Source organism: Rissa tridactyla, chromosome 10 (assembly GCF_028500815.1).
Source record: "Rissa tridactyla isolate bRisTri1 chromosome 10, bRisTri1.patW.cur.20221130, whole genome shotgun sequence".
NCBI lineage: Eukaryota > Metazoa > Chordata > Aves > Charadriiformes > Laridae > Rissa > Rissa tridactyla.
This window is the reverse complement of record NC_071475.1, coordinates 23,501,820-23,573,079: the sequence shown is the minus strand read 5'-3', so window position 1 is coordinate 23,573,079 and position 71,260 is coordinate 23,501,820. Positions and strand designations below refer to the sequence as shown.

Below are 71,260 nucleotides of genomic sequence, written 5' to 3'. Positions count from 1 at the left end.
AAGCGTGCAGCTGTTTTATGTTGTTGGGAGTAATATTCAAGTTTTAGGCTTGATGTGCCTATTTCTGCCCTTGTGTTGCCGTAACACTTGATCCTGGCCTCAGTGCCGCTGGGTTTCTTTAACAGTTTACTTCAGAAAACAAGAAGTAGATGGATGACGCTTTTATTTCTTAGTCTCTGGCTGAAGTTCTGTACAGCTCAGTGTTATTGTCAAAGCCACCTTATCTATATTTTTTAAAGTGTTAAAAACAGAGCCCCACTTAACAGAATCCTGAGTGTTTCTTAGGAAAAGGACCCAAGTTTGGGGATTAGTGTCTGCAGCTGCTGTCAGCGTGCTGTGATGGCAGGCTCTGCAGAGCTGCTGCGCCATCGGTGCTGCCATCGGGCCTGGCCCGGCTCCTGCAGCGCCGTCAGGGGCCTGGTCATGGCTCCTTAGAGCAGGGCAGCACTCAGTTAATTGTTTCAGTGGTTAATTAGTTCTTCCCTTTACCTAAGGATGCTAACCCTTGACCTCCAGCTTTCTCTGACTGTCTCTGCCTTACCTGTAACAGGTACAGGCATTTATTTCCTTGTAATTGGAAGCAGCTTGATTAAGTGATAAGGCTCAACCTAGAAAGGAATTACGCTGTGGTTTAGCAGTCCCGTCTCATCAAATTATTTCTTACCTTGACTTATCTGTGGGCTCCACCTAGCAAACGGCATCTGCTCAGCCAAGCACAGGATTTGTTTGCTTTTTTCCACGCGTATATTCGGAGAGGGGTCCAAGGATGAGGTGACAACACGGCAAGAATCCTTCCAATAAAGAAAGGGTGGTTAAAGAATGCACAGCAAACAGCGCAGAGGAGCTTGCAGTAACAGCAGAGACATGTTTACCACCCATCTTGAAGCGATTGTGTCATGGTGGTCTTGGAAACGTTCCAGTAGAGCTCCAAAAATAGACTCCGGCTTCAGCGCAGAGCCACATCCCAGGAGAATGATTTCTATTCTGTGCCTTTCCACGCAGGAAAGGTGTGCTCCGACATCTGCCTGGTGGCGTGAAGCCGGAGACCCGCTCGGCTTTCTCCAGAAGAGAAAGTGCTACTGGTAAACGTTCTTACAACTTCCCGAGGGGACTCCGGCCGCTTGCGCCACGTTCACACTGTGAATTTTAGGCGTTGAAAGTTCTCCCCCCCCTGCCCCGCGCTGCCTTGTTTTGAGAGGATCGCGGCAGGCGAGAATTGCTGCTGTTATTTTCTGTACTTTGTGCTACGTGGAAGGTGATGGAGACCAGCTGCCACCAGAGGTGCACACAGCAGAGGTTGACCCTCCCTCAAAAGAGTGTTCCCTGCTGGGGTTTCCCAGCTGGGGAAGGGGATTTCGTTCTTAACCATTGGCTTTACTTTGGGCTTCTGTACCCAGCCTCCCTCCAACCCCAACCCCCAACAAGGAGATTAACCTTTAGCTGTCAAACGTATATGCCAAGATGTCAGCAATACACACCCAGAATTTTCATGTTACGTTTCCAGTCCTTCCTCGCCAGCTCCAATACTGTGGTCATTCGGAATGCCGCCTCACCCTTGCGCCGAAAAAGCTCTTCTTGCTCTCCCTGGTGGTACCCAGCAGGCTGGACTTGGGTGATAGATGCAGAAGGGTGGTTCGTCTTTCAGATTTACCAAACAAACCATAAAATACCTGATATATGCAAGGGGAGGAAAAAAAAAAAAAAAAAAAAAACAACAAAACAACACAACCACAAACCACCAAAAAGAGAGGAGGGAAAGGCTCAGATAACACTGGGCAAAACAGGCAAGCGTGACAAGTTCAGCTGAGTATCCGTGGGTTTGACCCAGGCTCCCAGAAGACAACCCAAGTCCCTCAGTTCCAGAGGCGTCGGTGCATGGTGTGGCCCCCAGAGCTGCGCTAAGCTTGAAGGAGTCCCGCAGAAGAGAGACTCAGATTTAGTCAAGAAAAAGCGGATTTCACCTAACGAGCTCAGTTGTACAGTTAATGACATGGTTCTGTAAAGATGAGCCACGAGAGGAGCTACTGGAAGCATCAGGTGTCGATGTGTGTTTTGTTGCAACACAAGGAATCAGATTTGTTCTTCTTGCATAGATGGTCTTATTGGAATTTGGTTTTTCTACTGGTTTGTTTCAGACACTTAAAACCACTACAGTGAAGAGAGCTTATATGCATCGGAAAAATAAGACACCGCTCTATTTCAGCCTGTTGTACTGAAGCGATCTTCAAAATAAAACTATTACAAGTCATTTAATGCTACTAAGGACTGTATTTTTGGTGGCTGAAAAGGTCTTTTCTGAAATCGGAGAATGTTACTGAAAAAAAAAAAAAAAAAAAAGACTTCCTTTGACATTAAAACTCTCCTATATAAATATTGTTGAGACGATTAGTTAAACCCAGCGCAGCGTAAAACCAGAGCGGAGGCTCAAATAATGGAATTGCAAGGCCCGGTTCCACGAGGGAGTTTAATACTCCCTTTATACATTACCCTATATATTACACACCCTTTAACACGTTACCTTTGGAGATATCCACGGTCTCACTACTCCCGAAAGCCACCCACAAACTGCTGGGTGTAAGTAGTAGTACATCAGTCCCCGTATCCCGAAATGCTGTGGCAAGTGAAACCTCATTCGCATCTGGAACACTTGGTGCGTAAGCGGCTCCTCCTGCAGTAGCTCCCTAAAACCAACCGGGATGAGGAAGAAAAAAAGAAAAAGAAAAAGAAAAAAAGAGAGAGAGAGAGAGAGAGAGAGAGAGAGAGAGAGAGACAGGCGTAGTTTGAACTTCCCAACTCCTACAAAGAGAAATGTGTACAATGCCAGAGCTAATATTCATGACCAACGTTCTGCCCGGTTAAGCCGGGACCGACGCGGTTAGGACCTGCTGCATAAACTGAAGGGTATCTTCGTGCCAAAACAAGCGCAGTCAGAGACTTTCCTCGATACGTATTTTACAAAAAAATGTAAGACTGAAGCTGTTTTTAGAGGCTGATGTAATGCCATCCCCGATTCTTCATCGGCTGGCACATACTGCCCCAATTCCTTATAGTACATGCTGTAACGAAGCAGGTGATGCAGAAGCATCAGACAAACAGAACAAAGCAGATCTTCCTCAGTTATTCGTGTTTTGAACAAACGCACCGTGTTTCCTTTTCCCTGTCACTGTTTCGAGTTAAATGCGGCTGCTGGGGGTGGGGGGGTGACACACAGGAGAGCAGACAGCGAGCGCAAACACGCCAAGTCACCTCATCTGACTCATCTCCGCCGGTTCCCGCGCTGGCGGCGGCAGGAGAACGGTATCGCTGCTGTGGCCCGCGCCATCCCGCTCCCGCCGGGCAGGAACGCCGGGATGCCCTCCCCGTACCGCCCTCCAGCACCGGCTCACGCAAGGCATTGCTGGTGCTTCGACAGGTGCAAGAGGCAGAGCAAACCTCATCAGACCAACAGCAAAAAAAACGAGAGGTAATTAAAGCAGTTGGAGCATTACGCATGAGAATAACTAGCGAAGAAATAAATACAGTCTAAAATAACTAGAGCACATGAGAGGATGCAAAGGGAAGGGACGTGATTCTTGTTAGGATGCTATTAAAACGTTGCAGCCGTCTGTCACGACAATTTGCAATGAAGTATGTAAAACTCTATTGTGGAGATACTTTCAGTGGATAAATTGCCAACGAGCAGCTCTGGAAAGCTGTCCTTTGACAGGAACAGGCACGTTTGGACCCTGCTCCAGCTGAAGTCGATGGAAATCCTTCCCTTAATCTCAGGGCAGGATTTCAGTTTGAGCCCAAGTACATTTTTTTTTTCCCCCCACACAAGCAATTGAGATACAGCGAACAGCTAACTCAACATTATGTGAATCAACATATTTAGATAATTCTTATTAATCTTTTATCTGACAATTAGGGTTTTGGTTTTGTTTTTGTTTTTTTAAATCTACTCACAGCTGGCAAAGGCTTGTTGATTACCGAGCGGGTAGCCAACCTGCCCGTAGGTGGGGATGTGGCAAATTCGGGGAGCTGCTCCCCAGCGTCACCCCGCCAGGCCTGGGGGGCTGCAGGGGCCGTCGCTGCCCCCCGGGGCCGCGGGACCACCCCGAGTTCTCCTCCGAGGAGCTTGCCCACGTTCTGCTTACCCTAGCCAAGGCCAGGAAGGTGCCAGTTAGTTACCATCGAATGCGGAGATAATGATTACAATATCGGTTTATTCGCACTGAAGCGAATTAGTCCACGGGAAATTCTCAGAGAGAGTTAAAAATGATTTCTCGGGTGCCGGATGAAGTTTTCACTCTTCATAAAATACCTGTTTTCTGTTTGGCATTTCAACCCTGGTTGGACCCGTGTCCCCACTGGATTCCCATGACTCAGCGGGCTCCGTTGTGCTGCCGTGATCTGAAACGTGGCCAAGAAGTTCCTTCCAAAGAGTACCTTGTTAAAGAAAAAACATCAACATCTGCTGTGTTGCTTGCCCTTCAAATCTCATCCAGCGACCGCAGACTGTTGTATTTCAAGGAGGGACAATGCAGGAGTTTTCGCACCAGCTTCTCTTAAAATATAGGAACTTCCCTCCCCAGCCCCCCTCCACTCCCCTTCCTCTGGTTTCTGGAGCAGCACCGCGGTCCCGTGGAATCCAGCGCCCATTTCTGGATCCGTGCGTAGCACAGCTGTACGCACCGCTTCCTGCCTTCTCCGCCAAGTCCTTTCACTCCTGAGTCCCAGATGGATATCCCAGGTATTTTATGACCGCATTTATACGCGGCTGTGACAGCAGCCAAATCTAAGCCGCTCTTGAATACCAATTTATTAGTTTTAGGGTGACTTGTGTGAACGCCGCTGTTCAGGAACTAATTTCCAAAAATAAGAAGTCTGAAGCGCCCATCGGCAAATTTGGTCCCGCGCAGCACTTCGCTCCGTGGAGGGGGGCATCGGGTTGATCGCTGCGGAGTCCCTCTCCAACCCAAACAGAGCTTCCTCCATCAAAATCGGCAGCAGAAAATAACCAAGTGCTGCTCTTGGATTCAGTGCGAGTTCCGTGGCTGCTGACCAGGGGACCTCTCCTGGGCAAAGAGCCTTCAACAGCAAAAAGAAAAAAATGCCAATGGTCGTACAACCTGCCACCTCGCTTTGTTCCTTTCTGTCTTTATTTTGAGACAGATCAAGAAGCAACGAAACGCTCGCACGTCCTCGATGCGCAGGTTTCTCTCTACAGTGTTTTAAATTCGGCCCTGAAAAAAAAAAAAAAAAAAAAGATAAAAAACGGTGTTCAGCAACCCAAATATCCAGAGATTTCTGTGCGAGAGAGAATATTTCATTACGCAAAGACATTAGAAAACCTGAGTGACCGATCCCTTTACATGCTTTTATACAACAATCCCCTGCCATCCCTGTTCCTAGCGGAGTTCACTAGGTCTGAATCGGAAAGAATTTAGTCGGGGAAATACTGTCTGCTGAAAGCTGATGTCTCAGGTCACGACAGTCATTTAACTAAGCAGAGCATAGGGGGCATAGGGGGGTATAGTATATGTAGGGGGCATAAATATTGCAGGACAGATTTGGGCCTGAACTTCATTTTAAAGAGAAGTGAAAAATACACGAACTCATGTATTTCCCCCACTTCTTGCCCATCCCAGGCTGTAGCTGTGCCATCAGTAGGTGCAGTACAAGCAAGAGACCTTAACTTTTCCAGCTCCAAACGCGTTCACGGTTGGACAGATAAGCCATGACGGCTGTTTTTCCTACAGTAAAATAAAAGTTAGAAACCAAAACGTCAGTAAAGAGAACTGAGAGGTTTGGTTCTCCACAAGCTCTGTTCAACGAAGTGTTTAAAGACGTGGAGCTCACTACGCCCGGAAAAATACCATGCCCTTTAGACGGCACGTCACTAAGGATCATTAAACGAGTGCACGTGTGAAATAGTTTCCCTCTTGGAGTGTTACGTTAGGGATGATCAACAATTGACGTTTTACTGTAGGTTCAAGAAGCGGATTTGCGATATTAATAGGTAGGTAAGGGGCTAGGGTGCAGATGCGCGCCTAAATATTTTCTCCAATTGCTTCATGGTGAGGGAAGATGGGGAAAAAAACTTTTAAAATTATGCCATTTCCTCACCACCACAGATGACCTAACGAGAAACGCTGAGGAGATACTGTTTTGCGTCTCCATCTTTGGTGTCAATTCTTTTTGAGGGTTGGTAAGGGAGCGTTGCAGTTAGCCGCTTCAGAAAGACAGACAAACGGCCAGAGCTCTATTTTTAGTCTTCTGAAAATATAACGCGCAAATGCCATTTTTCCAGAGGCGACTCGTTGAGTTTCCACATTTCTCATTATGCTCAGCAAAGCTTTTAAGAGAAACCCGATATGGATTCGCATCCTGAATTCCGAATTCATGCAACAGCCGCATGCAAAAAAAACCCAAAAAAACCCAATCTTTCAGAGTGTTGCACCTGATACCTAACATAAGATTAATAGGTGGCTTCTTTTAATAGGCATCTTCGAGAGCTTCATCAAAACCCAATTAATTCCAACTAAACGTTTTGAAAACTTGGTACCTACCGTGAGACAAGTAACCAAACAAAATTCTGTTTTCTCTGCTGCTGAGCCCGAGCCGGGGCGAGCACATCCCTCCGGTTCCCTTCCCTCGGGTTTTTAGATTCTTTACTTGACATAACATTTACTGGATCTCTTATTCCTTGGGTAGTTCCTGGGCCTGTCCGTCAGCAGCCCACCCTCAGGGACGGGCCTCAGTTATTTTCCCCGTGGAGCACTAAAACCCTAAGCAAATCTATACAAGTTGTCCCCGTACAACGCGAGGGGTTTCATTTTAGCACTGTACAACCGAACCAAACCCGGTTTTGATAATTTGGGCATTGAAAGCAGCCTTACCTGCCCCAGGGAGCTGCGCTCGGAAGCGTTGCTCCAGAACTCCTGTGCCAAAGGGGGAAAGAAAAAAAAAAAAAATAAAAAAAAAAAATAGTATTTTAGACACGCTGAAGCCAATTGAAAGCATTTCACGTCTTTTGCTGTCAAGGAAGCAGTAACAGATTGAATCGCCGTTCTGCCACTAAAGCCCCAGTTCTTTGAACCGTTGGTGTTACACGTTGGAAGAAACTGTAAGTGTAAACGTAGCGTTTTGGGAGAATTTTTAAAACAAATCATTGCGGTCATTGTTTAGGTTAACTTTTTCAAGGAAGTGTGAGAATAAAAATCACTACAATCTACTTTTTTTAAAAAAAAAAAAAAAGAAAAAAGAAAGAGGTCATAACCATATACCCTGCAATGAAGGGTAGTAAGACTACTGTCACGCAGAAAATTAATTTGGTATTGAAGACAGTAACATCATAGAATCAATCTTCACGGCTGGAAAGGACCTTTGAGATCATCGAGTCCAACCAAACCCCTACAATCTCTGCCACTAGAGCATGCCCTGAAGTGCCACATCTAGACGTTTCTTAAACACCTCTAGGGATGGTGACCCAACCCCCTCCCTGGGGAGGCTGTTCCAGTGCCTGACCACTCTGTCAGTAAAGTCATTCTTCCTAATATCTAATCTAAACCTCCCCTGCCGCAGCTTCAGACCATTTCCTCTGGTCCTGTCATTATTCACCTGGGAGAAGAGGCCAACCCCCACCTCTCTACACGCTCCTTTCAGGGAGTTGTAGAGGGCAATGAGGTCTCCCCTCAGCCTCCTCTTCTCCAAGCTGAACATGCCCAGCTCCCTCAGCCTCTCCTCATATGCCCTGGTCTCCAGACCCCTCACCAGCCTGGTCGCTCTCCTCTGGACACGCTCCAGCACCTCAGTGTCCCTCTTGTACAGAGGGGCCCAGAACTGAACACAGCCCTCGAGGTGAGGCCTCACCAGTGCCCAGTACAGAGGCACCATCACTTCCCTGCTCCTGCTGGCCACGCTGTTCCTGATACAAGCCAGAATGCTGTTGGCCTTCTTGGCCACCTGGGCACACCGGTCACAAGGAACCACTCCTGGCCCACAAAGATCCCACAACCCTCCCGCTGGTCACGAGGTGCAGCCTCACATGGCGGCGCGGGGTTTTCCGTACCTCCCACCAGCCACCGGCCGCAGGACAGGCACTCGGCCCCCCCGAGGAACGTGTCACCAGTTTGCTTTGGCTGGCACCCCTGCAGGTTTTCACTTTGCGCGTGTGTGTCAACGCCGGGTGTGCTGGTTGCCATTTCTTGATACCGGGAGTTACACACCCCTCTTTGGAGGCGGGTGTCGCGCTCCACCTGCGTGCGAAAGGTTCACAGGAAAAGCGTTCTGCTGCGTCACTCTACTGATACGGTGACGTTCAAATACAATCCAAATTACCGGAGGAACGTGGCTAAAGGAGACGGCACAGGCACACGCTGAAGGCAACCAGCGCTCCATGCTGCCGGAGCCACCCAGCAGCGAGCACCCCGGTCCCAGGCGTGTGATGACTTTGCAGGTCCTCAGAGGCCGTAAGGAGCTCCCTGGTGCGGGCAGAGGCCAGCTCAGCTGGCCAGGTCACAAGAGCAGAAGAGGTGGCTTTGGTAAGACCACAGTTCCTCACTCTATTAGCAGGCACATCTCGCGCCCCTCGAAAGGGCAGCGGGACCAGTTGCAACTGGTAGCTGGCAACTGCGAGTTGCCTCCATCTTACATGCTCAGCGTACAAAGAAAAGAAGGGGTTTTTTTTTCCCCTCCCTTATTTCCTCTGTCCCCAGTGGGGCTTTACTCAAGACTCTGATTTCCTCCAAAACACCTAAAGTTTAAAAAAAAAATAAAAATATCGAGTGAACTTGGTTGTAGCAGTTTGCCACCAAACTACCATCAGGTTCTGCTGGTCTTTGCTAGAAGGAACGCTGCATAAAATTAGCCTGCTAATAAGGATTTCCCGTCCCACCTGGAAGTTAGGGACCCAGAGCTGCCTTACCGACCTCACCCCAATCAGCGTGCTGGACCTCCCAGGTGCACTTGCGGGCAGAGTATTGCAGAGCCTTGGGGCGGCTGTTTCCACGTGGGGAGGGGAGGCAGCAAAGCTGGGGGCACCCTGAGCTGGGTCCAGCACTGGGGGTGTTGTGGTGTTTCCCAGCTCAGCAGTGAGGGCCAGCACTGGCCCTGGTCTGCTGGGAAAGGGCGGGTGCTGGTGGCCATGCAAGGGGCAGCATGGTGGAACCACCTGGTAGGGGTTTGCATCGAATGGTCCAGGTTGGAAGGGACCTTTCAGATCATCAAGTCCAACCATCAACCCAACACTGAAAAACCCACCACTAACCCACATCCCTCAGCACCACGTCTGCCCGGCTTTTAAATCCCTCCAGGGATGGCCATTCCACCACTGCCCTGGGCAGCCTCTTCCAACGTTTGATAACCCTTTCCGTGAAGAAATGTTTCCTAATATCCATCCTAAACCTCCCCTGGCACAACTTGAGGCCGTTTCCTCTTGTCCCGTTGCCTGTTCCTTGGGAGAAGAGACCGACCCCCCCTGGCTACCCCCTCCTTTCAGGGGGTTGCAGAGAGCGAGAAGGTCTCCCCTCGGCCTCCTTTTCTCCAGGCTGAACACCCCCAGCTCCCTCAGCCGCTCCTCACAGGACTTGTGCTCCAGACCCCTCACCGGCTCCGTTGCCCTTCTCTGGACACGCTCCAGCACCTCAGCGTCTTCCCTGTGGTGAGGGGCCCAAAACTGGACACAGCCCTCGAGGTGGGGCCTCACCAGTGCCCAGCACAGGGGGACCATCACTTCCCTAATCCTACTGGCCACGCTGTTCCTGACACAGGCCAGGATGCTGCTGGCCTTCTTGGCCACCTGGGCACACTGCTGGCTCATATTCAGCCGCTGTCGACCAACGCCCCCAAGGCCTTTTCGGTCAGCACGCTCTGCCCCAAGCCTGTAACGCTGCATGGGGTTCTGGTGACCCAAGTGCAGGACCCGGCACTTGGCCTTGCTGAACCTCACACCATTGGCCTCGGCCCATCCATCCAGCCTGTGCAGATCCCTCTGTAGAGCCTTCCGACCCTCCAGCAGATCAACACTCCTGCCCAACTTGGTATCCTCTGCAAACTTACTGAGGGTGCACGCGATCCCCTCGTCCAGGTCATTGATAAAGATATTAAACAGAACCGGCCCCAACACTGAGCCCTGGGGAACACCACTTGTGACCGTCTGCCAACTGGATTTAGCTCCATTCACCACAACTTGTCTTGCCTCCTCCCTTCGATGGTGGTTCCCGCCTTGTTCTGCAGCACACCACTGCAGGGGGTCACCGAGCAAGCTGATGAGCTGTGAGCCCATTGCTCCAGCTCAAACGCCACAGTTAAGGCGGGGCGAGGCCAAACTCACACCAAGCTTCTGACCTGCCTTTCTGGTGGCATTGCTGGGTTCCATCCAGCTTCTGTATCCTGAGAAGGAACCTGAGATTAGACAATTTACAAGTGTTGGGTAACATGTGCCTGCTACAAACCGCGGTGGTTTGCGCCCAAAGAGGGAAGCACAGGATGTACGAACAGACCCCGACAAGCAGGTTGGCAGGAAAAGCAGAGCCCAGGTCTCCCGAGTGGTAATCCTGCCTGTTGGGCATATTCCCTTCCCCATAGCCTCCGGGCCACGCAGGACTCATGTCAAAGCCTGCACGGGTTCTATTTTTCATGTTCAGTAAAATTTGACTCAATTTGTGCCAAAAACTTTCAGGATCCTCCCTCCCCTGTTCCCCCATGAGTTATGTTTCCTTGAAAAACCACAACCCTCTCTAAGTACCTTAGAAATGCACCATAAGCATTAAGCCAACGCTAGACAATAATAAATGAGGCAAAAAATTACATGCCAGGATGTGCTGGTGATAATGTTTTCCACTGAAGACAGGAGCAGTGAAATTTTTCCACCATAACAACAGTGGCACTGCTTCCCCCCCGCCACGAACGCCACCTCGCCGCCCCGCTCCCGCGCGGCCCCACACACCGTCACCCTCCGGTAACATCCCACGAGCCACACGCGACGCCGCCCGCGCAGCGCGCCGAGGTCGGCCAGCCCAGCCACGGCCGACCTTTCAATCCATCTTGTCTTGTCTGCGTGCCCAAGAGGAAGTCACATGTGTGGCACGAGCCTGACCCAGAAATATTGCAGGGAGTAGGATATTTTGTGCGAATAAGGAAGGGCAGGGTCTGCAAGATGAATCACCGAAACAATAATTATCCTGAGGAAAAACCTTGGAGGGTGGATTAACCGTGATAACTGCCCTTTCAAGGTAACAACAATGCGAGCCGTCAGCTCTTCTCAACGGCTAGGAACAGAAAATGCTTTAGCACAAAACATAAAAATAAAAAATTATGGAAGTGCATACGAAGAGATTGGCCAAGGAGGCATCCTTCACTTCCCAACTGCTCCGACTTCAGCCTGCGATTGTTATACAATCTGCCACAAGAATTGCTCCAAATGTTATTTTTAGCACACCAGTAGCTTTCAGTGAAAATAAATAAAGGGACAGACAGTTGCTATAAAGGCAGGAAATAGACTTTAGAAACTATTCAGCTTTTGGCCAAGCAGGGCAACTGAATTACACAGTTCCTGAGCGTGCATGATAGTCTCAGATAAGATGAACTCCACATGATAGTTTTCTTTTCTTTCCTCCAATGGGCCCAGTCGTAACAGAACGGTCAGTGCTTTGGGATGGCTCCGCACCTGGAGCAAACGCCAACGCCAGCTGTGGCAGGGCGCCGCGGCCTCTGCCTGCGTCTCTGCTGTGCGCTCCCCCTGGCTCCAGCAAACACGACTGACGTGCAGACACAGGGTTCGCCGGCAGAACTCCCGCTCACAGCGGCTGTAGTGCTATGCCTATTCCCTGTCCCTGGAGACAGCCCCTCCTGGCCATGGCATGTCCCTGGAGCAGCGTCCCCCTCCGTCCCCAGCCCCCGCTGCTCGGCTCAGGCATAGGAGCATCGGGGCCTCCGGAAGGAGCCGGGATATCTCTGCTTGTGTGGCACTTCAGCTGCTTGGAGGAGCTTCCAGCATCCCAAGGGCAGGCAGAGCCCCGGTGGCAGCGAGGGAAGCAGGACACCACACGTCACCCCGCCAGAGGTGGGAAGAGGCGGCAGCACCTCCGGCCGCTGCAGAGCCACGGCGCGGGGAGCAGGGGCAGGGAGACGCGCCTGCCCAGGGAGACCATCAGTAATAACGATCAGCTGCTAATCAAACATTCCCTGCGCTGAAGGAGGGAAAAATAAAAGCCTGATTCTGCCTCTCAACTGAAAGGACACTCAAATTTTTGTTAGTGGGCTGACCTTGTGTTCAGCCTTGGCTACCTTCGCTAAATGCTCCCGGCTACCACGCCATCAGGGCCGATCCCCGAGAGGAGACAATATTTTGCCGCTTTTCGGTTTTTCCGCCAGTTGTCTCCCCCAAATCTGCTTTGACTACCAGAGCTGCCACAGCCTCGTCTGTGCTTCGCCCCCAGCCGCCTCCCGGGCTGGCGAAAGGGGTGGCTTCACTCCTGCAAACGCTGCCCGGCACCGACAGCTGGCAGGGGCTCCTCGGGGGAAAAAAAAAAAAAAAAAAAAAAAAAAAAAAAAAATATGCATCTGGGGTCACTCAAGCTCTGTCTGGGCTGTACCTGAACAGCAAAGCTTGCTGCGGTGACACCACTTGGGGTGAATAAACCAGAATTTGGAAGACAAAAGAGCAGGCGATTCAGAGGGAGCTGCGTGAGGCCGCACCTGCCCGTTCCTCGCCAGACACGAAGAGGTTCTACCTCGCGCCCAGCCCGTGTTTACCAGGAATGTGCCGTCAGGTCGCACCGGCACACGCCGAGGAAAGGCTGTTCCCGCTCTCCTGCGAGCCCCGCCGAGCGGCTGCCAGCGGCCAAGGCCGGCACAGCCATGGGAAGCGAAACCGCGGCCAAGGGGGAGAGAAAACCGGGAGACGGTGCTCCCTCAGGCGCCGCTCTTCCGCCCCGGTGTCGAGAACTCGGGCTTACAGCCACCGCGGAATTCTTGAGCCCTTTGCAACAGAAAGCTAATTTGTGGAGCGGTTTTAATAATAAAATAAATAAAAGCATTTCCCTGTTCCAGTGTCATGTGGATGCCTTTCCATCTCACTGCTCCTGGATTATGAGAAAGAGTAAATACGATGGTTGCAACTTACCGTTACTAAAACTGTTAACAGATTTATATACCTCTGCCACAACTTCCTTCGGAACTGGGCAGCAGCATCCTCCCGTTGCTCCCCACAAGCCTTCCCTGAACGTCTTGGATGTCTTTGGAGATGGGTCCATCAGCACTCGAAGGGTGGTCTGGGGGTAAGGTGAGGTCAAATTACTTAAACATCCTACCATTTTATTTGCTTGTTTAGCTGTACATGGAGCTCCCTTCTGGCCACAGTAATATCCCTCCCCTCTGTTTTTAATTTAAGGTCTGACAAAATGGTTTTCATATTTTTATGTCCCCAAAAACGTATAAAAAACCCCCACCTTCAGCCACAGCCCTTCAGCTTGGACTCAGTCATGCCTCTCAGCGACAGGACGAGAGCAAACCACGTTATCAATTTGAACAGATCGGTTTCCTTTATGGTGGAGCTGTTTTCAGTGTGCTGTGATGCGTATTACAAAAGCCAAAGATATAAATGATCAACTGGAAGCCTGAATTAATTTTTCCTCATGTCTAAATTAGGAGAGTGAGTAATTGCCGCAGTAATCGCAAGCAGAGCCTGTTTATCAATGCCAGTGAATAATTGGCTATTAAACAATAGTGCACTTTGCCTTTGAAAATTCACAACACTCCAACAGGAAGCACACTGCCAGTTTTATATTAGCTCGATGATTGATGAGAGGAGTGGCAGGATTACAAACGCGGTTTGGGGAAAAGCTGTCCGACATCTCTCCCTCCAGAACCATCCCTGTGCCTAAAGAGTTATCCTCGCCGCGAGGATAAGCGGCGCGGTGGGCTGAGATTACGGCATCTGAAGTCACAGGGCCAAAATAGCACAAGTCTAATTCCGTAATCAATCACTTCTGATTGCAGGCAGCCAAACACCGTACCTCGAAACCACAGGCAGGAGCTGCCTCTTGTTTTCTGTTTTTGTACACGCGTCCGTCTGCCACCCGGCCATGGCTCTGACCTCACCCTTTGTTCACAGCGGCGTCTGGCCCTGTTATCTTCCTTATGCCCGCCCATTTTCCATGCCAAGCCTATCCTCTTCCCACCATGCTCCTCATCCCTTCCTTTGACAGCTCTGGATCGAGTCCTGTCCTCCTGGCGTACCACGCTCTCCACCCAGCGCCACCGATCCCCCACCTCCACCTGCTTTTCAGTGCCACCACTGCATTTCTTCGCCCTCCCGGCTGTTTCGGAGCTCTGCGCGCTCACCCCAGGCACCCACAGCCCCCCAGCACCTCACCTGTGCTCTCTTGCAGGCATCCTCCTTTCTCTGAGCTTCTGAAGCAGGAGCAGACACGGTGCAAATGGTTGGGGGCCCCTCCTGTTCCTGCTGCTTCCGAGCCCTTTCTATTGCCCAGCCTCTCCCCATCCTCCTCCTCCATATCCAAAGCTCTTCCTCCTCCTCCTCCGAGATTCCCACCTCCACTCTCGGTGGTGTCAGGTTCTGACGTGACAACCCAACCAGTTTCTTACACTGGCACCTCCGTATTCTTGAGCCTTCAATTGATTGGCAGCTCGTTTTGACTCTCAGTCACTCCAAAATGGTTAAATTTGCTACGGTTTTCACCTCGGGCTGCTCTTCCTCACCTCTCCCCTTTGCCAATTCCCCCTCTGGTCACTGCTCATCCAGATAATTCAATTAGTTTTTCTTTCCTCCTCTGCTTGCAGACCTCTCCTCCCTGTCCTTTTCTCAATTTGAAAATTGCTCATTTGCTTTCAAGCTTCATTTCAGTCCAGTCTAGACTACAGTCCCAGAGTCTGGCCTACTGACTTCATTCCACTTTTCTTTTTTTTTTTTTCCCTCTGAAGCTATTAACACAGCAGCAAATTCATTCTCTCTACCTCTCCATACTGTCACCTTCCCAATTAAGCAGCTGTAAGATCCAGCTGAATCTGAAGAAGTATATCTGCAGCTCCGGCTGATGCAACTTCTCAACCACTTTCTTCTCCTTTTCTCACGGGAAACAGGAGCTGGCTGGTTTTCCTCATCCTTCTGGTAGGACACTGGTCTATTCTCCTTTCCAATGGCATCTTCATGGCATCTCAGTTTCCTTCACCCTTTTTAATTCTAATTATCCTTAACTCTTGTCATTTAATCCCAAATTCTTTGATTTCCCTTTTCGCTAACTTTCTTTAGCATCTCCTTTCTTTAAAACGTATCAAGAAGACCTCAATTCCCCTCTTGCCCTTCCAGACGCCTCTCCATCCCATAGCCCATTGCTGTTTGTAGTATCCTGATGCTCCTCCAGCAGTTTCTGCCCCTCACATCTTACTGAAACGTCTCTGGTCAAGGTCTCTCATATCTTCTTCCTACCACGATTTCAGTCAGACGCTCTTCCCCACTATCCTTTTTCATTTACCTTTAGCATTTTGACCACACTCTTCCCGAGATCTTGTTCTCTGGATTCCGCACCCCTCATCCTCTGCCTCCCACCACTCATTCATCGCATTTGCTAAAGAGTCTTTTTCACCAGCCTCAAACGGATCTTGGTCACTTTTCCCCTACCATCTTGTTTCCAGGAATAAAAACCCACTCATCAAACAACAAAAACCCCAAATTCCTCTCCGTGTACCAACTCAATGACCAGCTCTGAGAGATACCTCCTGTTTTACTGCTGAACTCCAGACTTGTCCCTTCTCTCCAAACAAAATGTATTAGTACCTTTCTCTAAGGTCACCTCTTTAGATCTGCTTTTAACTCAGGCTCTTCCTGGCTAAAGCAAAGCTCCTGCCCATGCCTCCAAATAACCCCGCTTTCCTTCACTCCTGACAGCACGACTACGCGTGTCACTCACCCCGAACCCATCACGGTCTCCGATCTCTCTCCTAATGCCCAGTTTATGAATCCTCTCCTCCAAAGGAGGTTTCATTCTCTTGAAGCTTTTCCCTGCCTAGCATCCTAAGGACTGGCAGCCTTTCCCAGTGATCCCCTTGGTTGAACTCTCCCCGTCTGACGTCTTGACCGGACTCCCAGCCTGCTCTTGCTTTGCTCGCAGCAATCCAACGCTCCACAGCGGAGTGAGTTTCCTCACTGGCATTTTGACATACCCTCCTCCTTTTGCATCCCTCTTCCGGCACCTGCTCTGCAGCATCAAGCATAAATCACTTAGTTTGCTTCCAAGGCCCTTCATTACATACTTTCGTTCACTAATAAGAAGCTGCTCTATGGTTTGTTCACTAAAATGGTCTTTATCCCTCACTATCATACTTCAAGGAAGCGTCCATCTTCCTTCTGGGTGCTGAGCTCCTTATGAATACGTGTAAAAGCACTTCACTCTCCTCCTACAAGCCACAGCTGCCGCTCACCATACTGACAACCATGGTTTCCTTTTTACTCTCTCGTCTTCCACTTTCGTCTTCTACTGAAATAGGCTGGGTTTGGGTTGGGTTTTTTTTGAGGATGAGACCTTTTTCTTATGCATTTGGAGATAGTACTGCAAAAAGGCAACCTGCTGAATAAATAGGTCTATGCAGAATCACAGAATGGGTTGGGTTGGAAGGGACCTTAAAGCCCACCCAGTGCCACCCCCTGCCCTGGGCAGGGACACCTCCCACCAGACCAGGTCGCTCCAAGCCCCATCCAACCTGGCCTTGAACCCCTCCAGGTATGGGGCAGCCACAGCTTCTCTGGGCAACCTGGGCCAGGGGCTCACCACCCTCAGAGTGGAAAATTTCTTCCTCAGATCTCATCTAAATCCCCCCTCTTTCAGTTTAAAACTGTTACCCCTTGTCCTGTCGCTCCAGCCTCTGATCAAGAGTCCCTCCCCAGCTTTCCTGCAGGAAAAGATACTGGAAGGTCTCCCTGGAGCCTTCTCTTCTCCAGCCTGAACAACCCCTCCGGGATATCGCCACCAAGAAGCCCTGGCTTGCAAAGCGCAGCGATCTGTGGCAGACAGAAATCTTAGTCTTCTCCTACCCCACATCCTTTATCAAATGTATAAATCCTCCCAGGGATCCTGTCTGTGACCTCTCCTCGATTCGAGCACCAAGCTGATGCTTTTCAAGCGGCTCTTACTCTCTGCTCCTCAAGAAAGTAATTTCACAAGACCGTGTATTCTGAGACGTCGAAAGGGTTTGTGTGTGCACTTACACACCCCCTGGCCACGGCTCCCAGGCGCTTCCCAGGAATACTCCAGTAAAAGCCGTATTCCTTGGTGTCTTTTCAGGCTTTCCCTTCTGACCAGCAAACACCCTCACTGATGAGGGCGCTCACTCTGACCAGACCAGCGAGAACACGGCTGGAAAGCTATTTTAGCCTGAACGACTAGTTAAAGGTTTCACCTGGAAGTCACTCCTACTTCAGAGAGCAAACGCTAAATACTTTGCTTGTCCTCTGTGACTACATGAGTGGCTTGGACCAACACCTGAATCTTATTAGAAAAATCAGCAGTTCTGGCAGATGGCCACTAGAACCAGTAATTAAGCCGCTGAGTGTCCCCACCTGGCCACCAGAGAGGTGACCCTACCTCTGGCTCTGGTCTCAGTGGCATCACAGGGGCTGTGACAGGAGGGCAGGGAAACTTTGCCAATGCAGCATAAAAGAGCTTGAGTTTCCTGATGCCCGGTCTGCTCACCTGGCTGAAGCCAGCAAGCTCTGCTGAAGCCCACAGCCAGAAAAGCCCACGGCCACCAAAACCCTGGCCCAGATCCCCCCCAGCCAACCCCTGGCCCTTGTGGCCTGGTGTTGATTTGCCTCCATTAACATCTTCTCAGCTGTACAAAGTACGTGCTCAGACTCGATCACATCGTCTTCCGTATCATTAGACCCCCCAACAGTTCGTAATTACATGTTTCGATACCTTTAATTTATTTACTCCACAATTACCGTTTGGCAATGTATAACTGGAGGGCTGTGCGATGGCTGCGAAGATGTTACCAGGCCCGTGGTAAACAGATGTGCCTTAAGTGTCTGTACAAGAAACCTTTCCAAAAACATGAATTAGCTTAGTCAAGCATTTTCCACGAACACATTTTTGACAGATCAGTTAATATTGTTTACATAATTTTAAACTAAATATTGAACGGAGGCCTATTTTGCCTTACATCTTGACATGAAATATATCTCTACGTAGGTAGATAGGGAAGAGTTCCCGGCTGTGCAAGGAGATAGGAAATCATCGATAAGAGCCCTGATGTCTGCAATACAATACCCTCTCCCAGGGTTCACAGAATTCCCCCAAAGCTCTCCTACTAGCAAAGGCTGTTTGAACAAACTTGGCTGGAAAACAAAACCCAGTTCAGTACTTTTCCTCTTTTTTTATTTTTTTTACCTGCAGTGCTATTTTAAGACCAGTTTTATGGTTACAGTTTAGGCAACGGCCATAACGGAAGGGGAAAAAAAAAGTTACGATATTTCATAAAGTTTATGTGCCTTGCTCATAACTCTGCCTCACACCATGATATCACCACGGCCTTGTGCATTTCTAGTGACACCTTGACATCAGCCTTGCAAAAGCGCATCTCAAATCTTTGAATAGAGGAAAAAAGGGAAGCTTCATTTTGGAAAGAGAGAGGTTTCGAGTTCTATTGTCTTGAACCGCGGCTATAATTATAGCGATATTAATTTCATCACTAGCAGTAGTAATAGCGGTGGCAAAATGCTTTCTGCCGATTGTCAGCTTTGTAAATAAATGTCAGCCCAAGGTCAATCTTCACCAGAACGAAACGTCGACCTGCGTCTTTCTGTGCCTTCCTCCCCATCATTCCACTTTCCCCACCCTTTCTCTCCTTCCTGCCATGAACACGCGCTTGCTTCCCCTCATCTCCACATGATTTCCTCATGCTATTTGTTACCCCTTCCCACACACGATTTTGTGACTCCGCCCTGCGCGCATTCAGGGAATAGACACCACCCTTGTTGTCCACGCTGCTGTCCTCCACCCAGCCACGGCCGCTATCTGCTCGGCACATCACCCTGCTCCCAGCCCGTCTGGCCGACAAAGAGCCCGCGGTACTTTGGCAGCGACCGGTGTCAGGCTCAGCTCTGCTGCTGCTCCTCCTCCTCGCCCGCTGCCGCGGCGCTGCGAGCGGCTGTCAGGGTTCAGCACGTTCCGGGGCGAATCAAGGGGATCCAGCAGGTTTTGTCACCCAAAGGAACGCCAGCAGGACTCCGACGCTCAACGCCAGCTGGCCGTGGCTAACAAAAACACGCGTTTTGGCATCCAGTTTTGCAACCCACCTCTCTCCCCTCCACGTGTGCTATTGCCGCTCCATCTCTCCATAGAGCTGGGGAGAATCTGATAGCTTTGGAAATACCTTCTTCTAACAGCATCTGCAGCTCTCTGGTTCTTCCACTGCCTGGAAGACTGTGTCATATTTGCTGGATCAGATCCACGGTGTTTAAGACCTTCCTTTGGCAACAAATAATCGGCGTTGACAGTTCATCTTTTCACCTCTGTGTCCATTAATATGCTTAAAGGAAATGTCAGGTTTGTTTTTTTATTTTAAAAAAGGCAAAAATAGTATTTGCCAAAGTGCATTTGTGATAACCGGAATATTATTTTTTGCAAATGCAACATATTCCCCTGTGTGTCCGTAATGACCAAGTTGTAACGGGGTGGAATCAGAAAAGACTCCCAAAGAAACTGTGCAGGGGAAAAAAAAAAAAAAAAAAAAAAAAAGCCTGGAGGAGCAGCATCCCTGCGAACAAATAGCTGCGTTTATACCTGTCAGGGGACTACAGGGAAAGAGAGAAAAAAAAAAATGAGCCATTGTAGAACTGGAGGTCTCTATGTGATGCGCCACAGACACCTGGTGACACTTGCCCATCGCTTGAGGGAATAAGAAAAGCAGGCCAGCGGGCTTCGTGCACTTGGCTCAAAAATGACAAAAAGAGGCCTGTTTCTGCGATTCCGCTATTGATGTTAAGGCTTACTGCTTGAGAGAGCAATTTACTTCACGTATATTAACCATTAGCTCCTTCTCTGGCACGTGCAGCCGCTGCAGGGTCCAAACTCCAGGCAGGCGAGCGGTACCCGGGGGCACATGCTGCAACCACAGCCAGGGTTAAGCCCGATCTCATTTTGGAACCCCTCCCCAGCACTAGAGCTGGCATGGGCACACACATGCCAACAGGAGCGCGGGACACCACTCGGAGCACAGCGACAGCGAGCTACCGACTCCAGAGAGCACAGAAAAAAAAGATGGAGGCATTTTCAAAACCGTACGTGAACAACCTCCAAGTTCTCCCGCCTGCGGGGTTTTTTTTTAAACGCTCAATAGAACCGATGGTCATCTCATACAGGGAGACTCCCTCAACTCTGAGACCCAAAACCTACAGGTTTGCCCCAGAAACAGGGCCGGATGGAGTTCACCAGTTCAGGCTTAGGGCAGCTTTATCAACCCGTTGCTTTAGCTCTGACGTAAAGTATTCCTTCAGCTGCACTTAGATCAAAAAGCCTGAGCAAACCCAAACCCAGAGGAACCCTGAACCTTTGTTTCCAGGAGCTTCTCAGACTGCATCCAGCTCCAAAAGCCAAGAGACACGTTAGAGGCTACAGCAAAGGAAGGAACCCTCGCCTGGGTACTCACACAGACGTGGCTCCATGCCAGACTGGCACAAAAGAGCTGCCCCTTCCAATCACTAAATAGCCAGGAGACACCCCAAAATCACCCAAATCGAACAGAGCAACTCTTTCCTTACCCCAAATCTCCCACCAGCTCCCAGTCACTCATCCCTCACCGTTAGCTCCTCTAACACTCCAAGCTCACCAGTTGCTGACTAGATGAAGCTGCGGGTAATTAGCTCCCAGGTACCCGTGCCTCTCTGAACTACTTCTGCCTGATGAAGGTCACCATCTGCCTGGCCGGGATGGGCCCCACCTGGAGCACACCTCGGGGGTCCTGGGGATCTGAGCTTCTCTCTGAAAGGGTGCAGACCTCCCCCGGGTTTCTCAGACCCCTGTCCGGAGCTTGCCAGATGCCCGTTCACGTCACCAAGTCCCTCGATCGCAAGGCGACTGATCCCAACAAGGCGCGTGTCACCTTTACATCGCCACAAGTGTTCAAAACCAGACAAGACTTACTCTGGAAAGCTGCCCCGGTCCGGTGGCGTGGTCAGCCCTGCCGGGGCCGGCGGCTCTCGCCCTTCCTGAGGTCTGACCCTGCCGCAGCTCCCTACGTAATTTACTCCCTGCGGAGAGAAACTCTGCGGCAGGCTATTTATTGCTCGTTTTGCAGCCCCGCGAATACGTCTGTAAACTGAGAAGGGACTGTGGTTGCCGATGATACGGTACATTGCGGGAGCGGGCCAAGAAGAGCCCAGGAAATTAACTGGCTTTGCCAATGTTAGTTATTTATTTATTGCGCTTTTTTTTTTTTTTAAACACCCTTTCAGGAGGTAGGAGATTCTTAATACAGGGAGCGTTGGTGTATTAACCTCGCGTTTTTGCTACTGAAAGGACTCTCTAGTCCGACTTCTCCAGGAGATGTTTTGACAACAAACCGGTGCAGCTATGATTAGCCTGATAAAAGGGAGCCAGAGTTGGAGTATTGATGGTATGTGCATCATCCAGGATCTAGTTACAAAATGGGCTTTTAACCACATTCTCCCTTGTGAATTCATGTTATCAGAGGCCATCTTCAAAAAAAAAAAAAAAAGAAAAAGAAAAAGACAGTCCGCCTTTCTTTTTCATTTTACGTGGGTATGTTTCTTGTGTTTCTTTATGTTTATGAAAAATGAGACATTAATAATCTTGACCAGAGCCACACACCGCGCAGACAGGCGTTGTGCAAACTGCCTTACTTAGCGTCGGTAACCGCTGTCAGCGCAGGCAGCAGGAGCAGCCGCGAATCTCTTCAGCTAGAGGGAACGACTGCATCCAGTCGTGGGACTCCAGAAGGACTGTATCGAGACCAGCAGACTTTTCAAGCTTCTTTTTTTTTTTTTTCATCTAACTTATTTTGAGAGTACATTTTTTGGAGCTGATTAGCTAACGTACTAAATCATCGCACTGCCTAACCCCAAAAAGCAACCCTGACAAACAATTAACAATAGAAACACCATTGCGGCAACGAGTGATGGATGGCTCAGGGGTGTAGCTTGGGCCTAGTCTTTGTTCAGAAGCAAGTTGCTGCTGCTAAATAAAGAAACGGGTAGTAAAAGGTGAGAGCGAACAGACCGTATCTGGAATAAAACTATTCGCTCTGCTGGCGGATATGTTTCCTCACAGCAGCGAGCATCTCGGGAGAGACGGGCGAGCCCCGTGGCTCAGGGCGGGCCACGAGTCAGAGACTGCCACGCACCAGCCCTCCTTCTGGGATGAAACCCTCTCTTGAGGTTTCTCCTCTTCCACCGTGGGCGAAATACGGTGTCTGCTTGGATACACATTCAAGACGTGTCCGTAGGACTGCCAGCCAGCGGCGCCCGGCAGGAGCTGCATCCCGGTCCGGCCAGGCTCGGTGCCTGCTCCAAGGGCTGGGACACACGCAGCGGCGCGTCCCCCAGCAGCGGGGTGAGCCTGCCTCAGACCCCCTCTCTTGTGGAGTCAAGCGAAGGTGTTTGGAACAGGCCTGCCACTTCCCAGCGATGCAGGCAACGGCGCTTCATGGAGGAGCAAGAGCTGCCTCCTAAGTTCCTGCACAGAGACCGCAGCGTTCTTCCCAGTGAAGAATCCAGGGCGCTGGATTTTTACCTGCAGACATCGTCGTCTAAACCAGGAGCTCGGGGGTTTCTCTTTAACCCTTTTAAGAGCACAGTTTCAAGTTCACTTCTGTTGCCACAGGCAATTTCCCGATTCCTACCTTTCTGACATGAATTTCTAATGGTTGTTCGAAGTTTTGTGTTACTTCCCCAACTTGCCTATAAGTCATTGCTGTACTCTGTTAAAAGAAACAGAATAATTTACTGTAATGCCGCACATTATTATGCAGAGATTAGAAAGTAATAAAGATATAGTGTAAAAAAGGAAGCTGGATACACATGCACCGTAAAACAGGTGGTAGGTAAAGCTCAGTTACTACAGACCGCTGGAAAGCCCACATGGTTGGAAGGACCGTTTCAGGTCTACAGCATTTTTAAATGGTGATTAAAACATTTGAGAAACTTTGCCAAACAAGACAAACTACCCTTCTGTAATCTGCACAGGAATGTTATTTTATGTATGCTTCACAGGCGCACGCATACGTGTGCGCACGCTCACGTATATCTAGGTCACAATTTTTTTTAGGAAGAAACAGAGTAAGAGAACGTCATTGATTAGTCCAGTAACTTATTTATCTTCATTTTCTGAGGAGGCTTTGCCATTTTCCGCTCCTACTGAACCTTAAGACAACAATTTACTCAGCCTTGACCCATCCCATACCCCCGTGCTGTGTTAAACAGCCGACTAGTTGAGGTTGAATTAGACAAAACATCTTTAGCTTCAGCATCAGAAATACAAAAAAAAGCAAAAAAAAAAAAAGAAGCCTAAAGAGCTCCTGGGTCATGTTCCATGTGCCAGATCACCACAGCAGGGAATATGGACTGAAACTCTAAAGCACATTTAGAACGACCTCCCAGCTGTTTCCGCGTTCAGAGGTTCCCTTTGGGGGTAGATTTGTTCTTTGGAAAGCAGGTTTGGTTTCGGGATGAGGCTCTCGAGGCTGTTTGTGCCCATTTCTGCTCAAGGACTATTGAAACAACATGACCAACTGTACTAAGAGCGACAAAAAAAGCAACAAACACCACCTCCACCGTGTGTCCCCGAGTCCTCTCCACCGGCAGCTCTGTTGCTCACCTGCAGTATTTTGGTGGTTGTTTTGAATCGCCCTCACCCTTCGGAGCCCAAGCGGTGGGTCGGGACATCATTGTACTGAGCTATATATGGAGCAAAAAATAAACCCCTTCATTCACAGACCTGCACGAGCAAAATGCATACTTTGGTGACTGGCTGCAACAACAGGGCACGTTGTGACACCTGGGAGACTTCTGCTTGACGTGCGAAGGGGACAGTGTGCCGAGCACATCCATGTTTCCCTACAGAACTGATAAAATTATGCTATACTTTACTTAACGCTGCTTCATGCAGGACCATCCCACCTTGCCAAAACTACTGGCTGACATACCTCACGAGAGCTAGGTGAACACAGAACCATAGAACCATCTAGGTTGGAAGGGACCTTAAAGATCATTGAGTCCAACCATCAACCTGACACTGCCAAACCCACCACTAACCCACTTCCCTCAGCACCACGTGGGATGGCCATTCCACCACCTCCCTGGGCAGCCTCTTCCAATGTTTGATAACCCTTTCCGTGAAGAAATTTTTTCTAATCTCCATCCTAAACCTCCCCTGGTGCAACTTGAGGCCATTTTCTCTTGTCCATCACTCGTTGCACCTCACTGTGCGTTTGCCGTAGGAGCATGTGTTGCGTGCAGGGTACTCCAGTTCTCCAAACCCCTCTGGTTGTCACACACCTGGTGCCATGACGTCCCCCCGCACACAGCCGGCAGTGCTGCTGGGGCACAGCGCGGGGCGCCTGTCCTAGCACGATGCCTGGGGCTGGGCTCACTGTTACCATCAACACAGTATGTTCCTCGCTGGCCTAAGACGATGACAGACAAGTGCAAATTGGAATAATGCCTTTCTGCCTTCATGGCACTTTCCTTTCCTGGGGGATTTCCCTCCCACCCAAAGCCTTGAATTTATTTCCCACGAACATTTGATAGGATGAGGGATAATGGCTTCAAACTGGATGAGGGCAGATTTAGATGAGATCTCGGGAAGAAATTTTCCACTCTGAGGGTGGTGAGCCCCTGGCCCAGGTTGCCCAGAGAAGCTGTGGCTGCCCCATCCCTGGAGGGGTTCAAGGCCAGGTTGGACGGGGCTTGGAGCGACCTGGGCTGGTGGGAGGTGTCCCTGCCCAGGGCAGGGGGTGGCACTGGATGGGCTTTGAGGTCCCTTCCAACCCGAACCATTCTATGACTCCATGAACATCCTCTGCCTTTCTTTCAAGCTGTGCGCTCTGGCCCGCTGGCTCCTGCCGGGCGCTGGGTGCGCTGCAGGGCTCGCCGCCTGCTCTCTCCCCCTTGAGGCTGCAAAACCCTTGCGGCGGCTCCTCCCGCCGCCCCGCAACGCTCCGCAGGTGCCGGGGGCCGCCGCCGCCGCCGCCGCCCGCCCGCCCTGCCCGCGGCTGCGCCGGCCGCGCCCGCCAGGTGGCGCCCTGACCAAGAGCTGCGGTGCCCGGCGGCGGCGGGGCCGGGCTCTGCCGCGGGGCGGGGGCGGCTCCGCACCCCGGCACCCCGCACCCCGGCACCCCGCACCGCGGCCGGGCGCTGCCTCCTCCTGCCCGTGGGAAGCGCGGCCCGGCCCGGCCCGCGGTGGAAGGGAAGGTGATGTGAAAGCATCGGCCGCACCGGGAAACGCGGGGCGACGGCGAGGGAGAGGAGGAGTAAGAGGGGAGACCCCCTCCCTGCCCCCGGCCGCCGGGGCCGGCTGCCACCCCCGCTCGGACCCCCCCCTTCTGGGGCGGTCGGGGGGGGCCGTGCGCTGGCACCGGCGGCGCCGGGCCCGGGCCGCCGCTCCGTTCCGCTCGCTGCCCGGCGAGAGGGGCTTCACCCCGGCGTCCCGGGCGGGATCCTGAGGGCCTTTCGCTGGGTTGTTTTTTTTTTTGTTGTTTTCAGAAAAACACTATCAGCAGAACAATTCCCGCACCACACCCCTGTTATCATTTAGGTAACCTCCCTGTTTGAAATATTTCAAGTGGATAATAAAAGAGTCACCATATCCGCGTGAATTCCCGCAACGAGGAGCCGGGATACTCCTCTCGGCCGGGCGGCCCCCCCCACGCCCCCCCCCGCGGCAGGAGGACGGCTGGGCTCCGCGCAGCGCCCCGGCAGCCGCCCGCTCCCCCCGCGGGGTCGGACCCGGCGCGGCCGAGTCCCGCGGACACCTGATGCCACGCCGGGCCCGGCGGGACACCCGGCTGCGACCGGCCAACACCGTCCCTGTCTCTGTCATTAGAATCAATTAAAAAAAGAAAAAAATAAGCGGCGAGGGCGCCGCAGGTACCCAAGAAGATTTGGGCCATACAGGGCTTTTCCGTGTCCCGCGGGCGGCTGCCCCTCAGTCCCTGCCGGTATCGGGGCGGGACAAAGCGGCGCTGCCGGGGATGCTGCGGGTGCCCGGGGCTGGCCCCGGTGCGGCTCGGCGCGGCAGCCGGCAGGGAGAGCGGCGGCACGTTACACGCGGGGAGGCAGAGCCGGGGGAGGAGCGTCGGGGCCGGGGCAAACGCATAAAACCGGCCCCAGGTGCTCGGCAGCCCCGGCGAACGGGCGGCTACCGCGGAGTACAAACTTCAGCCCCCCCCGCCCCTCACCTCCCCCGGTGCGGAGCAGCGCGGGGTGCGGGCCGAGCGCGGCGGCCCCATGCCGCCCGGCGGGCCGGGGCCAGCGCCGGGGGCATCCCCCGGTGACATCCCCCGGAGCCCCGGCCGCTTTCCCCCGCGCCGTGCCCGCAGGAGGAGCCGCGCTCTCCGCCCCAGGAGGATCGCGGCGAGCCTCCTGGCAGGCAGGTGATCTGCCTGCCATTTCTGGTTACCCTTCTTCCCACCTCCCCCGCCTTTCTTCCCCCCCGGCTGGACAACTCCCTCCTTTGGAGAACACGCCCAAGTAGCTGAAGAAGAGAGAAAGGGAGGAAAAAAAAAAAAAAAAAAAGAAAAAAGGAGAGAGAGAGAGAGAGGAGAGAGGGAGATAGTTAACACTGAAGCTGGGGGGAGCGCCCGGAGCCGGCGGCGCTCAGGAGGACCCGCAGCCCCATCCACTGCCAGCAATAACGTGCGACGTGTGACAGGCACAGGGGTCGGGGCGACAGGGCCAGGCCGGCGGAGCGGGCCATGGTGAGTGGCGGCGGGGGCCGGCCCCGGTGCGGGGCGGTGCGGGGGCTGCCCCGCTCGGCCCCGCTGCCCTGAGCGCGGCGGCAGCGCCGGCAGCGGCCCCGCGCCCCAGCGCGGCCGGCACCGATTCGCATGTGGGGCTGAGACACGGCAAGCAAGGAATATGAACAGGAAAACAAGGCGCTGGATCTTCCACATCTTCCTGAGCCTGGGGATTGTGTATATCAAGATCGGGTAAGTAACTTTTTTTTTTTTTTTTTCCTTCTTCTTCTTTTATAACAATTGCGCTCTCTCTCGCTCTCAGCCTATAACCTGCCCAGACCTGTTACTATTTAACTCGGCAAGACTCAAAAAAAAAAAAAAAAAAAAAGATGATGGTGGCGATCACGATTATTTCTTAAAAGACAGGTAGAGCCACCGCAGCCTTCGAGCGACCCCCGGGGGCGCAGCCTCCTGCGGGGCCGGGCGGCGCGGACACGGGCGACCCCCGTCCCTCCGTCCCCGGCGCGGGGTGCCGCGGCCGCCCTCGCCCCCGCCCGGCTCCCGCCGCTACCTGCCGCCTCCCGCAGCTCGGGGCGGGCCTCCGCCTCCCCGCGGGGAAACCCCCGGGCGGCTGCAGCCGGAGGAGAGCCCGCACCGAGAGGGGAAGGAGGCGGCCGGCCGCTCTCCGGCCCCGCAGCATCCCCGGCCCGGCCCGGCCAGGTGCGCCCGGCTGCGGGGGGAGGCGGCGCAGCCCGGGGGCAGAGAGCGTGGGTTATCCCTCTTCTCTCCCTCCCTCGAACTGTTCAACGGGAGAGGGAAAACCCTCCCAGCCCCGTTGCCTGTGCGTGGCCCGGGCACGCAACGCCGCTGCATGAGCTTTAATTTACGAATGAGGAAGTTTGGTCCCGTTTTGGCAGGAGCCCACGTGCTCCTTATCTCTGCTTTGGCTGCGGAGAGAGGGAGAGGGAAGCGACAGGGGAGAGAGACGAGTGCTTTCCGGGGGCACCTGCCAAAGCCGGGTCCTGCAGCGCGGGAAGGCGGCCGGGGTGCTGCATCTGCCTGCAGGACGAGCCTCCCCCCAGCCACCCCTGGTGTCTTGTCGTTGCAGGGGTTTTTCCTCTGTGGTGGCCCTGGGAGCCAGCATCATCTGTAACAAGATCCCGGGTCTTGCCCCCCGGCAGCGGGCGATCTGCCAGAGCAGGCCCGACGCTATTATCGTCATCGGGGAAGGGTCCCAGATGGGCATCAACGAGTGCCAGTTCCAGTTTCGCAACGGGCGCTGGAACTGCTCTGCCCTGGGAGAGAGGACCGTCTTCGGGAAGGAGCTGAAAGTGGGTACGTTGCCTCTCTGCTCGCTACTGACTGGCTGCCACCTGCATGTCACCAGAAGGGGGGCACACGGGGAGTGTCATGGGGCACAGCGGTTGGCCTTGGGAAAGACCAGCCAGCTCACAGAGCTTGTGCCAGCCAGGGCGCGTCACCTTGAGCACGGTCACCTGGACGCTGTGGCTGTCCTTACCCATGGGACAGACAGCTGTGCTTCCCCCTAGCAGGGTACCTGCCCTTGCTGCGCTTCAGGAAAGCAATTCCACGTGCCTTAGCGTCCACCACGGTATTTCCCTGTCCTACTCTCACAAACCCTTTCTGAAAGGTTTTCCATTTGTGCGCGCAGGGCAGCAGCCTTGGTCAGGCGCTTAAGGATGCGAAGAAGGTGTTTGGTTCTGGTTAAAGGTAGTGGTCAGACATCAAATACTGAGTGGGGTTAGAATTACATTCTTGGGGTGCGGATGCCCCACCAGTGATACTGGCCTGATGTTTCTACCCGTTGGGACTAAGGTCCAGCAATCGGTCTCATTGTAAGAGATTTCCACCACCTGAAATGGTTATTCTATAGCAACTATATCGAGTGCCCTCTCTCCCAGCAGAGAGAATAGGTGTGTTCTCGTTCGAGACGTCAGGGCATTTACAAAAATTCTTCCAACCCACAGGCAGAAGATCCAATTTCCAGTTTCCAGTTTTTCAGTTATTGCAACTGTACAAAATGTATCGAAATTCTTAACTAAAACAAGCATTAATAATGACAAGCACAAATACCTCGGGAAATAAGAGCCGAGATCAAAATTCTCATACACCTGTACAGCAAAACACGTAGCAGTGGCGCTTACTTGTTGTTGGATTCCACGGCACTTAAAATAAAAAGAGGGAGGGAAAGGCTTTTCCAAATACAGGTATAGACATTTTTAGAGCCGTCATTGAAAGCTAAACACTCACGGTGCAGCATTCTGCATCCAGAAGTTGAAGCTGGGATCTGTGGTTTCCAGCCGTGAGGTCTCTCTGCCGCCTCCCCATCTGAAATGTAGATGCAGAAAAGCAGTCAAACGACGCTTAGTGGGATAGAAAACACGGATGTTTCAGGAGAACGGAAGAAGTGAGCGAGGACAGAAGGTAGAAGAGCCCTGAGCAGTCGTACAGCAGCTCTGCCTGGTTTCTGGCTTGTTGGGAAACCCTCTGGACTGGACTGGCTCCAGGCACCGTTTAGTTACATACGGACAAATAGCAGGATACGGCCCTACTACCTCATTCCTTGCATTCTCACGGAACGCAGAGCTACAGCATTGCCACTCCGCTCTGGAACTCCCGAGAACGCCTGGCATTCACTGAACCTAATACTTTAGCACGTGTGTGCACGCCAAAATGTGTATTTTTTCCAAAACTTAAGAGATATTTAAGGAAAGAGCAGAAAGAGAACAAGGCAACTAAATTTGAAAGCCCTGTTTGAGTTACCGATCTTTCAACACCTTTGATACTCAAACACAGTGAGTCAAGTAGGGAATGTAAAAACCACCCCGCGCGACATTGTGAAACATCTGAAAATGGACCATTTATTCAGATTAGCTCATTGTTTCTGTTCCTTGAGCTGAGCTGTTCCTGTCAGTGATCCATGCAAGTGTTTGCCACTTATGTCAGTGAAGAGTCCATTTGGACGGCTGACAGGTTGGGGCTCATTTAGTCCGAGAGTAACATTTCCTTGAACAGAAAATGTGAGAAGGATTTCTTCTTCTCCAACAAATCATAAAACTGCGGAGTTACTGTGGTCTGTTGTACAAACACGCACTCAGTTCCTTCCCCCCCCCCCCCAAAATTGAATTATTTAGCTAGCGGGTTATATTTAGGTCCTTTTAAAGAAAGTCAATATTAAAGGAAGTAGACTTTGATCCGTCTTTGAGGTGATAACTCTTAATACGTTCTATCTATCCATTACAAGGCTAAGACGGATAGGGCAAATTCATCGCGGGTTTCAGGGCACAATCCAGTGTTGAAGGGCATCCAGATTATACAACTCATTTAAAGAATAACCAAAAACTTCACATTTAAACAGGTTTACATTTGAAAATAAACTTTGACTAAAAATCACAGAGGGTTTGAAATCTCCGGTGGTGAATTTTCCTGGCACACAAGACACGCACGGTGTCCCAAGGGTAAAAATACCCAGGCCCTCAAACACTGTAAAATATTATAACGTAACCAGTCCCGTTCGGGTTGTCTCCTTGTTCTTCCGCATCTTGCCTATCGGCATGCCTAGAAACCTTAAATATCTGACACAGCTCGTCTTTCTACGGCTATACGGAAAAAGCACCTGTTCCCTACATTTCTCTCTCTTTCCCTAAGATCTCCGTGCCGGGGTGTGCTCTAGGTGACCCTCCAGAGAAATAAAGGCTAATACTTCGCTCTGGTTAAAAAGGGTAAAACCTACGTGCCATAAAGCCGTAAGTCAAATTTAGTGCTCGCAAACAGGGGACGAGGCCTGCCTGCCTTACCCTGAACAGGAAAGCGAGACACAGAGAAAAGGAGGCCGAGGGGAGACCTTCTCGCTCTCTACAACCCCCTGAAAGGAGGGGGCAGCCGGGGGGGGTCGGTCTCTTCTCCCAAGGAACAGGCGACGGGACAAGAGGAAAGGGCCTCACGTTGCGCCAGGGGAGGTTTAGGACGGATATGAAGAAAAATTTTGACACCGAAAGGGTTATTAAGCATTTGGAACGGGCTGCCCAGGGAGGTGGTTGTGGCACCATCCCTGGAGGGATTTAAAAGCCGGGTGGACACAGGGCTTAGAGATACGGTTCAGTGATGGGTTTTGTCAGAGTTCGGCTGATGGTTGGACTCGATGATCTGAAAAGTCCCTTCCAACCTGGACAATTCTATGATTCTATGAAGGACTGTATACCCTGTAAGACATATTTTAAGGTCACCGTGCACAAGAACAGCCCAGGTTACCATCAGGGCAAAGGTTCTGTACCCTCGTAGCTTTTTTAATTACCAGCCACAGCTCTGGATTCTCAGCCCTTTGACACGGCGTGCGTTACAAAATACTATTCAAACGGCAACTAATACATTAGTAACTTTTATAGCATTCAAAGACTGATTATATTTCTCAGCCGATTGCATCCGTAGAGTTATTACCTCAGAAGTTCGGGGGCACCTTTGTCTTGCTACTGGCAATGGATCAGTGGGCCACGCGTGCCCTCATTCCGCTTTCTCTCCGAGAGGGCTCGGCTCTGCCTCGGGAGGGACAGGGCTCTGCTCGCGCTATGATTAGGGTATGACTTCACGGTGACAGTCATGTGGCTCGCCTGGCTGCTGCACTGCTGGATGCGTGCAGCGAGCAACGTCTAATATCAATTTGGGAGGATGTGCTGAAGTAACTCTTGTGCTAATAGGATTTGCCTGTGTTAGTCCATACAAATAAGTTCCCTTGGATACCCCGGATTCTTGAGAACGACTTCCCAACCCATGATTTTGGTGGCGCACCAAGCTAAATCTCTTCAAAACCAGGTTTTCTTTCTTTCACCTTTACTGAGTCATCTGTTTCATGAGCGCTATTTATAATTTAAATTCATTAAGTCATTAATTCGTTGTTTAAATTCTCTTGTTGATGCTTCAGGGTGACTCAGGAGGCTCCTGGTGGCTCTGCTGCTGTGTTGCAGAGGGACCCTGGCGCGCTCCTCCGCTGGGCTTCTCTTTTCCCATTTTTAAAATGGCACCAGAGACACCAGCCTTGGCGACGCGCTTTGAAATCTGTAGCAGGAAAGCATCAAACTAAACTTTCCTGTTCTAATCTGTAGCATGTGTGTATCTGCTTTTTAACGAACTCGCATCTAATCTGTCTTCCAGTGCTAATTTAGGTGTAGAGTTTTAGTTAGCAACCATTTGAATTCATCCGTGCTTCATATGGCGTATTTGCGATCACAGACTTGAGTTTCCAGCTCGTGCTCCCAACCAGCACACAGCGTATACTCGCTGTTTCTTGTGTCATTTTAGCTAGTTTGTCCTTCAAAAGAGAGATTCTTCCCTGCTGACACGCTGGGGGTATCTTATCGTGACAGCTGGTGACAACAGCGCCAATACCATGAAGAGAAATAACGGAGTAAAAGCGACATCCGTTTACTCCAGCTGAGGGCTTGGTCCAATTATGACAGGAAATGACAAAGTCGCAATCGAGATCAAAGCAAGGATTTTTTTTCTAGACAATTCTGTAGACACCTTATTAATAATGTAAAATCACAAAGAGAATTTTTTAAATAACCATGGAGATGACGCAATGCTGCAATTATGGACACTTTTAAAAACAAACATATTTGTTACAGCGGTCAGCAGTTCGCTCCTGAAGATGGCCACAATAAAAAACAAAGTTTTTAAAGCAGGCTAGGCCAAAAATCTCCTGCCCATCTCTCTTCAGGTGAAACGCGCTTCAAGCCTAAACATCTGAGCAACCGGAGATGCCTTTGATAGAATCTGAAAATCAGGCTGGAGCTCTGGTGGGTCACAGCAAGGGCAGGTGCTACGGCGAAGGCTTTCCGTCAGGTGGCCAAGTAGCCCGTTTTACAGCGAGCCACCTTGTGAACGAGTCGTCAACAGAAACCGTGCTGGTTGGGCTAAGCCCAAGCCAAGGAGTAACTATCTCAAATAAGTGCCTTAGGGTATGCATACATTTCATGGTATCTAGAGGACAGCACCGTATCAGCACCATAGGGCAAAAATAATACAAAATTATGGGGTTTTGTCATAACCGCGCGGCGCTGCCGCTTTTAAATGCGACTTCCCAAGTAAACATAATACAAACTGTTTGACTGAATCTCTGCAAAGCGACGCAGCAAAGTGGAAACTCGTTTCAGAGCAGATGTATGGAAAGAAAGGCAGTCCGGCCGTGCGGAGCCGTCACGGACCCTGCACGGGAGAGGATGGAGGGAATCAGCCGGGGGCCATGAAGACGCGTGGGGTCCCTGAAGAGCATTACAGCAAAACTGGTTTCCACCAAGTTGTCACCCTAGTCTTACTAAAATCCACCAGTTCCTTGGGTCCTTTCACGCTGAAAAACTTTTCAGCGTAATCACCTCGATACCTTCAGCCATCCGACGTTCCTCAGGCGAATAAAGGAAGCTGAAATCAAAACAAGGACCTACGTGGACAAACTGGTCTTAAAATTTGCGAGCGTGGCCGGCCCAGTCAGCACCCGTGGGTGCTGTGCACGTTGCCTGTGGCTCAGGGATCGCTACAGATGTGCCCAGCTGCGCCCAGTAAAGCAGGAGAGGCTGCTTTGTCTCTCCTTTATACAGTACACCGTTAGCTCTACGCTGCTCACTGGACTGAATTTAGCAGGGATTTGTTTTCCATACGTTAAAATAAACTTTTCTTCTATGGCTTAGAGCATGAAGGAAGAGGGGACATTCCCGCTCTTGCCTACTGAAACAAATGACACCTGCTCTACAAGCCAAACTCTAGCTAGCTTGTTCAGTAGCTATCCGAAACTTTTGCTTTTGCTGGTACAGGGAACACGATCTAGCTCCTTCTCCTCTCTGGTCTGGTAGAGTTAAGAGAAAAATAGAGGAGAACTTCATTTTGTCACTGCGTTAAAGGCAAACGTGTTCGAAAACACCCAGGTACAGGTGTGTTTGAGAAAGGATCGATCATTTTCTAGAGCTTTTTGGTTTTAAACACCGGCCTAGTCTCTTGTGTCGGGTTTTAAAGTGCGATTCTTTGAATTATAAAATAACAGACCAAGTAAACAACCACGGGCAGATTTTATATTGCGTGGAAGATTACCTGCACCAGCCTGTGGGAAACTAGGTTCCAAGGGCTGCTGCACTCTTCAGTGCGGTCAATATTCAGAACAAAGATTGAGAAGGACTCTGTTTTCTGAACCGGTGGCGTTACAAATCTCCTGAGATGCACAGGAAAGAAATATTGTTGTCATTAACAGGAGTCTTGCTATCTACTCCAGCAGGGTCAGGATTTGCATTTCTGTGCGAAGTTTCCAGCCCTTACAACCAGTTTCGATGTCAGGATCTTGCAAGAGAACAGTTATTTGCAGGCAAAAGAGAGGCCAGGCTGAAATACGGCCTGAACATCCAAACCCCGGCATGCTGCTGTACGCCAAAAAGTCAATCTTTCTCAGCAGGGACTGTCACTGTAAGATAAAACATTGCCCCAAGGTCACTGCAGTTGGAATTCCCATCAGAAGGTTTTCATACCTGCCTTCAGATGTGTCTTGTGAGTACATGTTTCAGGGGAACAAGAAGCTTACATTTCGTTAGAAAGGCAGAAGAGCTATCTGCTAGCGCGGGGTCAGTGCGGGGGGGGGTGTTTCTCGAGTAAGGCACCGGGGCGGGGGGGATCCGAGCCGGCCGAAAAGGGGAAACTCTCGCTTGGACTCCAAAATAGCGGCTGTGATTTTTGTAACGCACACGCCTTGAGCAGTAACTCTGTAAGTTTAAAGAAGAATATTTTCAAAAACAGTCGCTATACCTGGAGCGTTTTCCGTCCCCCCCCCCCCAGAATTTCGTGTGTTGAAGAAACAAACGTTAGCTGGTGAAAATGGGCTGTCACCAAACCGCCCAAGTCTCCAATACCCCTTAGAGCAGCCGTACGTATTTTATTTGCCGGTGCTAATCTTTGCAAAGAACACCTTGCGGGTTTACAGGGGACTGCCATTTTCATTTCAAGTCAGTACAATATTTTAAGGCACCTCAAAATTTCGAACCGTTACAGAAGGCGGAAGCAAAATGGGAGGGGGATACTTACGTGATTCTTTCTAAGCGACCATTTGTATTAATCACACATGCTGGGTTGAAGAAAGATAAAAAGAAAAAAACCTGCAAGACCATCCATAGTCTACCAAGAAAGGAGGAGGCACACCCCAAAGCGGGCAGACGATGAGTTCTGCTCTTCGTTTTTCCTGGCTATGAGTTACGACCTCGATAGAGGTCTGTTAGAGTAATGTTAGCTATGGCGCATAATTGGCAAAGGTACGCTGTTATTTTCCATCTTTATACTTTCACAATCATATTTCAGCTCGTGTCAGCGCAGATAACTCCCTCTCTGACCCTTTGGCTTTAAATAGCAGAAAATACAACCCATGTTTTCCAGTGAGATAAACAGAAATTTGTCTTTTTTATTTCACAGCTTAGGCAATTTATGAGGGGGACTGACAGGGCGGGCCGAGCTATTTAGAACCAAACGTAGATGCTGAGAGGTGAACTGCCGAGCACCTACCGACCTCCTGCCAGTAAATCCACGCCGGATCTTGCGGGCTTAGCTCCTGCTTCCCATGCAACACCAAGGTCTTGTGCTTCTTTTTAAAACTAAGTTCTCGTGCCTCATCGGCGTGAATGAAGCTTTCTACGAGCTGCTCAAATTTTAAGATTCAACTTAAAAAAGATGTTGTTGGCTAAATTAAAAGCGGAATGCAGACCGCTCTTTGCAGCTGGTACGCAGGCAGGCGACTTTCCCATCAGCCCAAGCCCAGTCCCACAAACATTTATACGCAAGAGCGAAGATAAGCGTTATTTGGAGGATTTATTGCTCCAAGGTTGTATTTAAGTATGCTCGGTGTTAGGAGAGCCACCTGTGCTGGTAATATTCGTGTTTTCACTTACTTGTGATAATCTTAGTGCTTCCTCTAATGACATCTGAGCCCCCACGGTGGTGGTTGAGTGTGCAGAGCTCGGAGACAAAGACGGCTTGGGATTGTCCCGTGCTACCCAGCGAAGGGTCTAAAGACAGGACTCCGGTGCTTTGGAGGATGATTTGCATCGACGGAGCGGAGCTGCAGAAATATTGGAAGCCACGGATGCTAAACTATCTGCCATCAAAGCAAATGGAGCTGCAACAACCTTATTTAAGTCCAGAAAAAAACCAGAAAGAGCAAGGAGATATTTACGTCCGACACGTGAGGGGGAAAAAGCTTCTGTGTTGATGCAGCACTGAAGCACCTGTTTAGCCTGAGGACAGCCCCAGGGCTGGACGGGGGGAGCAGAACCGGGCAGACGTCAATGCCCACACCCCACTTGCAGGCCGAGTGCTGGTGGTGGCACTGCTGGGGCCGGGCACGGCGGGCGGGGGGGGCGTCTGCCCCCACCCCGCCACCCCCGGCGCGTCTGCACTGAGCTTGAGCATCGCTTCTGGTACGACAGCGGCCGTGCCTGGAAACGCTGCCGTGGTGAGAGAGCCCTGTCGGATGTAAACGACCAGCGCCACCCCCGAAAGACTGCCAGGTCCTTCTCTGAAGTTTCTAATGCTTGGAGGTCACCTCCGGCGCGTGTTTAGCTTTCGCTTATTCGAGAAAATACGAAGCACGTGTAATTCAGGGGCTGAAGGGAGGGCTTACAATTCTTGTACGCATATAGCTAACCCTGCAGGTTTCTCCACGACTCCTGCAGGTCTCAGGCGGCCGTCATTCTTTCTTTCGCCCGTTCACTCATCACAAGTGCTTCCCCGTGCACCCTTGCAAGTCACTGGCTGGAAAAGCCTCCACAGAAACCTCTTAAGTTGACCCAGCATCTGGGATCGTGATTTGCACCAATCCTCCCACAAAGATCAATCGATTTGTTCATTATATGCATTTTAAAATTAAACTTAATTTTTTTCCAAACATTTTTTAAAAAAAAGTCATAGATTTAAGTCTAGTTGCAGTTCAAGGATGGATTCAGTGGGAACTGACTGCAAGAAGATTTAATTCCTGGGTCTCCACCCCATGTGTCTAGGAAATGGGACAGAAAATTGAGAGACAGCTTGAGGAGCTGATGCCAACGAGGACATTTTATTTAAGCCCTCTCCGAAAGGTCTTTTTTGATCTCAGTGCTGAAAACGTGCTAGTTTGCTCTTCCAGCGACTGTCTGATCTTTCTAGCCAGCTAGAGAAGGCAATGACTGCAGATTCGGGTTTTCCGCACTCTTGCAGTTATACAGGAGAGCAAAACCCTTGATGCCATCAGCCTACCGACTAACTATCTGGTTTTGCTAGGGAAGAAGTGTTTGGCTGATTCTGGTCGTGAGCCAAAGCGGGCTCTGTCTCTCACAGGGGGTGATGCATTGCTGCCCGTTCTGCTCTTTCTTACCCTGTATTTTGTGCCATACCTCCTGCTTTGCGAACTTTCTTTGTCCTCCTGAACCAGAAGCGCTGTTCCCACCCATGAAATATTTTGGGATGCTACAGTCACCATCACCTACAGCTTAAAGCAAATACAACAGAGTCTCAGTACTGTGTTGATATCAAAGGCGGACCTTTTTCTAACACTAAGATGCTCAATTTTTTACTACTAAATTTTCAGAGAGAAAGTAAGGCACAGGTCTAAGTTGACTGTCAGATGCACATAAAAAGTGTAGGCTGAAAAGTAAACAAGAAAGCTAATAAAGTCCTGGGCTCCCCGGGTCAAGAAGGACAGGGAACTGCTGGAGAGGGGACAGCAAAGGGCAACCAAGATGCTGAGGGGACTGGAACACCTCTCTGATGAAGAAAGGCCAAGGGATTTGGGTCTCTTCAGTCTGGAAAAAAGACGACTGAGGGGGGATCTTATCAACGCTTATAAATACTGAAAGGGTGGGTGTCAGGAGGATGGGGCCAGGCTCTTTTCAGTGGTGCCCGGGGACAGGACAAGGGGTAACGGACACAAACTTGAGCATGGGATGTTCCACCTAAACCTGAGGAGGAACTTCTTTGCTGTGAGGGTGGCAGAGCCCTGGCACAGGCTGCCCAGAGAGGTGGGGGAGTCTCCGTCTCTGGAGACATCCCAACCCCGCCTGGACGCGTTCCTGTGCCACCTGCTCTGGGTGACCCTGCTCTGGCAGGGGGTTGGACGGGGTGATCTCCAGAGGGCCCTGCCAACCCCTGCCATTCTGTGATTCTGTGATTCTGTAAAGGAGGACCATATCAGGTCATTTCCCAAATCGTTCGTCTTTGGGAATCCAGAAGTGATGAGGTTGCACCTTTCAACCAACCCATATTTTGAGATTAGATGGACCGTGGAGGAGGACTCGCTTGGCCAGCCTGCTCTAGAGCATCAGCAGAGGCTCGGAGGAAACAAACGGCGCCTGCAAGGAGCAGCTGCCTGAGCGCACCCTGTTCAAGCAGCGTCTCCCTCTGAGGTCCTCCAGGCATTTCAACCGTCCCCTGAAATCAGAAATAGAGGAGTAGTATTCGCTATTTAAAGGCGGCAGGAAAACACATGTGCTCCTGTCATCCCGTTTGGTTACAAACCCCCTGTTGCGCTGTTCGGGTAGCTAAAGCACTGTCACAGAAGAGGCTCAACATGAACCCAGCTCCCCCCTGGCCTGTGTGCTGATGTTTCTGTGAGCCAGACAAGGGTAATGACGCTTAAAAAAGTGAATCATTTATGGAAAACGGGGACAGTTTGATGCAGACGTGACAAGCCTGTGCCACTTCATCAATACTGCACAAGTGCCAAGGTACTTCCTTACCTGGATCAATTCCTCCAGACACCTGCTTTGTTTGCCTTGTAGTCGCTGTAGTCGCCTTGTAGCTTTAAAAAGCTGCTCAACTTTCCCACCGAACAAGCCCAAGTTATAAAATAACTTAATTTGTGTCGTATATTTTATGATCAGCTTGACATTGGATTCTGGTTCTGCCTGTGCTGGTTTTATACTCTCTGCATTGCATTTTTCTCCCCTCTAAGAAGCGAAAGAGCTGCTTAGTCTTTACAACGTCGAGTATGTCAGATTGAAATGATCTCCTAGTGTTCTTTCTTCTAGATCTTGAAAACAACTTGTGCTAGATCAGAAATCACCCAACCGAAGGAAAAACAGAACCAGATACAAATTTCACATCAAAACGTTTTTTTGACGATGTCTCATTTGCTGCTTCATAGCACAGAAATCTGGCGTAATGCATCGCTCCCCTCTGAGCGGAGAAACGGGGGTTCCTTATTGTACCTTCCGCTGTTCATCAGTGCGTTGTTCATAGCGTCGGACTTAAAATAGCGAGGATATTGTTGGGGACGAGCTGGAGGAGGAACTAGAGAGGTGCCGTGGCTGGTGGATTCGCTCGGGAGTGGGACCCCACTTCACCTGCCGCCTCTGGGCTCCCCAGGGGGCCGCAGGGGCTCCGAGAGCACAACTCCACGCGCACCTAAAGCCTGAGATTCCTATCCGACATTCAGATTTTTCATAGAAAGCCACCTCTACTAAAAAGCCTCATCTGCAAAGTCCACAGTCATAACAATTCAACATACTATGATTTTTCTTTTTCGAAATAAAGGAAAACGGGAAATCCTTTTGGGAAGCCTGACGCTTGACTACAGGTTCCTCGATACACGCGGCGCACAGCAGTACCGATGGGACTATTGCCTGCGCTAATAAAAGGGCACGAAGCTGCCTCTTAACAGATTTTGATTATGTCATTTTCCTTTCCATTTCACTTCCTTGCCATAAGGAAGGGAATATTTTTCATTAAAAGAACCGCTTAGTGACAACTACAGAAATCTAGATCACGTCCGTGAAAGGGATGTCGCTGAGAATGAAGCTCTTGTAAGATTTCTTCCCCGAGTGATTATTTTTTTGAGAAATCCGATAAACAGCAGAAATGTGCTTGTTTCGTGCATAACAAACCATTGCCAGCAGCTGAGGTCTGCCAGAACTTGACTGGCGGGTGTTTGGAGAAGGGAAGCTGATCTCCCCATCTGCCCTCTCCTAATTAAGAGCCCCATTCTGATCCGATTGATGCGAGGGTACATTTTGTCGTTGGAGAAAGAAGAGCAGGGGCAAGTTCTCAGTTTGGGAGACCCAAGAATTTGCAAAGGGCTGTTCGACAGACACGGGCCGCCTCTGCAAACCTCCCTGTGATTTGTAGGGGCCTTCCCTCAGCAGAACTAGCTCCAAAAGCCTCGCAGATCCCATTGGCTCCACGCGTGGGAAGTCCACGCACCAGAACGCAAGAAAGCTTCAAGAAGATAAATTAAATCATAGATTTAAAGGAAGAAACCCCCCCCCAAACAAACAGAAGCCTGTCACTACAGCCACACTGCACAGAATAATATTGGCTTAGCCACTTCCTCGCCGCCCCCCCGTGAGGCTGCACTTTGCCTTGCTTTTGTCATGGTACCTACAACAGGCCAGGGTCGGGTTTTTTTCCATCCAGTGAGCAATTTTGAAATTAGAACCAAAACTTATTTCATTGAGTTTGCACAAATGTCTGTGTTGGAAACTTTGTGACACCTACAATGTGAAAAAAATACTCCAGTCCAGCTTAAATATTTCCAGAACAAGATTTCTAACAGATGGGTTTTTCCTGTAGAAAAATACCTTTCCGTGTGAATTAAGTTCCTAAATAAAATTCCATCTCTGAGACGATATTTCAGAAGTCGAATATGGATGCTTTAGCAATTTCACCCCCCATTCCACCTAGTTTCTTTTTTTGTGTCTTTCTTTTCGAGCTAGAGCATTTGCCACCCCAGCCTTTTGCCGTAAAAAGTTTCGTTTGACAACTTCTAATACCATCTGGAAATATATATATATATATGAAGTTGCCTAAATAATCCTGTATCTCCTACTACCTCATGGAGAGCTACCATTTTAGAGAGCGAACACCCACAAAAATCAATACTGCAAAGAGAAGAGACCTGCTTATGCCTGCAGATTTACAGCACTTCTAATAATAGCCTTCTGATGTTTGCGCTGCAGGAGCCTGCTTATCTCTTTCTAACTAATGTCACCATGTTGTATCGTGTATTTACGGCACCGTTTTCATTGCAGGTAGCAGAGAAGCAGCGTTCACGTATGCCATCATCGCTGCTGGAGTCGCACATGCCATCACGGCTGCCTGTACACAGGGCAACCTGAGTGACTGCGGCTGTGACAAGGAAAAACAAGGACAGTACCACAAAGAGGAAGGATGGAAATGGGGAGGCTGCTCCGCTGACATCAGATACGGAATAGGATTCGCCAAAGTGTTCGTGGACGCCCGGGAGATTAAGCAAAATGCAAGGACGCTCATGAACCTGCACAACAACGAGGCCGGGCGGAAGGTAAGATGTGGCCATCTCCGGGCCAGGAGCGGAGACGGGGTTAGGTCACGTACGGTGCCTGAGAACGACACCGCGCTTCCACGCTAACGTCACTTCACAGTAGACAAGTAGGCACCTTAGCAAGTTACGCAAGCTTGGTGGACCATCTGTCTGTCAAACACCTGTCTAAATGTTACTCGTTTACAGTTGTAAAGAGAAAAAAAGCAAACAAACATTTTATCTGGAAAGTCAAATGGCACTGACGATAAAAAGCTTGCCTGCTACTGGGTGGGTGAACGGGATTCTCGTCAGGTTCAGACACGAACCTCTCGCTCAGTTGAAAAGGGATCATTTTCAACCCAACCGTTCAAACCTTGCTCTTTGTGTGAGGACTACCTCCACAAGGAGAAAAACACTTGAGCAGAAAGACCACGGGCTGACTCCCTGTTACACCGTTACGTGGGTTTGGTTTATCATTTTGCGCGGCAACATTCCCACCCCCCTCCCTGTTCTTTAGGAACAGGCAGCGGGAAGCAGCTACCGCAGCGCCAGCGCCGGGGAAGGCAGGAGCTCTTCAGCTCCCAACACACGCCTTTCCCGGCGATCCCGGGCACCGACTGCCTCACATTTGCTGCCTTTGCCGTTTGCTGCCCTCGGCCAGTTTTCCGACTGTCAATGGTGGCCGTTGCAGACGCGAGACCCGACCCGATGGGTCCTCGCAGGTCAGGCGTTGCCCGGCACAGCCGGGAGCGGTGCCAATGGCGGAGCTGGTGATTCACAGCAGCTGGCAGCAGGCGGGGGATGCCCGTGTGCTCCCCACGCGGCCCGTGCAGGTACCCTCCGGCCCCCTCTCCATTCGGGAGTCACCGTTTTGCCGATCCCATCTTACAGAACGAATGTAAGTCCTCTTGGCTTTCTTCCCTCTCTCTCTCACCTTCTCCACCGTTTGCGCTCCCCTGCGTTAGCACTGAGTTTAGCATCACGTTAGTGTGACTTGGAAGCAAGCGGGAGACGGAAGTTAGGAACAGCAGTTCGTTTGTGGATACTATTTTTATTGGGGTAACTACGTGTAACTACCTCCCAGACATCTCCGCTTACGCTGGAGCCAAGCAGGTTGTGTTGAAGAAAAGCCATTTCCACCCCCCAAAAAAAGCCTAACTTTTCTTTTTTATTTAATGCTACTGTAGTAGTTTTATAGGTGAGATTGTGGTTTTACTCTGTCTAGCATCCCCGGCAGCCATGTCTGGCTCTCTAGTGCAAACACAGTACTTCAAAACACTAGCAAAATTAACACCGAATTCTGAGAATAACTCAAGGACTAGCCGTTAATATTTGTTAATCAATTCATTCAGTGTCTTTATTACTCGGCTTCTGGGTAGCATGAGGGCACATACCGAAAAGCCTGGTAAAACACCAAGGCTTTACCAAGGTACAACACCCACAGCCTGCCCCGCTGTACAAGCACAAATCCGCTGAAATAAAAAATAGCAGAGAAGTTTCACCTTGGTGGGAATGCTGCTTCCCTGAAAGGTCCGCTTTTTTATTCGGTGGCTGCCGGCAGTAAAATTCCCAAGAATTGACGCGCCGGCCTACAGAGGACTGCAAACACAGACGGAACTGGCTGCTGTCTTAGAAAACTGTTTCCATTACCAAGCTCAAAGATATAGACCAAAAAACCAGAAGCTGCATTTCTTGGATCTGTTACGACCCAGGTACGGAGCTAGGGTAGAGGAGGAGGGATGCTAGTCCTGGAGCTGGCCTCCGGGAAGGCAGAGCATTCGGCAGCCTCCCCTCGAGGACGTGAGCTCCTCGTCTTTCTCACCTGTATGTGCGCAATTTGCTCTCCTAAAAGATTCCGCCTGGAAGATCCAGCTCCGCGCGCTGTTATCTGAGAGAACAGTGGTGTGCGCTATCTCTGGCGATCGGCCATTTCTCCAGCAGGCTCAGGAACTGTTCTGATCTAGAGATATTTCTACGCTTCTTCCTGCAGCCCTTACAGAGCAAAATTACTGATCTTTGTTCGAACAAATCTCTGTTTGAAATCTTCGGAGGAAAGAAAGAGTAACGCAACTGAGAAGAGGCACGTTACTCCACCGTCCCGTAGAGAATGAATAAATGATGTTTTTGCTAGAGAGATTCCTTTCAGGCGTTGCTCTTCCGTGAAAGATCACAGTATTTAAAGACAATTGGCAGAGGGAGGCCATTACGGGTATTTGGCAAGCTAGCTCTCTCACAACCTAACCCTTTCACAACAAAGACCGTCTTGTTTTGAGGTGGTACTCTCCCTTTTGGAGCAATATGGATCTTATCAGCCTCCACACAATCTATTCTTGGTGGCTTTCCTCTGGGCTACAAATTCTTGTCTGGTTTTACTCGCCCGTGGCTAGGTTTTTGATGATATTTATGCACCTACGAGACAGACTGGCACCTACTGGGCTTCCAAAAATAAACTAGACGTTCAATCCTTATTGATTTGTTATCTGCACCTGTAGGCACCGCTACGCTGTTCAGAAGTCAGTTCCCCCCTACTTCTTTGGTCATGCAATGCGAAACTGCGCTCTGTGCTGTCCCCACTGCCCCGGGCGCCCAGGAACGGCCCGTCAAACCCTCCTTCTCTAGGATGACACCAGCTGCAGGTGATTCGGGATGCACTCTGGCAAATCGTACATACATTATTATCTAGTTGTCTTCTTAAGAATCACTGGTAAATTCATCTGCCGGGCTTACCAGGGGAACTGAGCGTAGGCAGGACTGCATGGTATATAAACCAACAGAGAACCACCAGGAAAAGCCCGACCCAGACTTTTCGGAGACCTCAATTCAAGACTTTCCACCTTCTCAGTCTTGTTTTACCTAGGCAGATGTCTGCCTGCTTCCTGCGGTGCCAACAACCGTCTCGCTGAACTTACTGAACGCATGACTCTGTCAGAGCAACAGTCAGCTCTTTCTAGAAGAAAATGAAAACTGACTGCGTCGAACGTGGAGGATTGTAGAGGTCAGAGACGGAGAACATCCACGTTCCTTTTCCTCAACAGCCTTGCTAGCGCAGTGCTTGAAAACCACCGGTGCGCACACCCAGGTGCAGTGAGAAGCGCTCCCACCGGCGACCGGCGCGCATCAAACGGTCCCAATTCCAGCTGCTCCCACGCTGCAAAACCACGGCCATGGTACCCGCAGCACGAGCAGCCGTGACGCCTCCACGGCTGGGCTGGGGCGAGTAACACTCCTCCCTACTGTTAAAGGACAGGGCTCTCACTCTCTGTTTCTCTGTCTTGGCGACAAACCACCAGGACTCGCTTTTGTAGCACGTAGCCACAACTTCAAAGTTCCCAGGCTACTTGGGAGGGAAGCGGTAGAGTTCGAAACAGGGGTCGCGTACACCCTACAAAACCGGCCCCAAGCAGCCCGAGAAGCCTCCCATCATTCAGCAAACCTATTGGAGAGCAGCTATTTCTGACCGCCAGAAACAGAGTTTAGGGTGTCTTTCCTCTTTGAATTAGTATTTCCTGAAATGCTGATTCACTGCAGGAAGAAGCAAGCAGTACAGGGAGAACAGGAGGAGAATTCATAACAGCTGGGTCAGAAAAGAGAGATAAAGCTTGAATTAATTTAAAGGCGTAATCCTGATTTGCCCTGCAAACCTTCACGAGAGGGGTTATAATTGCAAGACGGAATTGCCTGTTAGCAAATTTGTCTTCTCAGGTACAAAGTTAATTAAATTGCTGTAAGTAACACAATAACGTATGTCTGAGAGACATTTATGCTCCAGGAAATAAAAATGTTATTCTCCTAGTTATTCTGCTAAAAAATAGCAAAGTAGGTACTGAAAGGTTCTACGTATTTTGGCTGTAAACTTCTCATTCTGACAGCGTGGCAAGGTACATGACCAGATTGCTCTCTCCTCTTTTTTTTCTCTGTGACATTGAAATTCCACGAATGGCATCTTGCATCAGCGTTACATCATATTAAGTATAATGCAATATTATGAGTCATTGTTATAAATCATGGGCACAGGCTGCATTAGAAGGCTTTTGCAATTCAAGAGCACATCAAGGTGGATTTTTCTTCAGCGTTTCTCTTTGGAGGCATACCTAGGTGCACTAACTTTGCAACGTCCCTTCATCGTGAAACGTCTAGATGTGGCGCTTCAGGGCATGCTCTAGTGGCAGAGATTGTAGGCTGTTTGGTTGCACTCGATGATCTTAAAGGTCCTTTCCAACCACGAAGTTTCTATGACTCTATGATTTCTATGATCCTCTGAATGAGTAGCGTTTGGGTTTTCCCTTTGGGCTCTCAGGCTGGCGGGAGGAGCGCAGTACGTGCCCAACGGAGGGGCTGCGAATACCAAGCAAAGCCAGGAGAAACCAGGAGGTGTTTTGAAGCAGATCGTGCAATGATCACAATGGACTGTTTAGTATTTTATCCTTTAGGGAAAACGGTAATCATGTTGAAGTGCAACACCAGCATTTAGAAAGCCTGGAGTTCAGGAGTTCTCCCAAGCTATTCTGCAAAGCCCACGCTTCTGCCACTCGCCCCTTTCACTGCTAGCGCCTCTGACCTCAGGAGGAGACTGCCGCCTTATAACTTTCCTGAAGTTCTTCCAGTTCTTGCATAGTGTGCAATCACCACACCACTGCAAGAATTCAACTCTCCTCTAGGGGAGGCAGCTATTTCTGCTTCATTCAAGATACCTTTTGCTTTAACTAGCCTATTAGCCTGACCGCAAGGAGCAGCACAGAACACAAGCTCTTGCAGATGAACACCTTGAAAGGCTGCAAGCATCCAGCGTGTTGTTAGAAAAGAGGCAACACTAAGAAAAGAGACTGCCAAACAATTCTACATTTATCATTTTTCCGAATATAGGCATGGAACTCCGGAGATGTAATAGTTCTGCCTGCAGTGCAGAGGGGGTGCAGCTTGTGGGCTTGTGCCGGTACCCGAGCGGTCCGGCGGCTCCGGGTAGCAGCTCTGTTTCCAGAAGATGGTCAGAGCAGCAGATGCCAGTACCGCCTGGCAAGCGTAGTGTTAGCAGCGTACGGCTGAGGTGCCAGGAGGACACGGGACCCGTAGTGGAGCCAAAAGATTCCTTCCCACCTGCCGTCATCTGGCCCTAGGCAATCTGTGCACACAGCGCAACTGGCTAACAGGAACCAAACCCCTGTACTTCTGTATTCGGCTGTCTCTCAGCTCCATCACAAAGAATGTCTCTAATGGCACACGCGCACCAGGATAAAGCTTGTCTGTGTCTGGAGCTGCTGAAAATTACCATAGACTCCAGCGAGTCTAGGAGACCCGCTTGGAGCAGAACAGGACTGGGTGAGGCTGCCCTGATACTCCTGGCACCAGCAATCAAGCGATATTATAGTATCAGCAGCACAGCCACACGCTGCTTGGAGTTCAGAACTTAACAGTGCCCTTGCCGTTGCACTTAACATTTTCCAACGGGTTTTCAATTTTCTTTCTTTTTTTTTTTTTTTTTTTTTTTGGACACCGGCACAGAAATATCCCTGCTTTTTATATTGAGAAGCTTCTAGTTCTTAATGTTAGGGATGCTCCTTAAACACAAAGCTGATGAATGACTTCCCTCTTTACTGGCAGATCCTAACTACTGCCGAAATGATCCCTACAGCCGCCGTCCGTTCCTCATTTAGAGTGGCTTGAAGTTGGAAAGCATTTTCCAGGAGTAATGTTCCACTTCTAGTTACAAATTCCTGTGCAGGATCCTGACGAGAGGAGCACACTCGGGACTAGATGTGATGCCTCCTTGCTCAAGAGCTTGTTCCTTTACACCCAGCTCCCCTCGCTACTCCCTCAATTGGGCCTCCGCTGTCGACAATGTGTTGAGTGTGTAAAAGCAACAAGCCAAACGCTTAGCCCAACGCTGTGTCTGCAAAACAAAGCTGACGGAGCCCTTTCTGGGGCTTCTTGCCTGGTTGATAAGAGACCAGGAGAAGGCCTCCTGTGCATCCGTGCCCATAGGAAGATGGGGAGCTCAGTCTGTCGGCAGGCAGGCGCCCCTTGTTGATAGGGGCAGTCGCCGTCCTGACAGATGAGGTTACTAGCCATGTCAACGTGGAGCCTGGCAGCGGAGAATGGGGCAGCGCAGGGGCACAACTGAATAAAGCAGACAGTGACAGAGATAACCATTCTGAAAACGCCACGAGAATAATCTCCAGCCAAAGCAACACCCAGCACTTCCACTCACAAAGCAGTAGTAGTCTTAACAAATCAAAAATGCCTCTCCTTTGCTAAAATGTCACGTGACATCTAGAAAATCTGGTGTTAGGTGCACCAAATGTGCCTATGTAGAATGTCCTGGTAGCTGGCTTGCTTAATTAAGCTGTACAATATTTAGCCTAGATTAGACCAGGAAGATGGAGAAGGTTTAGGAGAACATTTGTGGCTTCTGTCTCACTGTGACTGGATGGAATATGTAAAGAACGCTTGTGACAAATCTCAAACTGACATGGCCGTCCAGGCAAAGAGAAGGAGTGTCCACCCACAGTCCTGGGTCCGGTTATAGCACGTTGCCCGAGGTAAACCCAGTCCTGTCCCACCCTACAGTTCCCGTGTTCCACAGCCCTCTTGCTCGAAGAACCTCCCTTCTCCCCAAGCGCTCCAGCCTCAGGGGCTGGCACCGCAGCCGTAGCTCAACGCAATTAGAAAAGGAGCATTCGATGCCACAGAGTCTTTCCTGGCAACCTCGTCTCCCCTGGTTTGTTGGGGGGTAGCAGGATTTCCAGAAAGGTCAAGCACTGAATTTGGGGGGAAGTCCAATTCACTGAATAGGAAAACTCCCACTGAGGTTGGTGGGACCACGGGACGCAGCTGAGCGCTTCCCAAAACCCCGTCCCTGCTGAGCGTTTGCAGCGAACAACAAGGCTCGGCTGGGCAGTTTCCTAGGTGTGAAAAAGTATATACATCCCGCGCACTCTTACAGCGTTTTGTTTGCATTTGAAAGGATCAAAGTTCTGTTTTATGGCTTTCCTACTTTTTTTAGATAATAGTCTTAAAGCAAGTCCAAACTTGACAGACAAGCTCTGCATCTTCTCAACAGCCCAGAGGAAAGATAAAGGGAGCATTAATGTTAGTCTAAATTATGAGAAGGAATTGGACTGCACAAGAACTGTAATCCGCAAGAATGAATTTTCATTCCACTCGTCCTCCACTTTCAGCTAATCAGAAATTGTGATACATGGTCCTACTTGTATTTTGGCTTTCAACTCCCTCCTATATCTTCTGTGGTTGAAAACCGAATTCCTGATTTACGCTGAAGATTAGGGAATGATAAATGCTATCACTTACCTGCAGTCGCAATTTTAGAGGATTCTGGCATTACGAGCAAAACATGCATTTCATGTATATGATTACTAGAGCTGACAATCTGTCATGCTGCTGACAAAGATAGCTGAGACTGAGGGCCAGGGTCTGTTAATAAATAACAAAGATCTCAAATTCCAAATTTAATATCATGCACCCTTTATAACTGAAATAATCGGATGCCTGCTATAACGATTAATTTGCTCAGCAAAGCCACTGGCTGGGTCACGCGTTTTTGGACATTTTCTAATTTAATTCGGTCTTCCTCTCTGGACACTTGGCAACGTTTCCCCCAGGGCGTACGCTTGTCATTCAGTACTCGGAGGGGAACATCATCTAGAGGGGAGTAGCTGCTGTCTAGATTATTCAGTTCTCCCAGTCTTCTCAGCACTTCTGGATGGAACCTTCGGTAGAGTCTTCAGCATCTCTCATGTTGCAGAACTAAAGCCCTCATTTCTAAAAAAACTTTACTGATTTGACACAAAGGCAGCTATCGCAAAGCGTAATCACTTCAAAGCAAACGCGTGCTATGTTTGGGTATCGTAAAACTTATGCTGGTCATTCAATAAGAGTTGCAAGAAAGAAAAAATATGGCACTTATTAGCCTTAGCGCTGACCTGGGAGCATGGCTGGTTTGCCTTGTATTATTTCTATTAGCCTGTCCTTTTTGATGGTTTATTGAGAAATTAAATCAGAATCCAACGTTTTTGAGCTTCGTACCTAAATTTAGGCCTAAGTTGTTGCAAAATTTTCAGAAGTAGCTGACGAGCGCCGTTCTGCTTCTCCTGTATTCCCCAGATGACATTTGTCGCGCTCCAAATTCAGGTTTCCCAACCTAAGACTGATTTCCTTGCATAAAACTAGACACTTCCGTCTCCGTATTTTAGCAAAACCCAACAGAAGACGGGCGTTGGCCAAGTTAGCAGGAAACTAATGGTTAGGCCAGGGCATTCAGTGACAACATTTTTAATACGCACACGGGCAGTGTTTATACTCGACGTAAAATTTACGCTGCATTGTGCTGGAGCCCATGCACCCCGCAGTCTCATTCGTTACACCTCTGACAAAGCGCCCCCAGTCCTTGCGTAACTCCAGGTTCGCGTGGTTGAATCTCTGCTACCACGCAGTTACAACCCAAACCTCTGGAGTCGGAGCTGACAGTAACATTCCAGGAACATTTCCAAGAGCCTGGCAATGACGAGTCAGTAACGTGAACTCAGTTACCTGGGCTAAGCAGGGACATTTGGAACAATACATAACAGGGGGTTCGGTAAAGATGAGCGTTAAACCCAGGTTTGGTTCAAATGCTTTATTAGATACTTGGTGGCAGAAAACTCTGCAGTCCTGAAGCCCTGAACACTCACCAAAAGCAATAATTGCTAGCATCTACTGTACAAATGGAACAGACTTTTGCTTTAATGGAAAGAATTTCCAGGTATTTTGAAGTAAACAATTAAAAAATCGATTAAGTGAAGAACAACCTTTTAGTCCAAGGACACGAACAAGGCCTGTTTTGGTACTGGAAGAACGTAGAATGGATCTATTAAAGGATAAGGGTTTGAGGTAATTGCAGAGAGGACGCTTGTCTCCGCATACCCAATTAGTGCCAAAAGGCATCAGTATTAATTTGCACTAGAACTGGTTACTGAAGCGACCCTGAGCCTTCTGGTACTTAGAAGTGAGCTGCACCCAACGGACGACATTTGGTTCTCTGGGACAAACTGAAGGAAGGCGTCAGTATTCACAGACCCTAAATCAGATCTAAGCCGACATCTGTTGCTAGTGCTCTGGCAACGGGTTCTCTCGGTGGTGGCTGGTGGTGGCCTGCGCTAAGGACATTAGCCTTGCCTTAAGCATACTAGATTGTATGCTAAATATAAGACCACACACAATTATCAGCCCAACCGCGTACTCCCTTACGGGGCTATTCCCACGGGAGATTTTAACTGAGTCATAGCACAAACTGTTATCTTTGGGTACATAAATCCTGCAGTCATAAAACAATTAACTATTGAGATGGCACAATAGTTAGCATGTAAATAAAGAAGTTCAATGAGGAGTCAAGAATATGTGTCCAGAAGGCTTGGATTAAGACCTCAGTTGAAATGCAAAAGCTCCAGGAAACATAACGAGTAGAGATGCTCTCCTGCAAAAGTATGTCTTACGGGCGTTGGCAAACTCTTTGTTCACAGTGCCACGTGGAGTATTTGTAGGACCTGTATCCTCCCGGTGGCCTTTTAGTTCACGGAAGTTTCTTCAGGATTTCTACCCTTTGTCATATTTGGTTGGAATTACTAAAAAGGCGCAGCCGTCACCAATGGGACACAAGAAGACAGGAAGGCAGAAGGGAGAGATACCAAGCGAGAACTTAGACTTTGTTTTCTCAGAAAATCAATCTGAGAAGTCTGGCTTGATATAGTTGCAGCAAATTTAGGTTAAAAGGTGTAATCAAAGTCTTAAAATATTTTCCAGAACATTACAGATTTAAATAACTACGCTAAGGAGTACCTTGGCATTAAGATTTTTTTTGTAATTCTATTTAACAGAATTACACTTTAATATTAAGTTCCTCTTCAAGAGAGATTTATAAAATTAGGATCTGATTAATACATTAAACGCGCTGCAGACACGCATGGCTTCTTTTATTGATGGGTGTATATATACTGGGGAAACCGGTGTTTAGAAGTTATTGTTACAGGCAACCTTCTGAACTAAAGGCCTAGAGCAATCGGTTAACCCTTTGTCAAAAACATCCGTCGATATCAGGACTCCTTTATACATGGCTTATAAAGAGGAACTATTAATGGTACCGTTGGATGTTGCTACTCAACTCGTCTGTAAGCAGTAAGCAGGTCGATCTGTTAACAAAGAGCCACCTCTGTGTCTGGTCTGGGGAGCGAGCTGGCCGAGGGGAATTACGGGCATCAACATGGTGCACCTTAAAGGTGAATTTCTGTTAATACGCGATTGCTCACCTGTAAGACAAAAGCTTCAACTATTGCTTAAAATACCTGTTAGAATGAAAAGGAAAAAATCTAATAAGCCAGGTAAGCAAGCCAGAAAGCCAAAGAGGTTTGCTTAGGCTGCGCTAGGCATTATGCATCAAATTAGGAAATTCCACTTTCTTCTGTACGGGAGGAAATTTTCATTGACAACAGGCCAGAAGATCCTTGTTAAAATTCTTGGCCTGGATAGGGGCACGCTGATATCTTGGCAGCTGCTAGGCTAGAGAGATAGGCTCTGCTGGTAGGATCTTATCTCTGATAAGTGGAAGCTATTTGAAAACATGGAAGCGTGGATCTATTGTCCCAACTGCAACTGGAGGGGGAAAACTCTTACCTATAAAACTTGATTTGAAAGTGATCTTTGTGGAATAATTATTCTCACAAGAATATTACCGTTAACACCAAAATCACGTTACTTTACGGCAATGGGAATATTTTGAATTGCAAATGCGAAGTGTGCGGAAGTACGTTCACAAAACACAATGTGTTATTGCGATCAAGTTTCTGCCTTATGATAACGAAAAGAATTGCATGCTGATTAGCTGGAGGAGTAATGGGAAATTTCTCTTCAAATGCCGAGAATAGCTCTCACTTTGCTGAGCAGCTGCCGCCTGATGTGCCAGCGTGGGGATATCCCACCCGGCACACAACCACCCTTCGCAATGGGCTTTGAAGCCTCTGCCACACTCTGGGTCTTGTTATCTCTGCAAAATAGCGCGAGCGAAGGGAGCGGAAGGGAGTTTGAGCTAGCTCAGGTGTTCTTTCCTGCTGAATAAACGCTAGGTAGGCAGAGCAGGCGACGGGTACACCTCCGGCGTCCTTTACCAAGTTGGGAGAAGTATGTTAGCTATTAGGAATGAAGCGTAAAGATGCGTCTCCGCGAATCAAACGAAGATACCTGGTACTTCTTTCTAGACCAAAGGCGTTAAGGAAGAAGCTCAGCTAAGAAATATCGTGGTTTTAGAAAGGCAGTACTGAAAAATTAGTGTAGAAGTACTTTGAAATCACCTGAAAAGCTTGATAGAAAAGAAAAACATCCTTTGTTTACTAAAACTGCTGGCTTGGAGAACTAAAATTTATGTAAGTTTTTCAGCATGAGAAATATGCCTTGCTACTCTTATTTGCCGAGTACCGAAGGGTTAACTCTCACAGTTTGGTATGCAACTAAATGAACCTATAATTAACTGTGTGCGGCTATTGGTTAAAAATGTTTGGAAGCAATATGAAGTGATATTATTTTGCAACTAGTACTCCTGCCAGTACCTGGCTTTATTAGTTTAGCACAAGAGGTGTTTTCTGATGAGTTGTCTGGAACAAGCAAGACCGTTATTTTGGTTTCTATCACTCTTTGGAAACTTTTCTCTCGACAGCTTAAGCATTTGTCAAAATCCTCGACCTGGTTGCTCCCAATTCTTTTCTATACAACGCCAGCACCACTTCATTTGAGTGCTTCACTACCGGCGGGGAGAGTTACACGGAAGATGAAGTTTAGTGGGAATGAATCAACCCTGCACCATTCCTCTCTCTGTGTACATTAGCTGTGACGAGGATGAATTCCAGTTGTGTCATTTCCTGTTTTTCCTATGGTTTTTTACATGACGAATGACTCAGGCTCCGTGACATAGCCCGAAGTGACGGGCAGCAATGATATCCCTGCCTGAATAACCCCCAAGACTTTAACTCGTTGTGTTTCTAAACCGAGGAGCGTAAATAAGTTTTAGTTTATCTAATCTGGGAGTACTTCCCGTTTCTTCAGAAACGGCATGCTAAAAGAGAAACTATAAGCACAACTTCTTTCTTTCTTTTTAAAAAAGAAACCACTCCATCCTCCATCTTAATAATAGCTTGATGCATTGACATTTAGAAGCCCAGAGAATGGATGATGATCACTGTCCCAAGGTCAAAACTAAAACCAGACATGCTGGACGCAGGATGCTAGAAGAATTATATTGACTTCAAAGAGGTCCAGGCCGGCAGACATCGCTCACTTAAGATTTCATTGACTTCGTTACTCTGATCCGTACGCTGACCGCAGGGCTGAGCTCCCAGAATGAAGTAGGGATTAGGGAAAACGGCGTTTTTAACAATGGAGATTCCTCATCTTTTTAATACACAGCAAAATACTGCACAGAAGAGGAGGCTGAGAGGAGACCTTATCACCCTCTACAACCACCTGAAAGGAGGTTGTAGAGAGGTGGGGGCTGACCTCTTCTCCCTGGTGACAAGTGATAGGACTAGAGGAAACGGGTTCAAGTTACGTCAGGGGAGGTTTAGATTGGATATTAGGAAACATTTTTTCACTGAAAAGGTTATTAAACATTGGAACAGGCTGCCCAGGGAGGTGGTGGATTCACCATCCCTGGAGGTGTTTAAAAAAAGGGTAGATGGGGCACTTAGGGACATGGTTTAGAAGTGGCTTTTGTCAGGGCAGGTTAAAGGTTGGACCCGATGATCTTAAAGGTCCCTTCCAACCTCAGCAATTCTATGATTCTATGATTTTAGAGAGGCCTGTTTTAGAAGCGTCGGTATTTTGGAGTGCCTTTTAATTTGTGACCAGAATGCAAGGAAAGTAGATAACGATCTAAGAGCAAACGTTAGGTTGGTAACACGTCCAAATCCAGAAAAACTGCTGCCTCATTTTCTTTGTACATTGTCTCAGCGTCAGTGAACGCCACGTTGTTTCTTCATTTTCAAAACTCCTCGATCATCATCTTTTATTAGCTTCTGGCATGAACCTGCTACCCTGTATCTTTTTGGAGAGGAAGATACGTACTGTAGAAAACTTATGGAGTGATAGGAGGCTGAACTAGATAATACAACCAACAAGTCTGTCGGTAATTCTGTAACGCCCTCCCCCTTTCCAGTCTATTTTAGCTTCGTTGTACAAAGCGCCCAGGTAGGCCAGACAACAAGACTATTCAGTATTTCACAAGCTAAAATCCATCATATCCACAGTGTCAGTTTTGCTCGGACAGCAGCAAATAACGATCCTAGATAAATTTTCCCTTAATCTCCCAATCCCATTTCGGTAAGGGGCTAGGAAATCACACTTTCACTTAAACAAATACAGAATATAAAATAACATGTTGAATGGCTTTAAGACAATTCAGCTATATTCCAATAATATTGGATGGAAGCACATTAAAAGGAACCAGATTTTTTTCAGAACTATTTTTCCCGAGCTCTTTTTCATGACTGATCTTGAAACTTCCTATACGATGACACTTACTTGGCACTGCAGTGAGCCAGCCTAATCTAGGTGATAATGGGTCTCCCAAGAGTTATTTTTTTAAAAACAAGTAGTTCGTCAAACACATTGACAGTTATGTTTTCAAATTATTTCCATTTTTTTTTTTCCTGTTAAAATATTTGCCTTACTTTCAAATAGAAAAATCCACAAAAAGAAAACCCATCTGTCTTACGGACAGGCGGCCCGAGAGGCCATCGCGGCAGTAACCCCCCAACAAACTCTCAAGCCAACTTTTCCGTACTGAGCTTTTGTCGCTAGCCACTCAGAAAACAAAAAGCCCCACACCAGGAACCCCCCGTCCCACAGCCTATTTGCCAACAGACAGTGGGAACATCCCACTTTCAGTCTATTTCCTGATACAAAATTTACCTAAGCATTTAGTTTGGTAATTTGTAGTTGAGAAAAAACTTTTATAACAGGATTTCCTGCCAAGAGAAGGAAGGGCGGGTAAGAAGGCTGAGTAGTTGATATTACACAGAAAACTTTGTCACCAACCACATCCCTTAAGAGTATGGGAAACTCAACCTGAAGCTTGCAGTTCCAGCTCGTGAATTAATGGTTTCGATTTACATTTTGATGACTGGAGAGAGAGAGACGAGGGTGCAGGTACTTTCTCTCTGGGGAAAACTGGAATGTGTTCAGGAGAGACGTAAAAAGGCAAGGAATCTCACAGACTAGCTTGCGGCTGTTATCAGATATGATGGAAAAGGGAGGGGGTGAGGGAGAAGAGAATACCTGGCATGAGACCTGCTCCGGGGAGGGACGGTCTGACGTGGCAGTGCGGATTTCTGCGTGTATCATTCCTCTCAAATCCGTATCGGATTTTACTGAGCTATTAGCATCAGGTGTTGCCACATCACGCCCACTATCTCTGCAAGCAGTATCTTGATGAAGATAAATAAAAACTTAAGAACCTTATTTGACTTTCATGGCCCATGATTAGATTTGCAGAGCTGTCAGAGAAAAATAGTGAGGAATGAGCAAGCAAGATACAGACTCTGAGCCACGTCCATGGAATCCACTTTCAGAGCTACTTTTGCAAAACCGAGAAGGTTTTGGCAGAATTTTATTCCGAGGAGCAGCTACGGCGGGATAGAAGGTGTTCTCCTAGAAGGATCCCTCGGTGACAGAGGGCTGAAGGATTATGACAGCTTGTTTTATTTCACCGAGCAGTTCCTACAGTTTGAAAAAAGGCAAAGGCCATACCTTATGGTTTGATTTGAGAAGGGCATGACTAGGTTGTGTGAGAATCGGTCTCGTTAAATCTCTTTTTTTTTTTTTTAAAAACAGCGATGTCTTTTTCATCCTAAATCCAACTATTCTTCAAAAATAACAATTACGGAAAATCATCCTGTGACATTTATTTCCTACAGCTTTTTCGCCTTTTGGTCCCCGCAGTGGTGGGAAATTGATTTAGTACACGGCAAGTCACGAAGGTTATCAGAAGAGCAAGAAAAATATGTAGGAGAAAACATTTTTTGCTGCATTCCTCTCAGCTCTTACTGGCCTTGCTCTCAGACTTGTGTGTTCGTTTGCTGTTCTGCACAGTGCTGGGCATTGAACGAAGGGCACTAGGTCTTCTCTCCTCTAATTCACACAACGCAACTTCCCCAGGGAAAGAGAAGAACATCGCATTCAGTTTGCGTGGGCTGACCACAGCGCGCGAGAGCTGCGACCGCACGGAAAGACGAACTGATATTTTTTTCTTTATTCATTTGATTGTGGAAAATCGAAGCTGCATTTAGAAAGGAATCGCTGCATATGGTCAGCTTTGTTATGAAGCTGAAGTAAAGGGTAACTAATATTTCAGGGCGGAAAGTGTAAAAAGTATCAGGGAACTCCGTAACGTGCATGTAAGAAATATAAGGAACCTCCTGCTTTGCGGTGACATACAGAAAAGTCAGAAAGAGTACACAAAAGGTTAAACTCACGAGAGCGCAAAATCTCTGAAGTCCTCATTTTTATGTGTAAAATGAGTTAGAATGTGGAAAAAGTGTTTCTGCTCTTTAAAATCAGATATCCGCTACCGAAGGTGGATGGTGGTATCGGGAAATACCACCCATCTGTGATGTTTCCAGTATTATGTCATTTGTCAGCATTCTCTTGCCTGTCTTCATAATTAGCCCTCAGACCAGCATGTTGCCTGATTTTCTTTAGACATCTATTCCGAGGAAAGGGCGGTGGGGATTTGATTGATGTAGGTTACATGCTGTGGTGATTTCCCAGCCATTTTTTATTCGAAACAAAAAATTTCTTGTAAGGAGAAAAGTAGCTCAACCTGCCCGGAGTAGCGGGGGCTAGTCATTGCTCACAGTGTTCCGCGTACCGAATTTGTTCGGTACCGACTTCAGATATGACTCTTTTGCACAGATTTACTCAACAAAAACATGAGGCAAAAACCTATCTTTTGGCCCAATAAGGTCTTCAAAATATGTTCAACTGAAACAGGAAAGACGGTCTGCAATGAGTCACCCTTAATAGGGGACACAACCAGTTCCAAACCCACCGGCGGTCAGTTTGCCATAGGATATCAATGCAAGAGATGTTACGTTTCTACGGAACGTGTTTTCCAGCAGCTCAGTTAGTGAACATCCAATGACGGGAAATAACCTCTTCTGTTTAAATATGCCTTTGCTAACTTTAAACTTGCACTTGGGTACTTTTTATTACGCTCTTTCTCCCAGTTCTTAAAGATTTCATAGGGTTTGTCTTTAACAGCGGAGTTTCTTCTTTTATGCTCTCTCCTGCTCGTTTTTGTTTTCTAGTGAAAAAGCACCAAATATTATTGCCACTTCCCTCAAGTTCCAGAGCTCTGGTGTTAAGACAGTCCTACTAGTTACTTAAACAGTAGCGTCTTTTTGAGATCACTGTCGCACTTGAATAAAACAAGTGGCGGAGTCATTTCACAGTCATTTTAACTAGACATAGACCTTTAGCTGCTTGTCAAATCCATCTCACGTCCACTGCCCTCTGCAATGCCCGGCCTCACTCCACGCCTCGCTGCCGGTTGCACTAGCTATGGTTTGGTTCTCAAATAAGTTCATTTGTTGAAAGACTAAATATGACATAGCCTCATTATATTAGCTTAAAACAATATTTTTACTTAATGAATCCTTCTTCTCCTTCTTCACAAGCAAAACCCACCATTCTAACACCATTCCTGAAGTTTGCGGAGCTTTGTCTTCCAGCTACAATTGCCTCTTAAAGTAGCCGAAATCATAAATCCTCCTCTGCCGCAAGCTGAAAGGGGCAGGTTTGCATCTGTCCATGGGCCTCTCCAGCCCACAGAAATGCTGTGACCGCTCTCCAAGCCCTGCTGTGCTCTTCTCCGGAGTGAAAAAAAAAAAAAAAAAATCCCTCCTGTTTTGCCAATAGTTGTGTTTTCTTTGACCTACAGTGCGAGTATATGTGCAGGCACTTGTAGGAGACAGGTATTTCCTGACCCAGATGATCTGGTGTCAGACAAAATTAGGAGAGATTATGGCCTTGCCGGGGTAGGAATCAGTGTCTGTTGTCTCACTAATTGCATCCGCTTCGCAGGTAGACTGGAGCCTGAGCTATTTCTGATGGTGCAGCCCAGGGTCCCTGGCCTCAGGCCGCCCGGTGTTGGGAGCGTACTGACTGGGAGGCAGGACTGCCTTTCCACGGGAAATCCCACTGCTGTAAGGGAATGCACCGGAGGTGCGATGGTCGCTGTATTTCACGTTGTAAGTCCTTCAGGACAGCTTTGGCATTGAGTGTTTTAGTGTTCTGGTGACCAAACCCAGGGCTGTGCCATACCTGACCCCACGTAAGTGGGCACGTGGGCTCCCAGACTGCGTTTGGGAAAGTCAGCTGGCTTCAGATGCTGGAAGCCCAGGGAGGTACAGACCACTGACTAACTCGGCTAACAGAGACACTGAGCCGAGACAAACCACTGCACTAGGGAGACCAGAGTTTCTGAGCACACCAGCCGCACAACAACCTCTCCGTCTGCCCGGACCCGAGCAACCGTCCCACCTCCAACGCGCCTGCAGGGCAGCAACAGCCGCTCCAGTCGCGCCAGCCGGCCCTTTCTGCTGGTTTCGCGGGAAACCAGGACCGTGGGCTCAGGCGGGGTCCCACCACCAGGCGCCCTGCCCGCTGCAGGACCACAGCGCTGGCACCAGCCCAGGCAGCTCCTGGGCTGCAGGGTTCTCCTGAGCTACAGCTTGCCACCCTCGCATGACGCACCCTACGCATTCTCTGCAAAACTAAAGGCGAAGAAAAAACATGTTAAGTTCCTTATGGCAGTGCCCAAAGGTACTATATCTGAAGATAACATCAATGGAGAGAGCCAGCGCGAGTTCGCTTCACACAAACTATTTCCCAGAGGCTAATGGCAAGGGGGAGAGGGAGAGAGAAAAACAAGTACTGACAGTTTACTGTAGGAGCTCAAAGAAAAAGTGGACAAAGCTAAAAGAACTCCAGCTCTTTGTTCGCATTTAATCCAGTTCAGAGCATTCACTGGTGCATACAGATTTACTTTCCATGACTGACGGAGCTGGATATGGTCATTTGGTAAGAAACAGAGGATCTAGGATTTAAATTTTGTGCCCTTCAGGCTCTTAACGTCTTAGGAAAAGTCAGTCTATAACATACAGAAAGTTTCAATCTAATGTAAAAAGTGTGAGCCGCTGGCTAATACCTTCAAAGAAACAAATCCTGATCTTGAAAGGTGAAGAACACTTTCTGTTTTTAACACAGACCGAGTTTTTAAGGGGTAGAGCACTTATTTCAGCTCATGGAAACCAAGGGAAAGACAGAGGACTCCTGCCCCTACCCAGGGAATCCCCTATTTTATTTTCTTCCTTCTCTTTTCGATTCTCTTCTTGAATTTAGAAAGGCACTGATTTATCAGAGGCTACTAGAATAATGCAACGGTATTAAAATACCACTGTCCACATATTTTAATGCAAAACAAACAGGCCAAGCACCTGATATCACAGTACAATGAAACTATCAAATCACCATTGCAGGCTTTTGCTTTTGCCGAGGACAGACAGTTCAAGCTACAGGTAGCCCATTTTCGAAAAGCTATAGAGTCAATTCGTCTCTGGCTGAATTTGCAGAACACCGCGCCGAAAGCCAGCGCCCGCGAGGAGGATATATAGATACCAGGGGAGAACCAACAAAAGGGTTTGTGAGCGAACGGTGGAGAGGCTGGGCTAGAAAAGGCGGGACGGGAAGGGAAAGTTCAGTTGCAGTGTGCGGTGGACCCAAATTAGGCAGACGCGTTGGAGCGATTTTAGCAGAGCGCATCGGAAACGCCACCCCCTACAAGTGCGAAGAGAAAAGGGAGGGTTAGCCAGTAAATCTTAGGAAGTGCTATCTACAGAAAAAATGAGACCAGCATTAACAGACAAAGCTCTTTCTCATCCCTCTGCCTCCTCTGTCCCCCTCCAAGCAGTTTTGGTCATCTAAGAAGCACCCCTAGAATTTGGGCTCAACCAGGATTGCTCAAACTTCTCACGTTCAGACAAAACCAGACCTTTTTATCCTAACTGCTCCTGCCCAGCCTTAGCGGAGACCAGAAAACCAGAAGCTCGTTCTGGTTGGCATCGTGTCACCCGGGGCAGGAGACCAGCACAGGACACGAGGCCACCCTCTTGCTAAACTGCTCCAGCCACTTGCTCAGCTCTTTCCAGTGGAGCTGCTCACGCTCTCAGAGGTCGCTGGCTGCAAATGGGATGTTAATGAAATAAACCAAAGGGCAATTTAGGCTATTCAACTACACTGCAGGAATAAAAAAAGCCCTACCTGGATAGATGACACTAAGCCATGATGTATTTTGTATAAATGTTTCAAGTCAATTTGGCGGATCCTGATGGAAGGCGAGTTAGAAGAATTTTGTTGCAAGTTTGAACATCGTACCAGGATACAAGGCCAGCTACTTGAACAAGGGCAGGGGTTGAATTAAGGCTGAGAAACGTATCCCTGGCTAGTTTCAAATTAAAAAAGAGAGCTTTTAAAAAGGTACAAATGAGGCTAAAGGAATTTATGTTATTTTTCCGGTTCTGCGCTATAACTCCTTTTCAGTCTCCTCATCTGTCTTCTAAGGGTACTACCTTATGAATGAGTGAGCAATAAAAGAAGTATGCAGTGGCTGAGAGGGAAACTCAAGATAACAAGATAATGCAAATCGTAAGCCAAAGCTTGAGCAGAACTGCAAGTTAAGATGTAGATCTGAATATAAAAGTTTCTCACATCTGGGTTGTGAGGCAGTCATTAGATAGCGTGCCTGAAAACCTAGTTTAAAAACAGTAGCATAAAAGGCGACCTAATATATGCCGAGTCAAAATCAAAACCTCGGCCCTGTACTTTCTAGGGGTTTTAATCCTGTTCTCAGACCACACGTGCTGACCCTTCACTCGTAGACTAAAATAAAGATAAAGCTATTTCGATGCCTTTGAAATAACTGACTGCGAAGGGGCAGATGAAGAACGCCGAGTAAAGATGCGGCTACAAACTCTCCTGAGGTTGGGCAACAGCGATTACTGTGCCTGGGTGACACGGGAAGAGCCCCAAGACCAAAAGGTACGAGAATGATAAGCTGCTACGTGCAGTCTTTAAATTACTTGTTTTGAGGCTGCCAAGGAGAGGACGGAGCTATGCCGGCCGGTGTTAGCGCACTGCTTATCTGCTGGCTCCACAACCCAGGATGGGCGCTTTCTCCTTGCCACCCCCAGCTGACACTGAGCTTTTAGACTCCAGGTCCCAACACACACGTCTGGCCTCCAGCTGGACTCGGTCCCTTCAGCGCAGGCTGCCATCGTCAGCAGCAGCCGGTGACGCTGTCTGCGTGGTAAGTCTTCCAAACATCCAAAACCGAAGGGCCATGGTGGGGGGGGGGGGGGTATAGCAAAGGGTTAATTCCAATTTCCCTACCGCTGACCTCCGTCCAGGCTGCCCAGGTTCGGAGCTGCACGGATCAGCTGGGGTTTCTCAGGGGAAAAATTATGTGGCCACTCCCTGAACCCAGATAATCCCTCTGGGCTGTGCCTTCCACTGCTGGTATCTGCCGGGTTAGGCAGAATTTAATCATCAAAATTACTCTGTTCTCTTTCAAGCAAAGACCAGGGGGAAATTAATTGCTGGAATTAGGTACGTTTTCTAGCATTAACCCGATGTAGCTGCTAAGCGAGGTCAGTTACAGGGCTCGGGACCAACAGCAGGGACTAAGCTGGTCTCCAGTTCTATTTGGCAAAGCCTGGGTTGGTAGACAAACAGTGGGAGGGAGAAGACACAAGGATAAAGTTTCAAGGGATGTGGAGGTTGAAGGGAAGATGAAGCTTGTTATCTTCAAAAGGAAAGTAGTGACAACTCAGGCGTAAGCGGGAGAGACCCCTACAAACAAGAGAAGATGAGACAGGGTGGGGCAAGCCATGATGCTGAGGTGTTGGAGACGCTTTTACGGTACTAAAGAAGCAGAAAATTTTTAACAGGAATTTACGGCAAAACACGGAACCAATTCTTCATCTTTACTCTCATCTTTTATGCTCTAAGACAGCCCTAGTTTTCTTGCAAAGTAGCTGGGGCATTCTGCATGCTCCTTTACCCACATGAGAGGGGGCAAAACACTTCAAACCTTCCAGGACGCGTGAAGAAATTAAGACTATGGTATATCAAAATAATACTTAGATTTCCAAATTGGAGCATTAACTCGCAACAATTAGAACAGGTGAGACCAACAGGAGGACATGCGTTGACAGAGTTTATCTGCTTGTTCACATCTTGCACCAGCTGATGTCATTTTCAGGGGCAAGAACTGAAATGGCGCTCAGTTTTGAACCTCTGTTGACAAAAATCAAGTTCTAGTACTTACCGTTGAACTTTCAAAGCGTTCTGCACGCGGCATTTCGTGTAAAGGTGTGAGTTTCTGCCAGGTCCTAATTTCACTGCCATATGCCAAAAAATTGCAACTGACACATCCGAAGCACGGATGTGCGATCATATTGCAAACGAAAGCGGAGAGAAGCTGTGGTTAAGGGGGGGTCCCATTTTACCTTTGGGCCGTGGGCTGTGAAATTAGGCAAAGTTACCTTCCCCGCTTAACTCCAAGCGCAAATGGGGAGTCAGCTTTGCAGGCAGAACTCGGGTGACACTGGTGGGCGTCTGCTCCCTGGGACAACAGCACCACCAGGCACGCAAAGCCCACAGCTTTGGTGGGAACCAGGCTTATGTCTGGTGGCACCTCATGCTGGAGAGCAAACCCACCCGTGACTGTCGTTCAGCACGCGTCAAATAACCCTGGTTTTCTGAAGAGACCGGCTTATATTAACGCATCATTCTTTGTTCTTCCAAATACAGATTCTGGAAGAAAACATGAAGTTAGAGTGCAAGTGCCACGGGGTCTCGGGATCCTGTACCACTAAAACGTGCTGGACAACCCTGCCTAAATTCCGGGAGCTGGGCTACATCCTTAAGGACAAATACAACGAAGCCGTTCAAGTCGAACCGGTGAGAGCGAGTCGTAACAAGCGTCCAACCTTCCTCAAAATAAAGAAGCCGCTTTCCTATCGCAAACCCATGGATACAGATTTAGTGTACATAGAAAAATCCCCCAATTATTGTGAAGAAGACCCTGTCACCGGCAGCGTGGGAACGCAGGGAAGGATGTGCAACAAGACAGCCCAGCAGTCCAACGGCTGCGACCTGATGTGCTGCGGCCGAGGTTACAACACGCACCAGTACTCGCGAGTGTGGCAGTGCAACTGCAAATTTCATTGGTGCTGCTATGTGAAATGCAACACGTGCAGTGAAAGAACAGAAGTATATACCTGTAAGTGAGGAGGTGGCTGGGCAGGGTGACACGTCCCTGGCCAGGAATACATTTGCACATGCACTCGACGTACCTACGCCGGACTGTAGGAAAGACCTGCTCTCCCAGAAGAAATGCTGATGAGCGGAGCCCTCTCTCGTCTTCTCGTGTTTCACCGCCCGCGTGGATCCCCATTTCAGACTCTTAACGAAAATCAGCCAACAAACAAAAACAAACAAACCCCACCCCGAGCCGCCTGACACCCAAAAAAAAAAACGGAGAGAAAAAGATCATCTGGGCTAATCCGCGCCTCTAAAGCAAGAAGCACTGCCTGCCTTGTGAAGCGCCGCCCGCCAGAGAAGAAAGCGCTGAGCGCGGCAACTAACTCTCGGTTTGGAAAAAAGATGGTCAAAAACTCCAGCGGCATAAGGAGCGGGGAGGGGGAGGGGAGAAATCCTCCAAAAAGGGCTTTGCGCAGGACGGGATGGACAGTGCGCCCCGGGACTCGCCCGCGTCAGCGTGTGGATGACGCGGATCCGGGCTTCTCCGCTTGCGAAAAGCTTCTCCTGGTCTTGCCCATCTTTCCCCTTCCTTCGTACCGTTCGCGACGGCGAGTAGAACTGTGGGGAGTTTTCTGTAGACACCGCTTTACCTGCCTATTTTGTGTGTGTGTGCGCGCGCGCTGCAGATTTTAGCACAGGGATTTGGGACACTTGGGCATAATAATAGCAATATTTAACAATTTATTCAGATAAAACTAATATTAATTTATTTAATTAAAAAGAACTCGACCAACGGTTTTGGAACTATTCTGCAATTAAAGTAGATAGCTGGCTTTCTTTGTGGAATAATTTTGTAGGAACAGCAAGGAAAAACTGGAGCTGTATATATTATTCTTAACTAGGATGTTTCTGTTAGTTGGACTTGCAGGATATGTTCTACAGTACTAGACGTTTAAGTACAAAAGCTGGCATCTTTATATATATATGTACATACACAAACACACACTGTTGGTTTTGGGGGTTTTTTTGGTTTTGTTTTGGTTTTTTTTGTTTTGTTTTGTTGGGGTTTTTTTTTTGGTTTTGTTTTGGTTTGTGTTTTTTTTTCCTGTTTGCTGCTAGTTGTCTGGAACAAAAGTCAAGCGGTAGGGGTTGCAAATCTTTACCAGGTTGGTTTGTTGGTTTTTTTTCTTCCATTAAAGAAAGAAGCGTTAATAAAATCCTGTTTGGAATATGCCTAAAAATAAGAAAATCCAGACAAACTTCCATCTTTTGGAAAAATCCACCATAGGATAAGAGAGTATATTTTGTAAGAGACTATTTTTATATAAATATTTTATTTATACTACGTCTGCTTGTTCAACCTGTACTTTTTCTCAAAACAGGCATACAATTTGTAATTCTTAGGCTATTTAACAGAGAAAGGGTGATTAGTTTGTGGACACAAGAGCAGCAAGCTGGACACATTCAGCTGCGATGGGTGGATGTGTCAGAAAGCGGAATGAACTTTCTCTCCGGATGTGTGTACAAACCGGCGCTTTTCCTGCAGCCCGATTTGCAGAATATGCAAAACAAGAACAGGGTATGTAGCATCAATTTTGTCACATGGCTTGAATTCATGATTGGTATTAACTGGATGCTCATTTACCCCATTCAAAAAAAAAAAAAAAAAAAAAAATCCGAATTAGCTTCCCACATGCGTCAGTCATTAAACTGTGGCGTTACGACTAGCAAATGTGCTGTGTGTGCTGTCAGTTAAACCTCTATATTGTGTTACTGTCAAATTTGATTTCAGTCAGTGCAAGACTGTAGACTATGACTGTAAAAACTATCATGACACACATCGTCTGATTCTCAGAGACAGGATACAAAGCTTACTTTTTGTCCAGCTCTTTTTGGCGTTTACATTATTCCTTCCCCCCGAAAGGCCAGAGAGCTCAAAAATCCAGAAAACCATCTAGGCAAACGTAAAGACCGCTCACTTGTTTTTCAGAGCCCGGCGAAGCCATTTCGCGTTCCCTTTTCGAGATTTCCTTTTTATCGCTGCTCCTTTCTTCAGCTGTTTGAGTGGTAAATGTTTCCCTGGTTTTGGAATCACCCTGTTCCTCGTGCTCGATTCATTCGTGACTGATAAAAAAAAAAAAAAATCCAGCTTTTATCTTGTTTTGCATCGGGTAAGGAACACGGCCCAGCGCTAGCGATGGTATTGCATGTTCTGTCTGGGCCAGACCAGGTTCTTCCCTGCTGCGGGACCTCACGCCATTGTCGAGGCTGAGAGGGGCACCAATAAAGGAAACAAAACCACCATCCCCAGGCTGTGCCTTTCCCTGACTCCTCTTGATAACAGCAAGCGTTAACACGGCGCAGATGATACAGATACATCTTGCGGCCGTTGATATTTCCCAGGCCAAACTCCCCCCTCAGACGGCGAAAACAGAGAAAGTTTTACGAGGAAGTAAGCAGAAGTATCACAAAAGATGTCGCCAAGTTTCATTGTACCAACTTCACCTTTTAGAACTTGCCGGAATGTGGCAGGGTTAATTTTTTTTTTTTTTTAACTCACTTCTTGTATATGCGTTATTTCTGGAAGAACACAAGCCCGTGCGGTACCTGATCCTAGCCATGTATAATTAGCATTAAATGCACAGTTTCTCTGCAGACCTTCCACTTAGCACAAAATAGAATTTTTATGCAATTCAGACACCGGCACGAGATATCAAAGTAAACCGATTAACATAATTTACTTTCAAACTTACGACTTGTCAATATAAAAGCGATTTTGGGGGGGGTAACCGAGCCACTGCTTTTAGTTCTTCTAAATTCCACACGTCACGAATTGATGAGACATAAAAAGCAACGAAGTACACACAGTACGGACGTTAATTACAGCACTATATTATGATCAAATAATTCAGATCTAACGTTTAATTTTGGAATTTTCCCCCCCAAGTTTGTATTGGTTTTTTACTTAGCGGATACCATATGATAGTCAAAAGTGTGCTTTCTTCACTGATTAGAGTTATTTTACAAATTATTACTTTTGCAGCATGTTTTTGCCATAGAAAAGTAATCTGTAAGACTCCTGCTTCCTGTATATTTCAGTATGCAGTGATGGGCAATGTACAGCTAGCAGATTAAATATTGAAGGACAAATATCTTTGAACAGTTTTACTCACCATAATAAAGAACTGGATGCGCAACGAAATGAATTTGGTACACATCTTCCCTATATTTTACAATATCGCTGGTGATCAGTGCATTAATTGAAGTGCTGCTTTGTTCGATAACTGGAATATCAGTTCAGGAACTTTGAATTAAAGAGCAAGGAAAACCAAATGCTGCATTCAACTGGAGAGTACCTGGAAATCCGGCCGTGTCATTATAGATAGGAGAAATCTGGCCCGTCCGAATCTGCCGTGAGTCTGGAGTTAATTGGTCGTTCTCTAAATGGGCTTGAATGGCACGAAGAATAAACAGGGGAAGGAGAAAGATTTACGATTTTGTGGATATTCCTCCCCCCGCCCCCGACAACAGTTTGTTCTTTGTCCGCAGGGATAGAAGAGCTCTGTTGTTAGTTGGTGAAGAACCACACAACGGGAGTGAAACGCACACAAGCGCAGAACAATACAGCTCTCAACGGCAAATACATCTTTTCATCTCTGCTAACCCAGGGAAGTGCTCGACGGCTGTCCGCGTTAATAACCTAGCCGAGGCGCTTAAAGAAAACATACATCCAAGAAGCAGGAAGAGTACGAGGAGCAGGAAGCGTAAGAGAACAAGCGTTGCGAGCTGGGGAATTATTATTCATGAAATCTCCCTTCCTTATTTGATCGCGGAGCCTCGATTCATGGAAACGAAGCCGTTCTGCCTTGGGATTCCTAAGCAGGTTTGAAGGAGTTTCCCTCTCGACCTTTTCAAAAGGACAACTATCCTGAATACAATTAGCTTGCATACTCAAAAGTACCTACATAAAACATGAATCGGTCAATGATTAAGTTTTCTTTGCCATGTATGCGCAAACCTAATGGAGATATGTCTTTCAACAGTGATAATTAAACTGAAAACATCCTTAAAATGTGCTCTTAAGCGGCTCATTTGGTGCAGTTATTGTAAGGGTGCATAGTTACTTAGGAAAGGAAAATAGTGGACACGTACCATATTACACAAGGCTCTTAATGAACTATCTTGGGGATTACAAAACTGTTTTTAACTGACCACACTTAAAAATCAGTTTGTTGAATACAGAAGCGTCACAGACTGCCGTCAGGGCGCACATATTCAAATTAAGATTCAGCATAAGTATTTCTGACAACCTTTTTACATTCATCACTGTAACAGATACCAGGAAATACGCACCGTGAACGTCCACAACGAGCGTATTAACTAATCCAGCCCAGCGCCCCCAGCTTAACACCACCCGCAGCAGCAGCTCCCCAACTCCGCTGTGGGTAGGCCGACACCACGGCCGCAGCGACTGACGCGCCTCGACGGGGCTGGACAAATCTGACCAACACTGTTGCTGTCAACCGACAGGAGTACGGTCCCAGTCAGGCCTGAGCGTTCCAAAACCGTCCAAAATTGAACCGAGTACAGGAATTTTATCACACGGCAGCACTTCAGATGATGAAGCTCGTTTCAATTCCAAAACACTCTCCCTTAATTCATGGTTATCTCAGATCGTTGTCACCACAGCAATGACCTAAATTTCTAACCCAATTCACGTTCTTCTGGTTAGAAATCATACCAATAATTCCTCAAAGGCGGGATTTTAATCTGGAACACAAATTAAGGGCATCCTTCCTCTGAAAACAAACACTTAATGACATACGATTAAGTCAAAGTGATGAAGAGATGCAGTTGGATGTAAAGGACTCCGGGTGTTTGAAGAAGGCTCTCAGAACTTTGTGATACCAGAGGTGACGCTATAAACCCCTAAAGGCTCCTTTTGATACTTTGGAGCTGTAGGAAATTACTGAATTTTCCATTTTGTTGCTATTACACAATTATAGATCCATCAATAGCACATATGATGTACTTTTCAATTGCGAGGTCAGAAGCAAGTCGCAGAGAAATCACATTTCTAAGTGTAGCACACTGTATGTACTACTGGTGCTCTCGCCTTCCTGTAACTCCTTACCTTGATCTCGTGTTTTTGTTAGCAAAGTCACCGCATCACACTCTTGGTAGGAAAGATGCCTCCTTTGTAAACAGGTTTGACATCTCTGGGAGAAGATGAGACTGTATTTACCGGAGAGAAAAGTTTCCAGGGTTGTGTGTGTACAAAAAAAAACCCCAAAAACGAGGTAAAGAGGATGATATCAAAATTGCATCACTTACCTACGATTATTAACAGGTAGCCAAACCCTTAGCAGAAAACGTAACCCTCATTTTTGTGTTTCCTACACTGGTTTGCATCCTTTCCCTATACCCCCAAAATACACGTTGTATATATCATCCCACACCCACGGCTGATTTGGTGCTTGCCGATACAAAGAATTCCCTAGCAGTACCTCACACGCCCGATCCTACCAGCACAGGAAACCTTGTGCAACTCAAATTGATAAGAACACACAGAAGCTTTTCTTGGGAACAACACATGACGCACAACCTTCTGTTACTGCAGAGCGTCTCTCCCCCGTCTCCACCAGCAGGCCCGCCTGCAGCGCGTATGTGCTTGTTATTTTATCCTCTCCAAGAACTGGGAGTTTTAGCTCTCTACAGAGTGTCCATAAGCTCTCCGATCCATTCCCGGACACCGACGTGTGTCTTGATTTTCGGTCCGTATGTGGGGCTGCAATACAATAGCGGAGGAGGACACTCAAACGTGAAAAAACATTCCTCCTCTCTCCCAGCGTACCTTTCATTTTTCAGACCAATACAACAAATATGGGATGACTCCAGTCACCCACTACACCACGTTCTCCTAACTCGCCTTTTCAGTACTATTGAGAAAGCTGCGCTGACGGTTATTTAAAGCAAAGTTAAAGAGAGGGGACCAGACGAGGTGTTCTCTAACTGCCCAAACTTGCACGAGAAATTGTGGCAAAAACCGTAAAGAGAGAGTGCCGCGTTTTGCCCTCCACCAGGCAGACTCCTCCATTTAAGCAGGACTTCACGCGGCCTGTACCACAGACAGCGCTTAACGTTGCTGGTTGACCACGTTCACTCGTTGTTCACAACCCTCTGCCAGTCACTAATTTTTTGTATTATCTCGGCGTTATCGAGCTTGCTTCACTCACACGATGTCAGCAAACACTGCTTCAACTATGAAGATTTTACAAATTAGTTTGACAGATTCACTCCTGGATCCTTTACACCATTTCTTCTTTTATCCTGACATCCTTTTATTATTAACACAATAAGAGGCCATAAATGCCGTAACACTTAATGACAACAAAACCCCCAAACTTATTTTTGGCCCCACAGAACTTACAGGATAAATTAAATCAAAATCCTTTAGAGAGGTTGCTGGGATTGTCCCAGGGGTTACGTTTTACCAGCACACACTTTGACTCATTCCAGCCGTGGAGCACGGAGATCCTTCCAGTGACGGCACCAGTATCTTGCAGAAAATTTCTACCAAACTCCAACGGACTGCTCTTTAGCGCGGTCAGAGGAAGGCAGTTCTTCAGACAAGAGCTGGCGTAACTAGGACACAGACAAAGAAAGTGATGGCCCATTACAGATAGGGTGCAGCCCAGAAATGCTTTGGCAAACAGAAGAAAAACCACATAGGAAGGAAAAGCATTGAAAAATGCAGAGCATGGAAGGCACTCTGCTGAGTCTACCAGGGAGTACAGAAAGGGCTCGGCTAAAGGGACGGATTTTAGCCCAAGCTAAGGCTGCCTCGTTGTTACACAGCTCAGAGTGCAATTTCATTTGGCTCAAGCCAAATCCAAACATTTATTCCATTGAACCACCAAGAAACCTGTTCTGTGAGTTGTTTCTCATGCTTAATTTCTTTCCTAGCAACTTTTCACATGGGGCCGCAGAAAGATGCACTACGGGCACCACATCTGGCCACAACCAGGTTATTTTGAAACGACTGAAATTCGATCTGCACTGTTTTAAACTACAGAGAATATTAAATATCTGGCACCTTGAGAAAGAAGTTGCTGAAGGACAGAGAAGGTATAGGTAGCATTAGACCATAACGCCATCACACGGGACCAGAAGACATATAATTTATCACCAAAAAAAAAAAAAAAAAAGGTTTTTTCATATATTTAAAAAAAAAAAAAAATCAGGATAATTCCTTTTGGTCTTCTGTAACGGTGTGGTGTCAAGAAATGTTCTGGGCTGAGCCCGGCCTCAGCCAGCCACTATTATCCCCGCGCACAGACAGGAAATCAGGAGCCACAAAGCACAAGAGGGTTGGCCAGCGGGCACAAAGGAAGCCTGTGAAAGAATTAGGACTACGGCCCAGATCTCTCAGCTTCTGCCATCCTGTTTTAAGGAACTCAACCAGTGTCTGATTTGCCTCCATTTATAAAATACATCTCCAGATTTTAGTGTTCTGGAAATACATTCGCCGCGTGTAGCCAGTTCAGTGCGTGTGCCGTACAGGCGAAGCGCGGAGACTACTTCTCAGCCTCATTAAATGCTAAGCACACAGTAATTAATATAGCCTCACATCAAGTATGAGTCACGCACCAGGGAAATCATAGAAACTTGGTCGCGTGTTTTGTCTCCTTAAGTCAAAGG

At 48.4% G+C, this 71,260-nt stretch overlaps 1 protein-coding gene across 1 annotated transcript; it reads left to right on the top strand.

The window, feature by feature from the left end:
* Positions 1-27,081: 27,081 nt before the first annotated feature.
* Positions 27,082-64,572, top strand: WNT7A (Wnt family member 7A). The gene is made up of 4 exons (XM_054216207.1): positions 27,082-27,165; positions 28,022-28,248; positions 40,953-41,224; positions 63,107-64,572. The coding sequence occupies exons 1-4, from the start codon at positions 27,095-27,097 to the stop codon at positions 63,584-63,586; spliced, it is 1,050 nt and encodes a 349-aa protein (XP_054072182.1). The 5' UTR covers positions 27,082-27,094; the 3' UTR covers positions 63,587-64,572.
* Positions 64,573-71,260: the final 6,688 nt, after the last annotated feature.

Excerpts from the sequence above, each read along its gene's own strand:
- WNT7A (XM_054216207.1), top strand. The coding sequence starts at position 27,095 with ATGAACAGGAAAACAAGGCGCTGGATCTTCCACATCTTCCTGAGCCTG. Across the intron at positions 27,166-28,021 it reads ATTGTGTATATCAAGATCGG|GGGTTTTTCCTCTGTGGTGG; the intron begins GTAAGTAACTTT and ends TTGTCGTTGCAG. Across the intron at positions 28,249-40,952 it reads CGGGAAGGAGCTGAAAGTGG|GTAGCAGAGAAGCAGCGTTC; the intron begins GTACGTTGCCTC and ends TTTTCATTGCAG.